General features: G+C 37.0%; 4 protein-coding genes across 8 annotated transcripts; 1 reads left to right on the top strand and 3 right to left on the bottom strand.

Moving 5' to 3' along the window:
- Positions 1 to 4,633: 4,633 nt before the first annotated feature.
- Positions 4,634 to 22,576, bottom strand: LOC126655336 (translation factor GUF1 homolog, chloroplastic). 3 transcript variants are annotated; one of them, XM_050349465.2, is made up of 22 exons: positions 22,275 to 22,573; positions 22,021 to 22,197; positions 21,519 to 21,605; positions 20,578 to 20,634; positions 20,293 to 20,358; positions 18,851 to 18,913; positions 18,463 to 18,507; positions 18,254 to 18,354; positions 17,746 to 17,842; positions 17,511 to 17,582; positions 16,209 to 16,363; positions 16,037 to 16,094; positions 14,712 to 14,792; positions 14,547 to 14,633; positions 13,116 to 13,187; positions 12,858 to 12,992; positions 12,667 to 12,740; positions 10,714 to 10,801; positions 7,376 to 7,453; positions 5,897 to 5,972; positions 5,687 to 5,727; positions 4,634 to 4,852 (listed from the first exon to the last, which is right to left on the bottom strand). In XM_050349465.2, exons 1-22 carry the CDS (start codon positions 22,494 to 22,496, stop codon positions 4,757 to 4,759), a joined length of 2,028 nt encoding a protein of 675 aa, XP_050205422.1. In that variant the 5' UTR covers positions 22,497 to 22,573; the 3' UTR covers positions 4,634 to 4,756. The 3 variants fall into 3 exon arrangements, 2 of the variants coding, with proteins under 2 accessions (XP_050205422.1, XP_050205423.1); XR_007633002.2 differs by lacking the exons at positions 4,634 to 4,852; positions 5,687 to 5,727; positions 5,897 to 5,972; positions 7,376 to 7,453 and adding exons at positions 8,632 to 9,109; positions 9,238 to 10,144 and having other exon boundaries at positions 22,275 to 22,576; XM_050349466.2 differs by lacking the exons at positions 4,634 to 4,852; positions 5,687 to 5,727; positions 5,897 to 5,972; positions 7,376 to 7,453 and adding an exon at positions 8,632 to 10,144 and having other exon boundaries at positions 22,275 to 22,576.
- A 16,553-nt stretch (positions 22,577 to 39,129) lies between these two features.
- Positions 39,130 to 39,795, bottom strand: LOC126656907 (uncharacterized). The gene has a single exon (XM_050351530.1). The coding sequence runs from the start codon at positions 39,793 to 39,795 to the stop codon at positions 39,130 to 39,132; it is 666 nt and encodes a 221-aa protein (XP_050207487.1).
- Positions 39,796 to 45,886: 6,091 nt separating this feature from the next.
- Positions 45,887 to 47,530, top strand: LOC126656906 (uncharacterized). Its single transcript, XM_050351529.1, has 2 exons — positions 45,887 to 46,538; positions 46,653 to 47,530. The coding sequence occupies exons 1-2, from the start codon at positions 45,887 to 45,889 to the stop codon at positions 47,528 to 47,530; spliced, it is 1,530 nt and encodes a 509-aa protein (XP_050207486.1).
- Positions 47,531 to 52,347: 4,817 nt separating this feature from the next.
- On the bottom strand, positions 52,348 to 56,304 carry LOC126656484 (protein kinase STUNTED-like). 3 transcript variants are annotated; one of them, XM_050351064.2, is made up of 10 exons: positions 55,937 to 56,290; positions 55,654 to 55,745; positions 55,324 to 55,570; positions 54,660 to 55,226; positions 54,309 to 54,557; positions 54,051 to 54,214; positions 53,873 to 53,952; positions 53,634 to 53,781; positions 53,053 to 53,202; positions 52,348 to 52,976 (listed from the first exon to the last, which is right to left on the bottom strand). In XM_050351064.2, the coding sequence occupies exons 1-10, from the start codon at positions 56,115 to 56,117 to the stop codon at positions 52,755 to 52,757; spliced, it is 2,100 nt and encodes a 699-aa protein (XP_050207021.1). In that variant the 5' UTR covers positions 56,118 to 56,290; the 3' UTR covers positions 52,348 to 52,754. The 3 variants fall into 3 exon arrangements, with proteins under 3 accessions (XP_050207021.1, XP_050207022.1, XP_050207023.1); XM_050351065.2 differs by having other exon boundaries at positions 55,943 to 56,290; XM_050351066.2 differs by lacking the exon at positions 52,348 to 52,976 and adding an exon at positions 53,296 to 53,372 and having other exon boundaries at positions 53,063 to 53,202; positions 55,937 to 56,304.
- Between the last annotated feature and the right edge of the window lie 15,785 nt (positions 56,305 to 72,089).

The following is a 72,089-nucleotide window of genomic DNA, read 5'->3' as shown; positions in this document are numbered from 1 at the left end:
ATACTCTCCAGTTGTCGTGCACTGTCCACCACTTGCACAAACTCTCTATGCGTCTCCGTCAACAATCCTACAAACTCAAGTCCTAAGCCTTTAACATAAAGTGTATTCACACGTAACTGATTAGCCAAAAGATTAGGATCAAATCTGATCAACCTCGCAAAGTCATAATATACTCTTGCGCTGAACGATCAACTCGAACCAGAGTCATCAATTGATCTCTATTATCCTCAATAACTGAAAACAGCAAAAAGAAATTCTTAAATCTCGTCATAAAAGTGACCCATGACAGTTGACCAATGTGAGGAGACATAACATGTCGGAAACAATCCTTAGTTGGTTCATTCATTTACATCTCAGTCAACAAAACAGTTTGCTTATCATGAGCTTGCAACCTCTGAGCATTATATTCAGCCTCCTCGAGAAAATCCAATGCATCTCCCGAACCATCAAACTCTATCGGCCTCAAACGCATATACGCCAGCACCAAATCATTATCTGTGTTACTACCAACTCGTTGTCGTTGTCGTTGTTGTTGTTGAACCAATTGTCCCATCATTGTATATAATCAGTTAACAATGGTCAGGTCAACTGAATAATGCGCTCTGATACCAACTTTGTTACGACCTGATTTCCTCGGCATCGAGACCGGTGCTAGGGAATGGGAGTGGTTGCTCCGGAACCCGTAGCAAGCCTCAAAAAAGATAAAACAAACATTCACAATGCTCGGCGGCAAGCGAGACTCCACTCTTAGATCTAGCATGGCAATTAACGATAAAATAAATATAAGAGGAAGATAAACATGTCAAGCTAATCATACAACAGCATTATAATAAAGCATGCCAACAGTAGAATAACATCGTATACAGTTATACAAACCGACCCTCTCGGACAACACCCGAGGAAAACACAACACAGACAACATAAACTAAATACTACTACTACTGCATTCTAGAGTTCAAAAATTTTACAATATCAAAGAAAAGTAATATGAAAACCCTTTTGATAACATTTAGTATCATTTTTACGAAATAGTATGAAATCCTAAACCTCGAATCCTGATATTAAAATCACAGTCATCGTTAAGCCCGAGAAATTAATCAACTGAGTACATCACCAATCAAACCACTAAACCAAATCCAATCCAATATCTAAGGAGTCATGATGCCCGAGAAATTAATTCGTCGAGTACATCACCGACTTCACATAATCCACAAGTTGTGAAGCCCGAGAAAATAAAATCAACCGAGTATATCACTTAGCGAAGCCTGAGAAAATTAATCAACCGAGTTCATCGCTAAACCAATTCCATTATATGCATATATAACTCAACCGAGTACATGGTTGTTTTCCTTTGCTATAACTCCCGGGATTATTCCTGTCATATTTACCTGCCTGGGTATTTCCTGAACTGGTGGGGAAAACTGAGCCACTAGAGATTGGTGCATCTATCGGGCCACTTGCATCTGAGTAGCCAGTAGATCTATGTATTCTTGTACTTGGACGACATCGGGATGAACCACCGTGGGCCCTAGGCTCCGATTCCTACCGTGGTGGTGGTCGCCTCTATAGTAAAATGGAGATTGGTCGGCACCAAGGGGATGTAAAGGAAACTCTAGGGAATCTGTGAGATGGGTATTTAAAATTGCACCGGAGGTGAATCTCTCGATGGGGATGGAGCCTCGGGGCGGACCCTTGGAAAACCATATCCTCCGTACTGAGGAACAAAAGGATTACTATCGGAAGCTACATTGCTTCCCACTTGAGTGTTCCCCAGCGGCGAAAAAACAAAACCAGGAGGTAGTTGCCCATTTCTCCTCTGCTCGTCTACACTGGTAAACCAGCGGCGAAGCTACAGTTTGTGTAAATGAACAACTAACAATTCATTAACGATATACTAAAAATTAATTTATTATAAGACAGTTTACTCACATTACTAACGGTATAATAAAAAAAATTATTATAAATGTTTAAAAATATAATTTGTTTAACCATCGGTAAACCATTGCTCAAATCTGATGGGATTTGTCTATTTTGGATCAAATGCTCAATAAACAATTGGTAAACCATTGGAAAACCATTAGTCTACACATAATCCATTTATAATCAAATAAAAAATAAAAAACAAAAGTGTACAACAAACAGATCATAAATTTTTTTTATTAAAGCCCGAGTATTGGATTCCACTTCAACTTCAGTATTTGAATCACAATTTTTTTAGAAACTATTGTTCTTTATACACAAAAAGAAAACCACATTTTGCGCAATTTTCTCAAACAATAGCAGAGAAATTACAACAATCAAGTCCCTTAATCTCACTCTAAAAAAACCATGTAGCTCAAAACCTAATTGAACTAGTGCATAGTGAATGTGAAAAGAAAGAATCAGGAAGCAGCAGCAAGTTTAAGAAAAAAAACAATGGCAAAAGACTTCCTTTTTAGTTTATCCTAAGATCATCTTCATCACAAAAATCTTTGGCTTTAAAAAAATATCTAAATCCCCAATTTTCTCATCCAATAGCGACAACACCTCGTCCATCTTGGATAGTGGCGATGGCGATGTTCACCACCAGCAGTGGTCTGTTCTTCTTGCCGACGCAGTGACGATCTCTTTGCAGAGTCAGCAGTATATTCTCTTAGTTCTCAACGTCAGCGGTGCTTCCAACAGCGGGATAGGTTCTGATGCTGGTCGTAGTACAGGTTCCTTAACCTAATTTCCCCGTTTCACTCCCATATCATTTCTCTCACTTCCCTGCTCCATTCGTCGCTCTCTCAAACCCTCCGTTGTGGTTCCGCCGGAGTCCACCCCAGTCCCGATTGAAGAAGCGAAAGGGACAAGAGTCTAATTATAGTGAGGAATTAGAAGGAAGCCGATTTTTATAAAACAAAGCATAAAATTGAACGTAGCGTATATTTCAAAAACCAAACATACCACCATATATATGAGATTAAAATTGGATTTTCCCATATTTTATGTAATTATTTTTTCTATATTATATTTGATTTAAATAAAATTTAGAATTAAATTAATCTAATATTCTAAAAAAATTATCATCTTTTAAATAAATTATTAAATTTATTAACTTTTTAATTAGATATACTTATTTTTAATAATATTCTAAAATAATAAGTATAATTGTTTTAGGGATTATTTTTCAAATACCTGTTTTTGGAAAAATATTTACAGCATTTTAGCCCATCTTTCCCGTATTTCTTACACTACCTATTTTTTTTACTTATTTACAAAAGTACCCAATATATATAAAAGATTTATCTCATTTTAGGTTAAACTTTTACTTATCCACTCTTTTTTCTCTCTTTTCTTTCTCAAAGTTCTCTCTTATTTTCTTCTTCTTTTTTTCTTCTTTTTCGTTTGATTTTCACTTTGTCTCCTCCGGTTACTTTTCCGTTCGTCTTTTCCGTTCGCGCTTCCGTCCGTCTACTTCCGATGGATTTCTCGTCGTTTCTGATCGTTTTTCCGTTCGTCTTTTCCGTTCGCGCTAGTCTGTTCGTCTCTTCTGTTCGCTATGGATTTCCCGACTCGTTTTTAGATTTGTGTAATTTTTTAGTTTTTTTGTAATGATTTGAATATTTTGTAAATAAATTATTGTAGATTTATAATTTTTTGTTTATAAAATTATTCTATTATTCATATAATTATTTATTTTGTTTTTCTCTTATTCATAAATTTGTTTATTACTACTAATTTTATAAAGAACAAATTGATTTATGGTGTATTTGTAGTAAATTTATAATATATATACGTTTTAGTGTATTTTGGGTATATTTATAGTGTATTTCTAGTGTTTTCGGGATATCTATATTTTTTGGTGCATTCCTGCTGTTTTTTAGTATATCTATGGTACATTTTCAGTGTTTATGGTGTATTTGCAGTGTTTATGGTATATTTGTAGTGTTTTCATGGTATACCAAAAATACACTATAAATACATTATATATCACTATATAACTAATCTTACACTATAAAAACACCATAAAAACACTATATATACACTATTGTTACACTATAAAAGAATAAAAGAAAATTCTAGGAAAACAAATCTATAAAAAAAATTATTAAAAACTAAAAAATAGGGTTGTGCAATCAGCCAGTTCGGTCGACCGAACCGAAAAAACCGAAAACCGATATTGAAAACCGAAAAAGGTATTTGTGAAATTAAAAAAAAAATCCGTAAATAAAAAAGTCAGAAAAGAAAAGTCAAAACTTGACAGGTAAAAGTGTAAATAAGTCACCGAAACATATATTTCAAAAAATTACCACAAATTTTTATCATGTATAATAATATTGTTATTTGTTTTATTTTTTATAAACCGTATACTTCGTACCATATAAAGTTAATAAAAATTAGAGATATTATGCTTATTATAATAAATTTTTTATTTATTTCAATTGTTGAAAAATTATTGTTATCATTATAATTTTTCTTAATTTTAGAATTTATATTAAAAATAAAACGAGGGAGGAAATTGTTTTTTTAAAAAAATTATTAAGTATGACATCATAATTTAACGGAGGACGGAAATAGTTAACTAACTTAAAGGTTGCGGAATATATATATATATATATATATATATATATATATTCAATTTGAATCTGAGCATAATTAACAATCAATATACAAGATCAATCAATATGATGTCAAATATTTTGGAATTGGCTGTTTAGTATCAAGAGATCCTGAATCCATATTACATAGATAGCAAACTGCATCACAGCTTGTTGAGCTACATTTACAGTTATCAGAGTACCTCCTTTTCAAGTTTCAAAACAGCCATGAAAGCTTCTTGTGGTACATCAACCTTACCTATCGACTTCATTCTTTTCTTCCCTTCAGCCTGGTAAGAACAACACATCTAGTTACCACTAAAACTAAACAAAACACTTAATGAACCAAACCAAGTTGAGCTCGTTTAGCAGCTAAACGAATAAACACGGCTTCAACCTACATAATTTTGATGAATCAAAAGAATATATAGTTTTGCTACGTAATTGTAATTATTTAAAAATTATATAATTATATCTAAAGAAATAATTATAAACATATTTATATATCTTTATCGAGCTCTTATAGGAGTTAGTTCACGAACTCTTAATCAAACTCATACGAGTCTGTTCACGAACAATTAAACGAGCTTATATATGTGTTAGTTCGTGAACGTAAACGAGCCGAACACCGGTACGTTTATGTTCAGCTCGTTTAAATAAATAAGCATAAAATCAAGCTCAGTTCGCCTAGGATAGGAATGGACATGAACCGAACACCAAACCACTCGTGAGTGGCTCGCTTAGCTACAATCTTAACCATTTTGATTGATATTGCTCTAGCCTTCAACTTAAGTCTAATTTAGTATATCACCTGAGGTTAGGTCAAATTTACTATTTTCTTTCTGCATTTTAAAAAATCATTCTTGTCTTATAATATTTAGATATGCGATAACTGAACTTAAAAAATTAACGGGAAAATTGTAAATTTTAAAATGAAAGAGGAAAACAATAAAAATTTAACCTAAACTTGGAAAAACAATAGTAATTATCGGTATGATTTACAACTTATTTATTTGTTTCTTTTCTTTCTTTTAAAAATTAGCCCAAAGATTTTGCACTCCCAAAAAAAAAGTAGCACAGAACGAGTGGATGATTTAATATTGATATCTAGAAACTAGCTTTACCTGTTTCTTGAGCAATTTCTTTTTCCTTGAAATGTCCCCACCTTAAAAAAAAATAAGAATAAAAAAGAATACATGTTATAAATTAATTATATACAAGGCATTACTTTTTTTTATTGCTTCATCTTAAGCCTTACGCAAGCATCTAACATAACTAATAATTTTCCCTTTTAAGAAAAATGCTCAACTTGCAGTATGGTTCCATAGTCTTACCATAGCATTTAGCCAAGACATCCTTCCTGATTGCTGATAAGCATTCACTTGCAATAATTTTGGAACCAATCGCTGCCTGTAATAAATTAGACACAACGTCAAGGACATATTTATGAAATGTAGAAGATTACCAATTACTGCATTATAAGATCATTATGTGAAATGCCATAAATGTTACAATAAACAAAAATGACGCATGACAACCATCTACTTTAAGATGTTAACAATATATATTTTATATATCAGAGACCAAAGCAACAGCAACAGTTTTATGGCCATGTTTGGTTCATGGAATAGAATAGTATGGGATAGAAAAGTTATTCCATAAGAAATGGAATAGCCATTCTTTAGTTTTTGAGAGGAGTGTTTATTCCACAAAATCATGGAATAGCAATTCTTTGGAATACCTATTCTATGAACCAAAGCAAAGAATTGTCATTCTATACGGAATAGCTATTCCATTCCGCACCTATTCCATGAACCAAACATGGCCTCTAAGTTATAACATCATAAACATTGGCAAGGAAAAATACGACTTAGAAGTTAGTTTACTTTCTTATCCATGACTTGCAAAAATGAAGCATGTTAAAATCTTGTAGAGACAGCCAAGTTGATCATCAAACAAAATTTCAATGCAAAATTCTTATTGATTAGGTGTAAAAATAATCTGTCAGTTTTTTCAAAATTGTCAAATAGAGCTGAACCAAATCGAATAAAGTCAGCTCAACATCTTTTCTTTATAGCATTTCTTGACATTTATATTGAAAAATAAGAAAATAACTAACAAATATCGGTAATTGGATTCCAGACCATACTCTTATGAGAGAACAAAATGTGGCTTGTCTTACCACTCAACTACTCAAGGGAATTGATATACGTATCATTTTTATAAAATTAAAAAAAATCCAGCTAAAACCAATTAAAATATTGTTTGGTTATTTGAGTTCGGTTAAAATAGTTGAGTTTGGTTAGTTATTTCAATTTTGACCAAATTTAATTACCGCTATTCTTGATCACAAGGTTACATCAAAATTTAGAGTCTCATGCAATTTAAAAGCAACCAAGTTAAGAAAGCAAGGCATACACCATTTTTTCCTTTTTTTATTTGTTTCTTAAACACTGCAAGGTCCAGTTGTCTTCTAGAATCTTGTTGGGCCTAAGATCGAAAACGTCCATCCCTATCAAGCAGTTCATTCGTGTTCCCATAAATCAAGCCGTTCGAAAGTGGGTTAAGAACTCGATCATTATGCCACTTTATATTATCTTTTCCCTTCTTAACATTTTCTAACATTTTTCAATGGAAATTTTATCAGGTACAGAGAGTATAAATGTTTGTTCCTTTAACATTGTTATCACATTCATTATTTTTCAGAGTAAAATGTAAAACAAAACTGAGTGCTATTGCACAAAAAGTTTTGGCAGACACCAGAAAACATTAACAAGGAGAAAAAACCTACTAAAAGAAACTAGGGAACTTACTTGGATAGGAACTTTAAACATTTGCCTTGGTATAAGCTCTTTCAACTTTTGAGTCAAAGCCCTCCCCACGGAATATGCCTGCAGAATTTGTTCATCATTAATTACTACAGTGCTACAATTGTTCTCCAATAATTTTCATCTTGTACCAAATTTATCCTTCATATGCTCAGGTGCAAGCAGTATAAGTGATAGCTAAAGAACTTGCTTGTTGCTTATCAAATTCTAAATAAAGGTTCTACAAAACAATTAAAAAAAAACAAAAAAAGATAAAAGAGATTTCCTGTCATGTCCACTTGAAAAACTTCTTCACATAATTATGGAGCTAATTTTCACTCATTGCACCTATTAAAACTGCAAAATAGTATAGACTTAATCATAGGAATTTATTGGAATTAACTATTCAACTTTCCTACTTTAATCACGCAACATTGTATATATATATATATATATATATATATATATGTATCCTGCCACCATTCACAAATACATAGATATATTGTTCTCCATCTTTATTCATATGGTATCAGAGCCATATTGCCTGTCTCGGTGTTTATTCTTCTCAGGTTGTCTTAGAAAGCAATCCATTTCTATAAAATCAAGTTCTACCCCACTGAGCAGAATTACGGTTCTTTTAGGTCACCTCACTAAAGTGACATTTGGTTCTCAATGCGGCATATGAGCAGCAGCATCTCAGGATCGGCCAATCCCCAAACTCCGTTAACAATGAGGCTTGCGTGTGAGCCTCACGTGACAATCATACCTTCTGTCAACTTCGCCACATGTCTGCAGGTGGAGAAGTGTGTGTCAGTGGTCTGGTCTGTGTTCTGACTTGTTTTTCCGGCGTCGCTCTAACCTGACTGGTCTTAGTGTGGCATTCATTTCTGGTGATAGAACTTAAAAGTTGGTCATCTTTCTAGGTCTGTTTCTGGAAATATTGGCGGTTTTATTTATACTAAGTCTATTTATGGATTTTCTATTACTTAACGGCGAGTGAGCGACACCGTCCATAAAATGGCTTCGGTAAATAAAAATTAAATAATACAAGGACCTATAGAGTAGCAAACTTTGAGGGGATCAGATATACAAAATTTTGAGAATACATGGCTTATTTTATGGGATAAGCCTAATCCCTATAATCAAGCTAACCAATCTTAGCTTATTTCCTAATAAACTGTTAACAGGTTTTGTTTTTGAATAAATTGTTTTTGTTATATTCTATTAATTGACAACCTAGTTTTATGTAGAGCCTTACGATCTTGCTAATAAGTCCTTAGGCTTTTTTTGAATAGGTCCCTAAACTAATATAAATGTCAACACTCCCTCTCAAGATGGGCGAAAGATATCCACTAAGCACATCTTGTTACATAGTTTAGATAGATCTAATGAACAGCCACTTGGCGAGACACTCGGCCACTTGGCCAGATAGTCAGCCACTTGCCTCCAGTTGCAATATGACTTAACTGCAATAGCTTCTCTTCAATGAAAAAACCTATCAATCTCAACATGTTTGATTATGTCGTGTTGTGTTGCACTGGTTGTTGGCAATGCTGATTGCCAACTTAATATCACACCACAGCTTCATTTGAGCCTCTTGATCCTTTTTTAGTTCTACCAATAGAGCTCTCAGCCACAAAATCTTGGCGACTCCTAAGGCCATGGCCTTGTACTGTGTCTCCATTGTTGACCTCGCTACTACCGACTGCTGCTTGCTCTTTCAAGATACCAAGTTGCCTCCTACAAACATGCAATATCCTGAGGTGAACCTTCTATCATCAGTGCAACTAGCCCAGTCAAAATCACAATAGTCTTAATGCTTAAATGACCATTTTTTCTGAAGATCAATCAGTGCACTTTTTAGGTACCTCAAAATTTGATACACTGTGTCCATATGGCCTTTTATAGGGACATGCATGTAGCAGCTCACCACGCTCACGGCAAATGAGATGTCGGGACAAGTATGAGTGATAGATCAGTCAGCCAACAATCTCTGGTACCTCTCACAATCAATTGGCTCTGCCGCCTCTGCACCCAATTTGAATTTCTGATTAGTTGGAGAAATTACAAGGTCGCATCCCAACATGCAGCAAATATGTCCACTGAGATAGAACAATCCCCTCTGCTCCACGAGCCACCTCAATCACAAGAATATTTAAGTTGTCCAAGGTCTTTCACCTCAAAGTCTTTACCCAATCTCACGACTAGCCGAGTAATCTCTCCTTCATCATCACCAGTGATAACAATATCATCAACATACACAGCAAGCATAGTAATATGATCCCCATCTTGTCAAAAGAACAGTGTGGTTGGCATTGATCTGTTGATAGCTCATGCCTACCTTAGCTCTCCTGAACCTATCAAACAAAGCTCGAGCCTGTTTCAATCCATACAAGAACTTACTCAGTCTGCATACCTTGCCAAGTGTCCGGTTTATGCCGAAATCTAGTGGTATCTCCATGTACACCTCTAGCAAATCAGCGTGAAGAAAAGCATCTTTCACGTTCAGTTGGTTTAGCTTCCATCCACCATTTACAGCTAGGAAAACAAGCGTCCTTATTATACTTATCTTAGCTACAATTGTAAAGATCCCATCATAGTCAATGCCATATGTCTGACTATACCCTTTCACCACCAACTATGCCTTGCAGCGCTGAATTCGCCCTTATGGGCTCTACTTCACAATAAAGACCCACTTGCATCCAACTGTCCTTTTCCCTGCTGGTAGAGACTCTATCTCCCATGTTCTATTCTATCGAGAGCCCCAAGTTCTTCCTGCATGGTTGCTTTTCATTTGGATTTTCCTTAACTACTTGCCAACACTTAGATATAGAGACAATGAATGCTCCATGTACAGGTAATTCCACTTAAAAATGCTTAAATACTAATATTATAAATGAGGGTAATATAGGAACAAAATGATAACAATTACAAATGAGACTATTATTTTGGAACAAACAAAATAGGCAAATGGGACTATTATTTTGAGACCGAGGAAGTTTAAATCAAATAGATAAGTAAAGAAAATAGGTGAGCTGTGACGTGGCAAAAAAAGGATGATGTGTGCCATAGATAAAACTAACAGATAAAAAATGTTAAAATATCAAATTGACAAAGATAAAATTTAGCAAAGTACAAATTTAATGACAGACTTTTTGTGTGATCCTAATAAAAATTTCAGAAGTTTTAAGTTTAATATTAAAATTTAAGGGCTATGGTGAGAAAAATTGAGGAACTGCCCATGAAAATTACCCTAATTATTAAGTTTCAAAGTAGCAGGCAGCCACATAGCTAAACTTTATACATCAATACTAGGGGACATAGGTACAAATGACCCACTTTACCTTATCCTTGTGCACAATAGTAGAAAGTGGTTCCACTGGTTCACCATTTATCTGAATGTCAAGCTTTATTAAATCACTTTCTTTGTATCTGTCCATCAAAATGAAAAAAAAAATATACAATTACTTCAAAACAATATGAGGAGACCATATTACAAAGCTTAAAAAGTCAAAGTCACGTAAGAAAAAAAAATGAATTACAATACTTTTGGCATAAGTTCTTTCACCTAATAATTAATAATGACACTAGCTATAATGATGCCATCGAAAAAAAATGGAAGCCCCACATGACCAAAGAGACGGGCATTCTTCGAGTTATACCTCATGAAGTACAGAAACATGCTTTAAATGATTTTCCAAGTTCTCGAAACCTTTCAGAAACTGAAACTCAAATTTCTAACACAAATTTCTAGTAAATGATTGAATATATACTTTTTTTATATTAAATTAAAATCTATATATACATCTTTAAATTTGTTAAACTTATAAAAATATCCCTACTTTTTATTATTTACACGTATTCCCACATTTCCGTTTTTATATTTTGGAGAAATATAATTTTTTTCCATGTCCATTTCTGTTTTCACAGATTACACGTAATCTACACATGTATATAAATTTATAACAAAAAGAAAACTCTTAATGAGTGGATGGTTTGGTGAAAGAAAAAGCTGCAAAAAGAACTAAAGAAGTTTAAAATGAAAGATATTAAAGTAAACATTTATAAACCCATTACTTTCAGCTCTCTCCGTTCTAAACAGCCAAAAGCTTTGCACCTCTTTTTCTTTCAGCTCCAAAAGATATCAAAAGAGCTTGTTTTCTTTTCACTCATTACAGAAATAATTACTACACAATCTCCACAGCATCTAATCATTGCAGTCTATACCCTCTTGTAAGATGATTAAGGATGCATAGGATACGTTCATAGTCATGTTTGATTCAGAATTATTCAGTTTATGATTTTTCAACTGTTGCACCGTTTTTTAGTTTCGACCAAAACTTTTATTTTTCAGTTTACAATTTCTCATGATTTGAGAAACTGATTAAAATATGAGCCCATGCAAAGTGAAAATAAATAACAAAAAAAAAGCATTTTCCTTGAAAAGTTTTTGAAAAAAAATAGCTTAGCTTTTATCTTTTTTCATGTATGATCGACTCCCTAAACATGCCCCCTAACCCCATTACACCCCTATTTTGTTTATTCTCTCTATTTCTCTTCTTTCTTTCACTTCTTTAATTTCCCTTTCCTTAGAATGAATGTGTCCATTAATGTCCCAAAGTCAAAACAATGAGAAGATTATGTGCAATAATAAATGAAAAGAAAAGGCTCTGAAAATATTATATATTTCCCAGTTGAGAATAGATGTTTTAGAAAGCAGACAAATACTGTAAATAATTCTCAAAAAATGAAAACTGTAAATATTTTCTTTTTTAAACAAAATGTAAAAAAAAAATTATAACTTTAAAAATTACAACTTTTACCAATTTGCTAAATTTGAACGAATTATTAAATCATATTAAAATTTTGCAAAAGTAACAAAGCTTTACCAAAAATGAAAAGTCATTTGAAATTCCTAATTTCCATACGATTGAGCCTCAAATAAACATTAATATTGTATTGAACAAATTAATAATTTCTAAAATTTATTTTTGACGACTTTCTCAATAAGATATTCTTCCAAAATGTCCCAGACATAACTCTAAATATCTACGGATGGATTAACTGCAAAACATGCTTTTAGAAAATTTTTGATGTAGGCTATGTTATTCTTTACTTGACTAAACTAGCTGCTAGTTTGGCTAGGGTCCTCAAGAAGCTGTAACACATGCTCCTATAAGTTTTATATGTTTTCAACTACTCATAACTACCTACTCATAAACTACAAAAACATACATCATACATGAAATTTTCTTGGCTCCCCTTATATTTCTTAGGGCCAGAATTGTGAAATTTACCCGATAAAATTGTACTCCATGCTGGCATATCCTTTACTTCTCGACTTTAGCTGATCAAAGAAATCACCTACCATCTGCATAGTAAAATGAAACTAAGCAAAGAAAAACTAAAATCTGTATGTATGCCAGAAGCTAATCCAGTGACTAGCAATTTGATACAAGTGGTCTACAACAAGAAGGCACAATGTTACCTCAGCTAGGGGCAAATTATAGGTAAGCGATGCTCTACTTTCAGTTATAAATTTCATTTCTTTAAACTCTCCTCTTCTTTCTTGAGCAAGCTCCATAAGTGAGCCAATATAGTCTTTCGGTGTAAGCAATTCAATCTTTTCAGACCAACCAAAATATACATGGAAAAAAAAAAAGAAAACGGAAATTATGCTGCAGTTCATTATGAAGGATTTATATCTCCATAAAATCTTAACAGATATTACAGCTGAAAGACCAACCTTAACAAGTGGCTCCTCAATTGATTTTCTTTTCCCTTGTTCAGGAAGTGCAGATGGATTTGAGCATTCAATCTTCAAGAAATCAAGTTGAAGATCAATATACAAAATGAGTTGGTGAACATGGGTTGCACAATAACTTGGAAAAAATGTAGCCACCAAGAATTGTAAGACAACAAATTACATAAAACGTAAACCAAAAAAAAAAAAAACTTTGGAAGTAAATTGAACTGCGACAGGAATATACAAATAAGTACAAGTTTATTATGTAGAAAATCTATATTGCATATAAAGATAATGATGCTATATTGAATGTTGTTTACAGCCACCTATAAACTGAGTTATTCTGTTAGATAAGTCGCATAATAATTACTAAATAATAATTTCTAGATACTTGCTCAATACTTGATCCAAGTTTTAAATAGCTCACTTTGAACTCGAACTTTGTTACATATCAGAAAATAAGCTTTTAATTAGCACCATTATAGAATTTGATTTGATTGTATTTTATTCCTAGAATAGATTTCTTTCATTTCTAGTAAAGACTCGGTCATGTATATAAAGAAGTGTATAATTCCTCAATGAAATATAGGAAGTATTCTCTTCCTTTCCTTTTTTACATAGTATCAAAGCCTAATCAGTTCAAATAAACCCCTTGCGAATTATTTCTAGTTCTTCTTTCTGTCAAATACAAGTTGCTATAGGGCGTCGAACTTTTATCACTTCTCTAGAGTGAGTATCGGTCATCACCATTTGTCCAAGAAGGAGAACCAGCCATCGATCAGCGTTTATGGAGAATTTGGTGACCAACAAGTCCGCGAGTGAGCCAAACACGCCGACACAAGTGAAAAGTAAATGAAAAAATTATAGAGATTAATTAGCAACTATAATATGAAATTAAAAAAATGGCTCAAACTGGAGGTTGGGGAAGTGAGTGATAAAATGAGACTTTTAAATCACGAGTTAGCTCTGTGTTTGTTTATTTATTTTATATGTAATGACTAGTACATGGTAAAATGATCTTAGCTCATTTACACCCCTAAGAACGAGTAAGAACGAAAGCATTTGACAAAATAAAAGGCAGAATTAATTCTAAATGCCATTTGCTAATCTCTTTTTTTTACTAATGATTATTATTGAGAACCATGGCTAGTAGTAATCAACATTTATGATCATGTACTAACAACTTTTAAAATATGATAAAACTATATAGTTTTTTTTTTGCCAGAGATAGATAAAACTATAGTTACAATTATGCTAATTTTATCCTGCTCGTCTTGCTGAATAATACAAGCAGAACTCATACTGTTATTTATATTGATGCTGCAAAGATGAGTTATAACTGAATGGAAGAGGTAGTGGTCAGCATATGTGCAAATACTCTCATTGCCACATTCAAGCAAGGTATAAAATCTAGGATAGGAAGAAACTTACAATATCACCATTTATGCAGTTCACTCTGTATACAACACTTGGAGCAGTAGTTATCAAGCTCAGATTATATTCCCTCTCAAGCCTTTCCTGTAAGAGCAAATAATTTCAGCTGCACTTTTGGTATCAAAACATTTACCAGAACTTCATAGCAGCAAAAAATCAAACCTGAACTATTTCCATGTGGAGAAGACCTAAGAACCCGCACCTAAAGCCAAAACCCATGGCACTTGATGTTTCAGGTTCAAACTGCAAATTTCACAGAAGCAATGACATATGTTTTTTTTACTAATTTAGCTATTAACAAAATGAACTACAACTCTTTTTAGGCCTAATGACCCAAAAATTTCCAAATTCTAACAAAAAAAATTAATTTGGTCAATTATACCCTGATTTAAAGAATTTTATTTCAATTGTAGCCATGTTTTCCAAATTGAAAAAAAACATGCTTTCTTACGAGGCGGTCATTAGATGATGGCAAGCCAAATTCACCAATTGAACCACAAAAGGAAATTATTTAATGACTACTACATGAGCAAAATCAAGCTAAATTGTTTCAATGAGCGAATTTAGCTATTATTGAGATTAAATTCTTCAAATCAAGCTATAATTAATAAAACTAAAAGGGTCAGTTAGAAATGATAAAAGCGGCAAATGTGCAATTTTTTGGATCACTGCAGCTTCTTTTAAGACAATGGTAAATTTTTTATAATGAAACTATCTTGATGGGTGAATCTAATGCATGGGACAAAACAAGCGAGTATAAGTGAAAGAAAGAAGAAAAACAACAAAGGAACAGTTGCAGGGAAAACAAGATCACAGACACTGTTTAACTTTTGTTTTCTCTTTTAGGAAATAATTACAAAGAAAGGAAGAATACGACCTGAAAGGCATCCCACAATTCAAAATACATCCTGACCATGTTCTAAATGCCCATAGGTTACTAAAGGAGTAATCATTGCATTGACCTTTAACTGAAGAAACAATCTAAGATTAAGGCACAAAATTAAGCCACAAGTTTCCATAGGCGTTTTGGAAGGTATTCAATCTTAGCAACGATTCCCACTGGAATCTCACAGGAGGAATACTAGATTAAAAGCCTGATCCTGAATTGTGAATCAACCAAGAGATGCAATCTCCCCATGATCTAACAATTCTAAATATTTGGCTTTTGACCAGAATCTTACCGAAGCAACAGCCACCTAAACTAAGTCACAAAATTAAGCCACAGGTTTCCATATGCATTATGAAAAGTATTCAATCTTAGCAACAACTCCCAGAGAAATCTCACATAAGGACAAATAAGAAATACAAGATTAAAATTCTGATCCTGAATTGTGCATCAACCATAAGACAATCTCTTCAAGCTGACAGTTCTAAGATTTTGGCTGTTGCCATAATTGACCAGAATTACTTTTCAAAAGGTTCCTCAATATATATGTTTTTATGGTCAATCTGTATTTGCATTGTATGCAACAGTAATATTAATATACCTTCAGTGCAGCATCATTGAGTTGTAGTTTTTCCAAAGCATCACGTAGCTCAGAAAACCTATCAATAGGATAAGATGAAATAATTTAATAAGCACTTTCAAGGACATCAATAAGCAAAAGAGTCCAGAATATAGTATGAAAGTACTGATCAGAACAAGAAAAGTCTCAATACTGGTCTGCATCAACAGGGAAAAGGCCGCAGAACACCATTGGAGTGGCTTCCTTATATCCAGATAGTGAGTTTTGTGCTCTCTTATTGTAGTGAGTAATAGTGTCTCCCACCCTGGCATCTGCTACTGATCTTATGGAAGCAGAGAGGTATCCTACCTGGACAGATACTAATAAAAGTTAAGGAGCGGAAAAGTGGGGGAAGGAAGTAAGATCAGAACGGCTATTATTGAATTGCAAGATCTTTCATAATAAAAAAAATGTAAGAAAAGAAAAACTACCCGAAGTTGAAACACAAATATGAAAGGGAAAAACTAACCACAGAAGAACTTGTCAAAGTAAGGCTACAATAAATACGAGAAATTTAAGCCAATGAGCTGTTTCTAGGTGATCCATCAAATAAAGAAAAGAATGGAAGATAATTTGGAAACTTGAGAAGAAAATAACTTTAAGTTCTTGAAGAAAATACTAAATAGTCTTGAACAAAAAAAAATTATGGCCAGTAGCTCTGGACTTGGACTTGGACTTGGACTTGCACGAGTAAAGAAATATATCCAACAAATCAATATCAAGAACTTAGATTTCCACTAGTCTCTAAGTTTATGAGCTTAACCCTGTCAGTGGTATCCTGGCTTATGCCTGATATATTTTTGTGTTATTAAAGTTGGAACACACAAAAAAAAATCACAGATCCTGAAAAAGTAAAACCCAGAGTTCAGAAGCCCTGTTACAAACAGTAGGAAGCGAATTTTGAAAATTGGAGAAAGGGCCAATTAATTATTCATAATCAAAGAACAAATGCAGCCCTGTTTCAATAAATTTAAAAATTTAATTAAGCATTTTTTTCAGGATATTCTTTGAACTGAAGGTAGATTTCTGTAAAAGATAAATTTTAATGATTATATTAATGCAGGAAGTCCTTCAGTTTGTGAAAGATCAAGTTTCCTGTCACTTAAGGAGAATGAAATTTGATTTCAGTACTCAGGTTACGTTGTTACTACATGGTTTCAGTAGGAATATGCGCACCTATGTGTGAATTTGTGATAAAAGGAAACTTAAGAGATCTCTCTCCCCAGACCTATCTTCAGTCTAATTGAACTTTCGATTGCTTTCAGAGAAAAAAAATTCAGTTCAAATAGTGGCAGTAGGTCTGCATACACCTGAAAATGCATATTTTTTAGAAAATTGAGATGTAGGTTCCTCTCCCCACCCAAAAAAAAAAAGATAAGAGGAGGAGAAAAAGAAAGAAAAGAAAAAGGAAGAGAACATGGTTCGACAGATAAATAGTTAGGATATACAGCCTTACCTCACCCGCATATAATTCTTCCACTTGCATCTGATTGGGAGATAAAACTCCTATTTCATCAGCAAAGTAGTCCTGTAAAATAAGAAACAAATCACTACTTTAAAAAGAATCATACACACCAATCATGAACGCATAGTAGATGTGTGTACTTTTAGTTGCATATACCTAAACAGTGGAAGAATAAACATTGTATATGGGTTAACAAACTGATTAGTAACTGAGAAGAGGACTTCACCTTCTTACTGGCCATAAAAAGAATTCTATCACCTTTCTTTATGCTCCCATCTATGACCCGGAAATACACAATAACACCACGATATGGATCATAATAGCTGCAAAGTATTTTTAAAGTTCAACAAAGACAAAAGGAGAAGTTCACATCTATAAAAATTACAGTGGCAAAAAGAAGAGAACATGGTTGATAGATAAATGTGAACTGGCCAAAGCAGAATGGCACTATGCAAATTGGCAAAAGAGAACTGGCCATAATCTCCCTGCTTAAAAATTTACTGATTTCCAAAAATGCACATGAAGTGACTTCTTAGAATATCCAGTTTTTTGGAGAATTCTTAATCAGACAAATAAGATAAGAATGTAGATTACCTAACCAAGAGGAAAATTGGATATAAAAAAGTTCATGAACATATAGCGCACAGCACAAAGACATATACGATTACTGTTGTCACCACAGATACACAGCCTTTATGTTGATTAGTCTATATAAAACCATGGCAGATACACACCTGTCAAAGATTAAAACCCTCAATGGCATGTCAGAAGTATCACGCGGTGGAGGAATCCGTTCTACAATTGCACTCAGAATGTCAAATATACCTATTCCTTCCTGCAGAAAGAGCAGCAATACCAGATAAAATCACATTTAAAGCAATAATTGCATTAGACGGAACCATGCAAGTAGAAAATAAATTGATAAAAGATGACAATCATGGACCTTTGCGGAGCACCGTATTGCATTGCTACAATCTAAACCAATAACCTAAACAAAAACACATGATCTTCAGTTAGTTCTTAAACAGCATCTAGCAACAAGAATCCATTTATTTGACATCAGAACTTTACAAGGAAATAATGAAATGGTGAATCAAATTATCTTGCGCCACTCTTTTATCAAGTAACATAAAACGCTGAATATCACTGCGTATTCAACTTTACGGTACATTTGGTGCTTTTCTTTAACTAACCTACAAGAATGTGTGTGCATGCCTTGTCAAACAGATTCAAAGAAGCCTAAATACTTAAAATAGCTTCCAAGCTACAGGGACAAATATTGATTACACACCCATTAAACAAATGGAGTTTCTTCCATTTTGTGCACCAACCTCTTCAATCTCCTGGATAACACGATCTGGCTCAGCGCCTGGAAGATCTATTTTGTTTAAAACCTGTCAAATAAGCATGTATAATTGTTATAAACTTGCATTCATATGTCTTATGGGTGCAACTAATTGCAAACATTGAGAACTAACTGCAATATGAGCATAATCTAGCAAGTATGCTCAATACTAGATAAAGCTCAAGTTTAACTGGACTCGAAAACTCAAGACTCTGACTACAAGCTTACTTTTATTTTAACATTCAATTAATATCGGATTAGAAATATTTGAGCTCAAACTAGACTCGACTTGAATATCATTGTAATACTGTTTAGGCTAAAAGACTAAAAAAGTACAAACATTTTCCCCATTACTAGCTTTAGCCAATTATAATATAACCAATTATTATCTCAGCCGACAAAAAAAAACAATCATTTACTTGAGCTGCTGATTATAGCCAGAACTAAAATATTATTCATTAATCAAAAAGATAGTATCCTCTTTCCTGCATTTTCTTATCAATTAGACACAAGAAACGATATAACCACCAACCAAAACAAATGTAAAGAAAGAAAATTGTGATTTTGTGTTGAAAATCTAGATTTACTTATTTTGTACAGCTAAATTTCCATGTAACTCTGTTTTAAGATAGAATAATCTGGTCCTAATTTGTGGGAGCATCTTCAAGCTAAGTATGCTGGGACTAGCCACGCCGATATGAAAGATTTGAATGGAAGTGAATATTCAGAGAGACAGGTATGCATCATATATTGGACAAAACCTGATGTTGGCTTACTCTGCTATTTGAAAACAGCCTTTTCCTCCTCTCCTTGTGCAAACAACACGTGGGTTTATTAAGGGTAGTTTAGGAAATATGTATGCATTAATGACATCCTTAATGTGAGTGCCTTACTCCAAAAGGCCATTTATTTAAGAATGGACGGAATATTAAATCTAGGCATACGATTACTTTAAATACACTTGATTCCTATTTTAATTTATAAACTTAATAATACTTCTAATATTTAATAATCTTGCAAATCATCAAGTATATTAATTATAAAATAATTGACTATATAAATAAAAAATATATACACACTTCCATTTGAACATGTAGGCCATCTCTAGAGTGTTCTCAAATAGGTGACGTTAGAACCACCCAATCTGCATACATCGTTATCGTGTATCTAGCACATGGATCATGTGCGCAGCATAACTAAAACATCTTATTATTCACTATTACTGCTATGTAGATTCCATTTTTCCAGGACTTAAGTAATTAAAACCAGAAGGCCATGTGAAAATGAACTAGAACAATACCAAAGCAGGTGATATCCATAAATAGTGTCAATGGACTCAGCTTTGAGGTTTTACCATCCCCCAAAAAAATTTATACACATGAAATCACACACAGACGTACAATAGGTGCAGAAATATAGCTAACTTACAGGGATAATTTCTAGGTTGTTTTCCAAGGCTAGATAAAGATTAGCCAGTGTTTGCGCTTCCACACCCTATTATAAAAATTAATTGTTTATAATGGCAAATTAATATATGAAGACATGAAAGCAATGTAAGAAATAGTGTTGCATTAAAGTTTGAATTTGCATATACATACTTTGAAATAAAATATACTCATAAATATGAAATGTTAAGCAAATTCACAAACTTTAAATTGCATTAAAAAATGAAAATAAAGCATGAAAGCATAGAACGTAAAGATTAGATTTCACCTGAGAAGCATCAACAACCAAGAGAGCACCCTCACAAGCAGCAAGAGAACGAGAAACCTGCATATAAATGGCAGACCAAGCCCATTAGCTAAGGTTAAGAAACAAAGCTCAAGCTCACTTTAGAGATAATTTAGTGGATGTAATTAAGCGCAGACTAGGAAAACGGTAAATCTTAAGCAGATCATTTGTTGAATAATGGGCTAAAGTACATGAATTTTAAAACTGATTTTGAATCCAGGATGTATAAATTGTTATGAGTAAGATGCACAAAAGTGCCTATATAAAGTAGTTATGCTAAAACGCAATAAGATTTTTATTACAACACATATAGAGAACTTTTTTAAAGTTCATTCACTGAAAAAGAAATTCATGTTGCTTGATTTGCACTTTTCTATGCCAATCAAACAAAAGAGGTGTATCTAGATAAAACTCAGCATCACTGTCTTCAATTAAAGCTGAACCTATCCTAGCTTAAATGAACAGCTCATTGTAGACAAACCGAGATTGAGCTTGCAAATGCTAAACTCAGCTTGGCCCTTATTTCGACCTTGATGATTGAGAATTCCTGGTAAGTCGTAACGATAAAAGATTTAATAATAAATTAATGTTTCCCCATAATCTCGCAAAAAGAAAAGGAAAAAAAAAGGTTTACTGCTGGATATCATGTAAGTTGTAAAATCACTACAAAAAATGATGTTTAGAACTGGAAACCCCTCTTCGTGGCTAGGAATCTAAGGTTTTTGAACCTAATCCTGAATCTGGCAATGAGTTGATCACTCATATAAATATAGCAGTACAATAGGGGAGTGTGGGGTGATTGTGGGGGAACAAGAGAATTGAGTGATATCCTAGTTCAGTGTATTAAGAAAAAATAAGAAACTAAAATCAGGAATAGAAATTATACTTGTGGAAAAGAATGACCACGTGCCATGTTCACGTACCTCATAGGAGAAGTCCACATGGCCAGGAGTATCAATCAAATTCAGACAATATGGTTCATTTTCATAAACATAACGCATCCTAGCTGCCTGGCACAATTTTCAAAACAAGACTTGTCACATTATCTTAGATGTATGTAGAAAATAATAGAACAATGATAACAAACATAATCAAGATTTGATATGAATCTATGATTATGTAGCACATAAATTCACATTTTCCAGATCATGCACAAAAATTACACACTTGTAGCATTGAGGACCAGGTGACACAGCAGTAGCTATTTATCAATTACTCTAACTCATTAAATCCCTTACTACTTGTGACCCAAAAGCTCAAGTTAATAAATGAGCCTGTCTAAAAAAACAAGCCAAACTTAAATTAGCTTAGCTTGAGTTTTCACTTGACCAGCCTGAACCAAACAAATCTACTCTGGTGAAACTTCCTAGCTAATTATAAAGAAACACCCCAGTTACAGAATGTATATTTATTTGAAGAGAAAACCTGTAATTTGATAGTGATGCCTCTCTCTCTTTCCAAGTCCATATTATCAAGAAACTGCTCCTTCATCTCTCGCTTATGGACAGTCCCAGTCATTTGGAGCAATTTGTCGGCCAAAGTTGATTTTCCATGATCAATATGCGCTATTATACAAAAATTCCTTAAATTCGATATCGGAACCTGCACTTGTTCATCCAACACCAACCATTCATGAACTTTCCAGGCGAAAATATATAAATATATCATTCGATTATTACCTTGGAAAGACGGTGCTGGCCAACTTCGGCTGCGAAATCCAAGTCAACTGTTGCTGACTGCCTTCCGGTGGTGGCACGGCGGAGCAGGCGGAGCTTAGAAGCGTCGCCGGTTTTATGGGAATGGGAGAAAGTGAGGTGAGGGCTGTTTTTTGGGGTTTGGTAAAATCGGTAATTGGATAAGAAGAGCAGCAGCGAAGGTGAGAGGTCTGCGGTTGTTGCCATTTCGAGAGACGGATGTCTTTAAAATTTTTTTAATTAAATTGTTTTGCCTCGCATTTAAATCTCTCCTTCTTTCTTCAATCCATTTTTTTTGCCACGCCAGTGTATCAAGTTTTAACGGTTACCAAAATTTTAATTTAAACTAATCATTTCTATTTGGCTTAATTATTTAAAAGACCCCCACCTTGTAAACATTTTTTAGTTTATACCCTCATTTAAGAAAAAGTTCATTTGTATTCTTTTTTTGATTTTTCGTTTTCATCTCTATCCTAAAATTTAAATTTTTGACAATTAAATTAATTAAAGGATGAAAACATTATAAATGATTAATAATATTAATGTTTAATTAGAATATAAGCTAAATATAAAGGATCATTTTGAATATTTTTCCAAATGAAAAGAGGTCAAATTAGCTCTTTAGGGTAGAGACGAAAATAAAAAAATTAAAAAAAGGGTACAAATGAACTTTTTCCTATATCAGGGTATAAACGAAAAAATGTTATAAAGTGGGGTTTTTTAAGTAATTAGGCCTTTCAATTCTTTTTAGACGCAATTTCTATTTTAATTCAAATATTAGTATGAAATCCTCGCTTCGCTTCGGAATTTACATATTTTAAAAAAAAATTAACATACTAAAATTTCAAAAAAGAATGAATAGATAATATATATAACTTCAATTAAGTATTGTATAATAGTAAAATAGATAAAAGTAAATATTAAATGTGATTAATTAGTTTTTTTCCTTTATAATTTATATATCTAGTTAAAAAAAAATCATCAATACAATTAATTATTCATTACGAACCCACATACAAATCATCATAGTATTAGTTTCAATGACACAAAAATATCATTTTTGTATATGAAACTAAAATTTCCAACTTAATCAGGAAATTGACAAAATTACAACAATAATAGTCAATAGCAACCAAATTTATTTTTAATTTCAAAAATTTATTTTTTCAATCAAAGTTCAAAAAATTCATATTTTTGTTCATAAGTTTATTTTATTGGTCCATTTTCATTAATTAAACTCATGTTATACCAAAAATTAAAGAGAAAAATATATAAAAAAGACAATAAAATCATAAATAAAAAAATTTAAAAAAATATGAAATTTAAATAAAATAATTACAAAATAAAACATATATAATGTCTGAAGTCTACCATTCAGTGCGAATGAACCAAAATTATGCTAATAAATATAGCAATAAAGGTTAAAAAATAAGGAAAATAAAATATTGACATGATGACTATAATTTGATTTTCTGAAGAAAAAAAACAATATGATAAAAAGCTTCATGGATCTTTTGATCCTAACAAAAATGGTCTGATTCAACTTAAACAAATAAAAAAATCGGAAAAAAAAGTAAATCATTAATAACCATATAAAAAAGGATATGAATATTAAAATAAAAGCTAACTTTTTAATTCATATTTTTGCACCTCAACGTTAAGTTTAGAACCTATTTCAAACATGCTTATATTTAATGGAGCACGTCGATGATTAATTCAATAATTTACTAACCAAAAATAGAAATAAAAATCAAACCATGAATTGATGTTGTCTTTAAGATTTTCATCATGATATAATTTGTTTAGTAGACATTAATTTTTTTATTATAATCAATAAAAAATAAAAGAAAGCACGAGGTGAAAAGTGTGGATGAAGACAAAAAAGTAAAATATACTGGATAGATATAAAAAGATAAAATATAAATTTTCTTTTAATATCACATTTTTTTTGTTATATAATAAAAAAATTGAATTTGGACATCAATTTTATGATTTTGTTAAATGATTATTTTAATTAAAAAATTAAATTTTATAATTCATAAATTGTGAAAAACTGATTTTAGTAAAAAAAAATTTAAATATATTAATTTATTAAAATTTTCTATGTAAATATATAAGAAAATGAGAATTTTGGATATATAAATAAAACTAAAAATGTTAACTTTTGTTTTTTGTAATTTAAAAAATAAATTTTTCTTTTAACATTAGAAGATATAGAAATTAATAACAGATATATAACATAAATAACTTCTTTTGAAATTATTGTGCTAAAAAGAAATAATATTAAAGATTTAGTATTGTGTAAATGAAAATTATAAGAATTCTTATAAAACAATGGGTTAATGTCATAAAAATTCACCAAGTTTATACGTTTTCTCAATTTAATCACGTTCTTTAAAACTTCTCATAAATATACACCAACTTTCATTTTTTTTCTCAAATTCATACATGGTGCTGACGTGTCACTCATTTATTGGTTAAAAATAACTTACACCTCAGCAAATTGCACTAATGAATGAGTGTCACGTCAGCACCGTGCATGAATTTGGAAAAAAATGAAAGTTGGTGTATGTTTATGAGAAGTTTTAAAGAACGTGATTAAATTGAGAAAACATGTAAAGTTCGTGAATTTTTATGACATTATCCCTTAAACAATACATAGAATTTCACTAAGATAGTCCCTATTATATTTATAGACGTTTTCAGCAATTAAAGAAAAACAGCAGTATTTATTGAATGTTACTTTTGTAATTAATCTTATAATTATGGTCCTTTCCTTTTAAGAGAAAGTCCATTTGCAATTGGTCTTATTGTAATTTAATAGAAAAATAGGGACATTTATATGAAATTATATCTGAATTTACATCACTGGATATATGAATGATTTTAACTATGCCAGCAATATTGAAATTATTGTTATATACTGAGAATTTTTTAGTAAAAAAACCCAAAACATTGTTCAATGTACAGTGTTTTGGATCTCTTTTATACTATAGTATATAGATTTGGATAAAACCTCAATTTGCTCAAGTCTCATTCCACAATCATATATCACTAGTGGAAAAAAAAAAATCGGTCAAACTGATTAATCAAATTAAAATTGGCAAATCAAACTAAAAAATATAGTTAATCGGTTTGAAAATTTAGATTCAAATTTTAATTTTAAACTTTTATGATTGACGTTTTAGGTTTAGGATTTGGAGCATTACAAACTGTGGTTAACCGATTAATCAATTTATAAATAATGTATAATTTTATAAATTACAATTCTATATATATTCTATAAATCCTTTATTACTTTTTAATGAATAAAAAAAATACATTTTCTATTTTACAGTTTTACACACATAAAACCTTGACTTATATATATATTATATAAGATATTGTATTTTAGGAATTCATGGAAACCTGATTCCACATGATAATATAGAAGGCCGAGTCTCATAAGATCTGCCCACTGAAGTGGACCTCTAGAAATCGCCAAACGTTAATAAGTCAAAGAAAAGGGATCCACTCACGAATGAACTCTCCAAAAGCTCGTAATAAAAGAACTAAGTTTCATAGAACTCGTTCATTTAGAACCGAGCCACTATGGGTTTGCCTAGCAAAGACGTCTGACTCCCACAAGACATGGTAAACAAAGATATTCCAAAATATTAGTACAAAGAACTAATTTCAAATGCAGATCTTATCAAAGATTTGGAATCTTAATATAACACCGACAATCTAGGAGGTTCTAGATTCATCTAGAAGACTTAAACCTTCTAGAGGATTAAGAAATATATTCATGTTCAAAATCATATTTCTATTTAGGAGAACATTCCTGTAGACACCCTTTTTCAGACAGGTAAAAGTAGTAAGGGACTGAAGCGTACAATGAATATTTCCAAAGAAACTCGTCTGGGTGACGAGTTAGCAATTCGCATGTCTGAATTCAAATAGACTAGATTAGTGCGTAATTGAGAACTTGAAGGATTGAAATGTAATTAGCCGCAAATAACCTATAAAAATCCAAAGAGATTATGGTCTAAGTAAAAAAAATGGACTAATTACAATATTTTTGAAGTTTATGAGCCAATTTGCAAGTTTGATGGGATAAAATGATCATACCCAAAACAGCCTTCTAACTCTTTTTTCTTTTTACATGTCATATACTGATAAATACAAATCAAATTAAATAATTATCTAAGATATACCTTTTAAACTTATCATTTTACGCACTTTCTCACTCCTAATTAAATCCTAACACTAGTTAACCCTAGGTCTAACTCTAAATCTATAAGTAGACACCTTAATTTACCTGGCTAGGGGTGGCACCAGTACGTATCAGAACACATAAACCCTAATATTTACATTGCCCTAGACGAACCACCATCATCATCACACATACAGTCGATTTTTCACCAGTCAAACAAGCTAATACGCCTCAATCAATCAAGCATGCACTGCTACACACCAATCCTAAGCTGGATTCTATATCCGAAACTGTCAAAAACGAGCCAAAGACTCAGAACAGTACTCTTGAGGACCCAATATCATCTCGTATCATCTTTTGTTGTATATTTATCATGTTTATTGAATTATATAAGATACGATGCATGTTTAGTTTGTTTTTCAATATTTTTATAATAAATGCTATGTTCTTGGTCTTTTACCATGATTGCCATGAAAATGACATAGAAACATGTTTATAAGATGCTTCCACCATTTTTAATTATTGTATGCCAAATATGTTCAAATCTGATGTTAAAACCGCATATATAGCCGTAAATTGCCATCTTTGCCATGTTCTTAGTTTTTTTTTATCATGATTGCCATGAAATCAACCTAGAAACATGTGTTTATGATGTTTAAATCAGTTTTAATCATTGTATATCGATCCTAGAATGTTCTAGTATGTTGTTTTCTATGTTTTGCTCGTTTTTGCGTTGTTTTTGCATGAAAACCGAACCATACGACGAACTCCCTCGAACCGGATTTTGGTGGCCTCGCCGCCACTTTAAGTGGCACAGCCACTATTATTGGAATTTGAGCCAATCCAGTCGGCGTCATCGTTCCTCAGCTCAAACTCTTCTTAAATCTTCTAGATTCGCTCCAGAACTTGTTTTCGTGTTTCTGGAATCGTTTTGAGCTCGGAATTGGGCCCCATTTGAACCCATAATTTTTGTAATTAGTGGTAGGAAATTATTTTATTTGTATTGGGCCACACCTAATGTATTTTGAGCTTAAAATCCATTTTTATGATCTGCCATGCCATACGGGCCCTGAAGCCCAAGCCCGTTAGAGATCAGAAATTTCCAAAAGCAATTCCGGGTTTTTTGAACTTAGAATCGAATCTTGTTTGTGTCATGACCCAATCTCATGGGCCGAGACCGGCGCTAGGGAATGGGACTGGTAGCCCTGAAACTCGTAGCAAGCCTAACGATCTATTGATAATTTCAAAAACGATTAAACGATATGCATGACAGATATACATATGTGTCATGACAACAACGATCAAACGATAATGCGCATATAAACATAACGATAAACGATCTATAAACATCAGAGTACGAAAGTTTTAAAACTATTTGATACAACATAAAGTACTAGAACTCCTATCTACTGCAGCTCTACGATCAAAATACTGTTTCTGTACATACTTCAAAATCATCAGACTTCTGAACAAGAATAGAAGTCCGACTCTTCAAAAATACTCCCTTCCTGAAATGTAAACATGTGAGGGTTCAGTATATGGGAATATACTGAGTCAGTTTGCATAGTTACTAATAAGCATTTAAAGAGAACATAAAATCGATAATGTAAACAATTCGATCAAATGCAGCCAAGTAACAGATCTGAATGAAACCCTATTCTCCAAATATTTATCCATATATGATCATAACGTACGCTTTCTATATTTATCGATCAAATCAATCCAAGTGGTAGGGTCCCGAGATAGTTCAACCGAGTTAAACCTCTACCATCGCTTAATCCTAAGTTGTGGGTCTCAAGATAATTCAACCGAGTTAAACCCACTGGATACAGGTTCCGAGATAGTTTAACCGAATTAAACCTCGTATCCAATTCGACACATATTCTAACTTTGATATTTGATATCATGGGCCCTTTTCATAATCATCTCGAATCAAAACTGGTGATCACGCAGTCCTATTACCGCCCAGTAGGAAGTCACGTTCCATCGGATCTATACTGGTTTCAAATCCAAATATGTATGCAATTTCATATAAACATTCATGATGTAAACATGTGCGATGTAAATAAATGATATAAAGCATTTGCAATATAAAAACGATATACTTTTAAAAACTTTAAAAGTAAATAAACAAACTCACAGATCTTGCTATTAACAGCAAAAGCAAAGCAAAGTCTTCGGATCTATAACGATAATAAACAAACAAACTCAAATCAGGAACCTATTCTAAAATTGACTCAAGACACGACAAGACATAAAGCATAAACCGTCGTGCTTCAAACGTAATCTTTTCCGATAAACGAATCATGCTTCTTGCGTTTCTTAATACCTCTCGATTCGATTCCCGATATAGTAATTAGGTTTTCATAAGAAAACCAATTGATATCCATATTAAATCTCAATTCAAACCACTAGTTATATTTTACTCGATTAACATCCGGATTTCGCATTTTCGGAGCCCGAAATTCGATATCGGGTCGGGGGATCATCAGATATGGCTTCAGAACGTCATTCCCTTCAAAAAAATGGGAGGTGCACGTCGTTCACCTCCTTGGCATGACGTGCCCCTCAGTTTTGGGAGGTGCACGTTATGCACCTCCTTTGGGCACGTCGTGCCCCCGCACGACGTGCTCTGATTTTGGGCACGTTGTGCCCCACCGTGGGCACGAACCCAGCCGCCCGAAACAGTCATTCTGACCTCAAAACTCAACGTTTAAACACCCCAAATCAATAGAGTCATCAAAACATCAATCAAGCTAGTCGGAAACATAAGAAAAACGCTCAAAACGAGTTTAAAACGATTAAACGATACGATACGGTTAAAACCTATTGTTTCAAACCGATATACCTCCGAATCAACAAACCAAATACCAAAACGATAAGCTTACCTTGATCGGAGCTGAGATACTAAGACATAGAAACAAAAACCGTCGAATTCAGATCAAAAACGGCGAATCGCGAAGAGAAACGGTGCGGAGCGATGATTTTGGAAGAAAGGAATTTATCTTCCTTTCTTAAGTCTCTGGAACTTTCAAAATGAAAGGAAATGAATCCTTAAGCGATAAGGATTGACTAATTGTCGTGGTCAATTTATACTTTGGCCCCTTAACTCTTTACAATTACGATTTTACCCAAAAACACGTCCGCGTCCGAATTTTAAACGCTCTTCGATTGAAACGAAACTTTTACCATAAATACTATAAATATTTCGCGGACCTTGGCGAAATAATTATCATCACAGAATTTATATTTTATTATATATTAATTTTCTTATTTTTCCCTTAATCCCGACAATTCTGCTCAATAAATAATATTCAAAATTTCCAATATAATTAAAGTAAATCCTCTTTGATTTAATTTATCGAAAATCATGACACGTGGCACGATATAATTTATTTTAAATATTCGGGATATTACATTCACCCCCCTTGAAATAAATTCGTCCTCGAATTTAAAACTTAAGCCACGTACCTTGAGCGAATATATATAGGTACTTCTACTTCATATCCTCTTTTGTTTCCCACGTGCATTCCTCCACGGAATGATTCCTCCAAAGAACTTTCACCATGGGAATCTGCTTTGTCCGCAGTTGTCATACTTGTGTATCAACGATATGCATTGGTTCCTCTTCATATGATAGCTTTTCGTTCACATCTACTGCTTGCGGCTGAATCACACGAGAAGGGTCGGATACATATTTCTGAAGCATGGAAATATGAAAAACAGGATGAACTTGCGACATGTCTAGTGGCAAGTCTAGCTTATAGGAAACTGAGCCTACGCGCTCCACGATCTAATAAGATCCGATATACCTCGGAGCTAATTATCCCTTCTTTCCGAAACGAACTACTCCTTTCATCGATGATACTTTGAGGAAAACATAATCTCCGATTTGAAACTCCACATCTTTCCTCTTAGGGTCTGTGTAGCTTGAGCGAATAGATATGGGTATAAAATTATGTATTATAATTGGTGAATAACGTATTTACTAATGATTCAAAGATTCGAATCATTAGTGATTCGAAACAACGAAAATAATAAATTGGTTAATTGCATGCGTAGATGATCAAAATCGAAGAATACACTGTTCATGCAATTGCATGCATAAATTTTCCAAAAAATACATAGTACACAATGAAATAAACTGCCACTGTTAGTGATAGCTCCCGTTCTGAGGTGAGTCGCCAATCTCCTACACAAAGAACAATGTGAGAAGGAACCAGGCAGGTTTTGCCTGGTAACCACTCCGATGATGAAGTTAGTATGATGTATATGGTAAGGATAAGTGTTTAAGGGTGTGCAACAGTGATTAACCTCTGCTTGGTGTCAATCTCCAGGTATTTATAGTCATATGAAGGGAAGTAACTATCGAACGTGTGAAGCCCACGTTCAGCGACAACTCTGGAGCAACCCACGATCCTACGGTTTGTGTGGTTCGATCGCCTCTGACGTAGTTAGCGACTCGCCCATTCTGCGGACGAGAGTAGGAATGAGCTCGCCATATCTATATTATGAGCTCGGTAGAAACTGGTCGGTAACTGATGTCCCCCCCGGCGGTCCGAGTTAAAGGCTCGGTTTTTGATTTTGAAATTCAAGTTTCGCGCTCTCCACGCGTCATGGTTTTATTGGATGCCGCTTCAGTTTTCCTTTGGCTTCCTGCATACGTTTCGTTCATCACGAGGATAATCTAACCGCTTGATCTTCCTCGACCCTTCGTTTTCCCTTTCTCTTATAAATATCCTCACTTTGTCATTTCAACATTTTTTCCTTTGCTTAACAAATGTTTGTATTTTGCTCCTACAGATTTCCTCGTTCATGCTACCTGCCTCTTCTGCTTCTTTTGTTTTCCATATTTACTTTGCCTAGTTAACTAGTAAGTTCTTGTTTCCTTCTTCTTTTCAATTTTCTCTATTATATTAGCCTTGTGTACATGGATGAAATGTCAGGTTCCTGGGAGTCGGACTCTTCTAATCTTAGTGGGGAGAGATACGAAAAGGTAGTAGCGTTGTCTAAGGATGAGGTAGATAGTGATAGGGGCGAGTCCAGTGTTGCCGTTTCCTATTCTTAGAATGACGATGAGATTCCTCCAGATTTGCCTCCGTTAGGTCATAGGTCATCCCTCCCTTCGTCTTCCATAGTTCCTCCTAAGCCAAAAAGGGTTAGGGCTAAAACCGTCCGGCCTATAAGTAAATCTAAGCCTGCTCCCAAGAAAACTCTTTATGATTTTCCATGTTTCTTAGGAGACAATCATGTCGAGAGTGCTCGAGCATTGTACGGGATTCCCGAGAAATTTGAAATAAGGTTTACGCCAGGCGTGAGTGCCTTAGACGTTAGCTGGCAAAGGATGAGGCGATTGTTTTTGTTGAGCAGCTAGATGTGGGCCTTAGGATTCTTCTCATAGACTCGGTTAAAGAGTGTCTAAATGACTTCCGTATTCCGGTTGGTCAACTCCACCCAATGCGTATCGCCATATTATGGGGATTATAATTCTGTGCGACCTGTATTCTCTGAAGTTCAGTTGTACCATTCTTAGGCGTCTGTACAATGTCCTTAAGAAGTCTGATGATGAGTTCATTAGTTTCCAGAGTCGTAAAAAGATTTTCCATGACTATCCCTCTTCTATAAAACATTAGAAAGATCGGTTTTTTACTGTCAAATATCCTACTGAAGGCGGGTGGGGAAAGGTCTCACAGGCATTCCAGGCGAGTATCCTAAAAGTCCCGGACTACGATCTTAGACCCGAGGAGTTTGTTGTTGCTGATCATCTCATTTCCCTTGTGCCTGTAGATGGCTTTGAGTTGCTTTTCCAGCATTTCTGGAAAATGCCCTACCATTATAAAAAAACGGGGCACAAAGAGTGTGGGTTCCGCCGTGGCTAAAAGATGTGGGTGTGGGCGAGTCAAATGGTATATTTTGCCATCGTTTTAAGTGACGAACTTTTTTGATTTTGTTTTTTTTTCTTTAATAGGCGACTTGTGTATGATGACTAAGTCTCTTCTGTCTTTATGCAGTGGCTAACTTGAAACCACCTGTTGCTGCTAAGCTTGCTTAAGGTGCATCGAAGGCTGTTGGGGCTAAATTCCCTCATGCAAAACTGCCTGAAACTGCTTCGGAGGGGAAGAAACCCGGAAAAAATGCGCGAGTGGCAACGGGCGACTCTTTGAACCAAAGGCGTCCTCCTAAGGCACCGGTTGCCCAGGATGCGAAACGCCCCACTAAGCTCTCTACAACAGTTACAAATGTACCGACTGGTACAAGTAAATCGCCCAAGGAGATCCCAAAGTCTCTCGGGAAGAGGCCCAGCGATCTGTCTGTGGGGAGGGCTGGTTCTCCTTCGTTGCCGAAAAAGCCTCGAATGGCTAGTCCGGAGGTGGGTGCTGTTATGGAACCGATCTCCATGGTTCCTGCTATCCTGGTGAGATATGGGCCTGAGGCTTCTGTTTCAGATCCCCGAGTGTCTCGTGAGATCGACCTTGGTTCTTCACTTCCGGCTGACCAAGAAATGTTTGATGAGATGACCGCCCGGGGTGTAGACGATTACTTATTATGTAATGTGTCCCTGGTATGTACATGCTCTATCTGTATCTTGTACTTGTGTATGATTTGTTAATTGATTGATAATTTGTTTTTAGATGCGCGAGGGGATACTCACCTATCGACAAGAGCGGGACTTGTTTAAGCAGGCGTATTAACAGAAGCTGGATGGCATTAATTCGGAGTTGGAGAAATTCAAGTTGGCGAATGGCTCGTTGTTGGAGGAGGACCGGAAGAGTAAGCTGAGCCAAAAAAACTATCAACCGAGACTGAGAAATTGAAGAGTCAATTGGCCGAGCATTCGTTGGAGGTGACTCGTCTTAAAGCTGACCTAACAGAGGCCCAGTCTGAAGTACTCACCTAGAAGACCTAACAGTCACAGGCAAAGACTGCCTCCTTAGAACTGTCTTCTACCAACGCAGAACTCATCCGAGCCAAAGCGGATGTTGTGTCTCTTCAGACTAAGCTCGCCGAGTCTTTAGAACGGGTTGCTTTGGAGTAGGAGAAATTCCAGCAAGCGGAGGAGAAAATGGCGAATCAGGTCATTCAGTACATGGGTCAGGTGAAAGCGCGAGTAGCTGAGTTATATCCTGGGGCGACTTTGATTTTTTTTTAATGAGTTTCCTGATGATGATGCACTCGTTTCTAATCAGGAGCCCGTGATCCTTGACGAGTTGGCTGTTGGAGGTCAAAGTGAAGTTCCTGATTCCCAGGCTCTTCACTTCGATTTTGAGCGATGGGGCGATCTAGATCTGGTAACTGATACAGTCACTGATGGGGCCAACCGTCCGGCTCTTCGGTCTACTGTTGTAGTGCCTTCGCCTCTTGCTGCTGGCGGCTCTAATCATGGCGCGCCTCCCTCCACAATCGGCGTGGATGACTATGCTACCAATCTGCTAGTTGACTTGGATGGAATCCCGATGAGTAGTCTCAGCCGAAGGATGTGGGGGAGGGGTCAAAAGAGCAGAAAGAAGAGGAGAAAGTTCCCGAGACCTCACTAGCTGTTTAAAATATTTTATTCTCTCCATCTTCCCCTTGTACCCCTTGTAATTTTGCTGATTTCTTTATCCTTTTTGAACAAGATTTGCTGGGTACGGCCCTGGCTTTATATACAATGTCCATTATATATATATATATATATCTATATATATATATATTGTTGTGTTCTGTTTCTCCTTTGTGTTGTTGCTTTTTACATTCTCTAAGCTTTCTAAAGGCTCCTGATTTAGGACTCGCCCGTTTTGTAGATGTATGTTTTATTTTGTTGTGTACTGATCGAGTTACTTATATATATATATATATATATATATATGCTTTGTTAAGCTTTATATGCTAACCGAGCTCTTTTTGGGTCATGCTTTTTTGCTTATCTTGAAGCTTAAATTTGACTGAGTTCATTTACTCTTTTAGTCGTGTGAGTTTAGCCGAGTTCTTTTGACTCGTCTTTTTTACGTGCTTTGTTAAGCTTTTTGTACCGATTTAGCTCTATATGATGCCTACTGATCAATGACTGAGCTTGTAAAGGCGAATTATAATTGTAGAGAAACGAAATTATCATTAATTGAAAGTGACATCAGGAGATTCGAATACATTGCAAAAGGTAAATGATCACTGATTGTGGGCGAGATGGCCATTAACTAGTGCTATACTATGAAAAATAAATGCTACCACCAGGCGTAGGCGAGATGGCCATTAACCTGTGGCGCTCTTTAGGGAATTCAAATACTATGCTATGAAAGATAAACGCTACCATCGGGCATAGGCGAGATGGCCATTAACCTATGGTGATCTTTAGGGAATTCAAATACTATGCTATGAAGGTAGATGACCACTGGCCGTGGGCGAGATGGCCATTAACCAGTGGTGGTTGGCGATTATCAAAACTTCTTAAGGTTGTTGGCGTTCCAAGTGTGTGGTACACGCCTGTCGTCTGCGTCTGTCAGTTGATATACGCATGGTTTAATAATACGGGAGATGATGTAGGGGCCCTCCCAATTTGACTGTAGTTTTCTGATTCCTGCGTTGCCTTTGATTACTTCGGTTTTCCTCAAGACCCAGTCACCTAGTTCAAAAGTTCTTGGCTTGACTCGGTTGTTGAAGTGACGGGCCATCTTCTGTCTGTATCTTGCATCCTGATGTCTGCATTGTCTCTTTTCTCTATCAATAAATCCAAATTGTTGCGTAGTCTGCTATCGTTTTCTTCCTGATTTAATGTTTCCGGTGCTGTTCTTGCCGTTGGTGCTCCGATTTCCACTGGGATAACCGCCTCGGTTCCATAGACGAGCGAAAAGGGTGTCTCACCTATTGGTTCATGAGGTGTTGTCCGGTAATTTCAGAGGACGTTGTTGAGTTCTTCTGGCCATTTTCCCTTGTGCTCATCCAGTCTTTGTTTGAGTCCTACTAGTAGGATGCGGTTGGCCACTTCTGCTTGCCCGTTCGTCTGTGGGTGGCATACTGAACTAAAGCGCAGATCGATGTGGTAATCTACGCATGAGTCCCTGAACTTTGCTGAGTCAAACTGCTTTCCATTATCGGTGATGAGGATCTTCGGCACTCCAAACCTGTATAAAACATGTTTAAAAAAGAAATCTGTGATTTTCTGTTGGGAAATTCTGGTGAGTGGTTCGGCTTCGATCCATTTGGTGAAATGGTCAATGGCGACTACCAAGTACTTCCTTTGTCCAGTGGCTTTGAGGAAGGGGCCCAGAATGTCCATTCCCCATTGGGCAAACGGCCACGAACTTCATATGGGCGTCAGTTCTGTGGCGGGTTGTCTGGGCACGTTGGCGTGTACTTGGCATGCTTCGCATTTTCTGCTCAGCTCCTTGGAATCGTTTTTGATGGTAGACCAGAAATACCCTTGCAGTAGTACCTTTCTAACCAGTGTTGTTGCTCCATCGTGCACGCCACATACGCCTTCGTGAAGTTCCTATATAATGAATTCGCCTTCGTGCTCTGAGACGCACTTTAGCCAAGGGAGTGTGAAAGATCTTTTGTACAAGAACTCGCCGTAGATAGCAAACTTCGATGCTTTGTTTACCATCTTTCTGGCTTCCATTTTTATTTCTAGGGGGGTTCGTTCTACGAGATATGCTTTGATCGGGTTCATCCATGTAGGTGAATCCCCGATGTTAAAGACTTCGAATTCCTCGATGGAGGCGCTTTTCTTTAATCCGAAGGGTATGTTGACGAGTTTCTCTTCGTTTCATGTTGCCGCCCATTTAGCGATTTCATCAACTCGCCTATTCTCCTCTCTCGGGATTTGCTGTAAATTCTAATTCTGACTTTGACTGCTCTTGAAGATAGTGTGAACTTTGGCCAGGTATCTTTTGATTATGGGTTCCTTGGCCACGAAAGTTCCAGTCGTCTGGTTCACCACTAGCTGTGAATCGCTGTAACAGTTGGCGTTCTCCACTCCCAATTCCTTCAGCAAACATAACCCGGCTATCAGCTTCATATTTGGTTGCGTTGTTTGACACCGGGTAATCTAATTTGGCTAAGAATTCCAATCTGGCCTATCCCGGTCCTCTTATGGTTACTCCTATACCGGCTCCTTCCGAACATACGGCTCCGTCTACATGCATTTCCCATATTTTGGCTTTTTCAACTGTATCCTCTGGGTTGTTGGTTAATTCGGCGATGAAGTCAGCCAACGCCTGTGCTTTCATTGCTTTCCTAGGCTTATAAATGACACACAGGCTTCCTATCTTGACTGCCCACTCGGCTATCCTTCCGCTTACTTCTGCTTTTTGGAGAATCTTACGCAGGGGTTGATCTGTTCTGACTATCACTTGGTGGGACTCGAAATAGTGACAGAGCTTTTGTATAGATGAGTATAGCGCCAATGTCAGCTTTTCTAATTTGGGATATCGCAGTTCAGCATCATGTAGGACCCTACTGATGTAGTATATTGGGAACTGTTCGCCTTCTCTTTCTGTGATTAGTACTGTGGCTACCGTTTCTTCGGTGCAGGCGATATATAAATATAAGACCTCTCCTGATTCGGGTCTGCTCAGTAGAGGGGGAGTGGTTAAGAATGCTTTTAGATTGTCAAACGCACCCTTGACACTCGTCCGTCCACTGAAAGTTGTTCGTCTTTTTCAGCAGTATGAAGAATGGAAGACATCTTTTCGCGGAGCATGAGACAAAACGTCCTAGTGATGTGATTCGCCCGTTGAGTTTCTGGACATCATGTATGGTTTTAGGCGAGCTCATTTGTAAGACCGCCTCAATCTTGTCTGGGTTAGCTTCAATTCCTCTTTAGGAGACGAGATATCCTAAGAATTTTCCGACTGGGACTCCAAACACACACTTTTTCGGGTTAAGTTTTAAGTTGAACTCTTGCAGTGTTCTCATTACTCGCCTTATATCTTCCGAATGTTCCTTCGCCTTTCTGCTTTTTATAATCATGTCGTCTACATGCACTTCTACATTTTTTCCAATCTGATCCTTGAACATATGATTAACGAGGCGTTGGTAAGTGGCACCTGCGTTCTTCAGGCCAAAAGGCATTCGAACATAACAAAACAATCCCTGGTCTGTTATAAAAGAAGTCTTCTCCTGGTCACCGGCGTTCATGTAGATCTGATGATAACCCGCCTTTGCATCCAGGAAAGAATAGAGCTCATGCCCCGCGGTGGAATCTACGAGCTTATCTATGCTCGGGAGTGGGTAGGCGTCTTCGGGGCACGCTTTGTTGAGAACTGTGAAGTCTACACACATTAGGAAAGTTACGTTAGATTTCTTCACCATCACTACATTGGCGAGCCATTCTGGGTAGTGTACATCCCTTATGACTCCCGCTGCCTTCAACTTCTAGATTTCCTCGGATATGGCGAGTTGTTTCTCTGGCGAGTGCTTTCTTTTCCTTTGTGATACCAGCTTTGTTTCTGGATTGATTTGCAACTTATGGCAAATGATGTCAGGATCTACTCCTGTCCGTTCTTCTGTGCTCTAGGCGAACGTGTGTTTTTCCTCTGCGAGGATGTGTTCCAACTCCTTCTGGACTAGTGAGGGTAGAGATCTTCTCAATTTTACCAGTCGATTTAGATCAATTGCAAAGTTAGTTGTTCCTCCGAATGGCTCGACCTTTTCTTTAGTGGGTAGCTCCCCCGATATGACTGGCAGGGTGTGGTAGATATCCTTCAAGGCGTTGTAATAAGATTCCCTAGCCGTTTTCTGGCATCCACGGACTACTATCTCCCCATCTTCTCCGGGAATTTTCATCGTTAGGTATCGCATACAAACTGAAGCGCAGGTATCGTGCAAGATGGGTCGCCCTAAAATTACATTGTAGGAGAAATCCATGTCTACCACCATGAATTCTGCAATTATGGTTTTCACATGGACGGCGTCACCCAATTGAACTTCTATGTCAAACTGGCCTACTACAGGCACGGCCTTTCCGCCCAAACCCACTAACGGGGTGGAGACACGGACTAGCTTCTTTTCTTCTAACTTCAGCTGTCTGAACACCTGCAAAGTGATCATGTTTATCGAGCTCTCAGTATCTACTAGCATCCGTTTCACCACGAAATTGTTTAATCGCCCCTCTATAACCATAGCGTCCTCATGAGGGAGGCTGAGGCCTTGCCCGTCATCCGCAGAAAAAACTATCCCTCCAAATTTCTTAACAACGGGGTTTCCAAGATTGACCGAGTATACCGTTCTAGCTGCCCTTCTTCTTGTAGTATTGTTGTCGCCTCCTCCTGAGCCCCCTACAATCACATTGATTATGTCGGTGGGCTCCCGTCTGTTTTTGACATCATCTTCCCGCCCCTCTCGGGATTCGCGACTATCTCGTCTTTTGTTTGCTTCTATATTGTCCTTCTCTCATTTGACAAATTGGCTTAATGCCCCCTTGGTAATCAGGTGTTCGATCTCTTCTTTCAGATGCCAGCAATCCTCCGTGTCGTGGCCATTGTGCCGATGAAACTCGCAGTATTTGTTTGTATCCCGGGTCCTTGCTGATCTATCGCTCATTTTTGTCGGCCAGCGAACATGCTCCCTGACATCCTTCACCTATAACAACACGTTTATTATGCTCGTGTTCGGTGGGGTGTAGTCCCGGCTTTCATCCTCTCTCTTTCTCTTATCCCCTTTGTCTGTTCTTTACTCTTTCCGATCTCTGGAGGCCTCCTCTCTGAGAGATTTGTCTTGGCTGCTTAAGGATTGTTGCTTTCGCATGGCGATTTCTCTTTGGCCATTATCGACTTGGATTTGAGTATGGGCAATAGTCATTATTGCAGTGAAGGATCTAGGCGCTTTAGACAACAACTCCTTCCTTAGGTCCGGATTCACGGTCCCATTCAGCATTGCCGTGTAGGCGATCTCATGGCTAAGATCCTCGATTTGCATTGCCTCTTTGTTGAATCTTTCCACGTACTTCCTTAGCGTCTCCCCCTCTCTATGCATGGTCGCCAATAAATCTGTCAAATATTTTTTCTGTGGGATGCAAGCCACGAACCTTGCCTGAAACAAAGCTGAGAACTGTTTGAAAGTAATAATGGAGTTAGGTTTGAGGCCTTGATACCATTCCTGAGTCATCCCCTTCAACGTCGTGGGGAAGAGTTTGCACAGGACATGATCCAAGTTGGTCCGAACGTTGATAATGGCTTGGAATTTGTGGATGTGGCTCTTCGGGCATCCGGTGCCATCATAAGATTCCAAGTTGGAGGGGTATTTGAACCGAGTTGCGAAATCTGTTGCAATGATATGGTCTCCTAGTGGCGTGTCACTCCTCAAAGTGAGGTCGACATCATCGCACCGCACTCCCATTCTACTCAATGCGTCTCGGACTTTCCTCTCCAGGTCATCCGGGCTCTCCCTGGATTCTAGTTCGATTACCGACCGGGGTTCGTCTTCATCTACCGCAGGTGGATGCGCTTTTTAACTCCTGTGGGCTCTGAGGATAAAGGAGAGGCGGGCTGTTTGCCTTTTCCCTTCGTGTTGTCACTTGTTCCAGGCGGGGGTGGTGTTTGGTTTTGAGAATGGGATGATGTGTTTTTCTGTATGTCTTTTAGTATGCTGGTGAAATCTGAGAACACTTTATAGAGATCCCGGGTGGAAATGGTGTCCTCTTCCTTGCGAGGGTCGTCGGTGACATCCTCCGGTGGGGGGGGGTTTCCCTCCGGGTTACTAGTTTCTCCTTCTTCACCAGTACGTTCCATATCTTCCTCCATGTGCTGCTCCTCCATACTGAATCAAACTAGCTTCTAAAAGGTGTTCCACGCTCACCGCACCAAATGATAGCTCCCGTTCTGAAGTGATTCGCCAATCTCCTGCACAAAGATCAATGTGAGAAGGAACTAGGCAGGTTTTGCCTGGTAACCACTCCGATGATGAAGTCAGTATGATGTATATGGTAAGGGTGAGTGTTTAAGGGTGTGAATGGTGATTAACCTCTGCTAGGTGTCCATCTCCAGGTATTTATAGTCATATGAAGGGAAGTAACTACTAAACGTGTGAAGCCCACGTTCAGCGACAAATCCGAAGCAAACCACGATCCTGTGGTTCGTGTGGTTCGATCGCCTCTGACATAGTTAGCGACTCGCCCATTCAGCAGATGAGAGGAGGAATGAGCTCGCCATATCTATATTATGAGCTCGGTAGAAACTAGTCGGTAACAGTTAGTATTTAAATTGTTTACAAAATTGCAAACTTTGTTGTTAGTCAACTATTAGTGTACTAATAGCGAACTAAATGTTAACTAAAATGAAGATTAACATGATTTATTTTTCAACAATGCAGGTGTGACAACATTGAAGGGTTCTTGTTTACTATGACGGATTATGGGATGAAGATTTAAACTACTCAAATTATAACATCAAAGCCATTTTAGTTAAAGACGATGCAGAATTTGAACATATTGAAGTTCGTCCCCCAATAGGAAAGATTCCAGCAGGAAGACCTAAGAAACAAAGATTGAAGGCATCATATGAGGGAAAGGAAAAAAACAAATGTAGCAGATGTGGATAACGGGGACATAACAAAAAGACATGTCGTAATCTTCCAAAATGAAGTTAATTTTATCATCTTACCAATTTATGAACAATAATTTTTTTTAATGGTCTTAAGTGATTATGTACTCTTAAAATATTGATATTATTTTTTATAAAAATAATTAATTCCTTAACCCTTTATCTATAAATTTACTTATTAAATTGTGAAATAATAGTGTGTAGTTAATTATTAGTTAATTAGTATGGTGTTAACAGTTAACTAATAGTTTTTATATAATATTTGTTATAAATGAAATTGTTAGTTAACCAATAGTTACATATCAGTAAACTTATATTAAATATCAATTTACAAACTTTAACATTTATTTTAAATAAAAAGGAAAAAAAACATTAAAAACTTTACTAACTGGTAATCAAAATATACTATATGTTTAAATGACAAATGTTTGCATAACAAGAGAAAAGCAAAAAAAAGGTAGCCTGGAAACAGTTAAACACCTACAATTGTTTTAAACCTAACAATAAAAACTAAAATTAAAATATTGCAATATGTAAAAAACAATTAATTTCTGCGAATCCCCTTCAACTTCGTCTTGGGTTCCACCTCCTCATCGCTGCCAATGTTGTTAGCATGCTTCATGCTTACATATTGAAAAAACAGATACGCAATGTTCAACAAGTTTGATGAAGTACTCCCCATCCTACATATTAAACAATTAACAAAACATAAATACACATACAAAATTCATTTTTTTAATAAAAAAAAGATTAGTTAACTGTCATTTAACCATTAGTTACTTGATAGTTAACTTCGACTAATATAAAAAAAAAGGTAATCAAAAATATTTATTCATGTTTCAAATAAACTTTCCACCAAAATAGTTAACTAGTTAACCATCAGGAAACATATAGTTACCCTAATGTTTTCCAGGATTATTCAAATATAGTAAAAAAAACAACTGAACAGCAAACTCCAATTATTTAAAGAACAATCATACGTATAAAAACAACTAAATAAACCTAATTTATACACAATTAATTCAAAACAAAAAAATCTAAATAACTATCAATCAGTCATTAGTTCTCATATAGTTATATAACTTACTTCATGTTTAAGTTTCTTCTAAAAAGTAGGCCATGCGAAACATATAAATTCATAATTTCACAAATATATACCACAAACACATAAACACCAACACATTAAACAACAACAAATAAACTAATTGATACAAAAATTAATAAAGAAAATCAATTAAAGAAAAAAAACGTTAATTGGTAAGAACACTTACCCTATCATCAAGAGGAGGAGGAGCAATTTTTTTGTTCTTTTTATTAGCAGTGACAGTGAATGCCTCAAATTCACTGTCACTCTCCTCTTCATCATGCTGAATCTTACGGTGCTTACTCGGAGAAGGAACATCAATGAAATCAACCTTTCTTTTCGTGGCAACAGTCTTCAAATTTTTAGGTGGATTTGTCTTTATTAAGGATTTTTCCATAGGAGATTGATTGGTGACAGCCCTATTTTTCGCCATTTAAAAACTAATTCAACCTAAATTCAAACACAAAAGGAAAATATTTGGTTAATGAGAGGATATTGAACGCCGGCGAGAATCTTGGAGAAATCTCAAAGAAGTAGGAAAACTTTTGAAGATCTTGGGTGTTACCAAATTAACATTTTTGTACACTACTAGAAAACAGTCATTTAGCGACGGATTTTTCCGTCGCTAAATGACCGAAATCCGTCGCTAAACACGTTTAACGACGGATTTGCGACGGAAACAGTCCGTCGCTACATTTTTGGTCGCAACGTTTGACAACGACGGAAAAAAAATTTAGCGACGGATTTTGGTCTCGGTTTTAGCGACGGAATTTTAAATCCGTCGCTAATTAGCGACGGATTTAGCGACGGATTTTCATCCGTCACTAATTTTAAAAAATTTAAAAAAATTTAAAATTACATCGTAAAATAAATTTTAATTAATTAATCACTCATCCGCGCCCTCCGTCACTCACCCGCCCGAGTTAAATCACTTACCCGTATCCACCTGTCAATTTTCGCTAACTTCCCAGTAGGTCACCCATCCTTCCATTGCTCCCACTCAAGACTCTTTAACCTTGTAGTTCTCCCGCGCATAACTCCACCTTAACCAGCTCATATTCATGTTATATATTTATGTATATTATACTTAAATGTAACAAAAAAACCACAAATATTTGTTTTCATAATTTAATCCCGCATTCTAAGATAATTTTTTAAAATATTTATATACTTTAAATAAATAAATAATTTGTAATTATTATTTTATAAATAAGGTTTAATTATTAATTTATAAATAAAAACGTTATAAATTTAATTAAAAATTAGTTTTTATTAAAAAATTTAAAAATTACTTTTTATTAAATACTATCTTAAATAATATTTTTAATACCTTTTAATTTTTTTTTTGACAATGCAAATTAACGACGGATTTGAAATCCGTCACTAAATTCCGTCGTAAAAGGCGTAATTTAGCGACGGATTTTAAAATCCGTCGCTAATTGTGGAAAACAAAAAGGCGGGAGTACTCCCGCCAATAATTAGCGACGGATTTTAAAATCCGTCGCTAAATTTTACCAAAACAATTGGCGGGACTACTCCCGCCAACTTTAGCGACGGAAATCCGTCGCTAATGTTGGCGGGATCAATCCCGCCAATTTAATTGGGCGTTTAGCGACAGATTTTAGATCCGTCGCAAAACCCGTCGCTAATAAAAAAAATAGCGACGGATTTTAGATCCGTCACTAAAATCCGTCGCTAAAACGCTGCTTTCTAGTAGTGGTATTTTGTCAAATTTAAAAGCTTACTTGTGCAAAACATAAATTTATAATTCAAAATTAAAAGTTACCAACTGTAAATTATCAATTAAATTTTAGTCACTGTAAAAATCTAAATATTTTAGTCTAAAACAGCACCGGAGCAAATTTTCTAATTTACCAAAAGGTAAAATTGTCAAACGTTTGGACCTTAGACTGATCCCCAACTAAAAGCATGAACATCAAACCAGACTTTTCATTTAGAGAAAACTATATAAATATGCTAAAAACGGGAAATCTTTTCAACAATGCTAAGTTTTTAAAATATTTTTAGTGTATACCTTTTTTATATTACAAAATTTACCTTTCCAATAAAACAACGCCACATGTTCAATCATAGTTAGTAGCTCTAACGCGTCAGACGCGTCACGCGTCAGTCAACCTAATATAGTAAAGGACACGACTTTGTTTTATTCTAGGCAATTTAGGCGGGAAAATCAAGTCCAATTCTGATGTGCCTTCAAATATGAAGATTTTACCTGCTTTTGTTTTATTATCATACTTATAATATAATTGATGGATATCGAATCCTACAATAGTTACAATGGAGCCGAGTCACAGGAGATCCACTCTCAGGTGATACCAGACTCCCTATGGAAGACCTGAACGTATAAGGAAGGCGGCCGAATCCCTTGAGATTCGCTGATATACTGATGAAGACCGAATCCCTTAGGATTCGCCCAAAGCGCGTTAATCCAGGATTCAGATAAATCGCCATGATTTACTATAATATCTCGAAGTATCTTCCCATTTGGACATAATCTCCAACATGGAAAGATAAGCTCTATCTTAGGAAGACGAGACTATTTAGGAAGACGTTCCTAAATAGGACTCATGTCTGAATAAGGTAGATCACGCTAAATCAGGGTGAATCCCTACAAAGTAGCTCGATTTGTAGGATTCACTTACCTACTATGACTCTACAAGGTATGCATTCATCTACTATAAAAGGAGCATGAGGTATGCCTAGAATCATAATTACATTCATATACTCAAAACGCTGCTCAAAGCTCTAAACTGACTTTAGCATCGGAGAGTTAATCGGACAACCACCGTCTGGTTAGCTTCTACCCTGTTTTGCAGGTCTCATTCACCGGTTCAGAAGGCAGACTCCATCAATTGGCGCCGTCTGTGGGAAAAGCTTAACTCAACTTCAATTCGAATGAGCTTTTCTGAACTCAAAACAAATTTCATTGAAGAAGATGACTTCTGAAGGAATGAACTTGAAAGACAAACAACCAATGGATCCAAAAAGCACGCCGGAAGTAATCAACGTCACTTAGGATGGGCTCCACAGCTCCGGGGGAAGAAGTGATATCGGAGGACCCTCTTTTTTAACACCCCAATACCAAACTAATCCGATGAGAGGAAACAACCCAATTGCTTTCAACCTGAGCACTGATGAACAACCAACGCCAGGCATGGAAGCGCAAGATCTATACAGCGAGATGCTGAAAAAAGTACTAGAATCCGTCCAGGCAAACCTGGATAAATTGGCTAGTGAGGCAAAAAGAACGAATGACAGGCACGAAGAAACTATGAAAATCCTAAGGGATAATTTCAGCGCAACGGCAACAAGAAGAAGAGAAAGAACAGAGCACATAAATCCAGACCGTCAGGAGCCAACAAGGGGAGAAAACAATAGAAGGAGGGAACCTTGAAATTGGAGGAAACGAAGAAAGAGACGAGGAAAGAAACGATAAAAACCGACGAGAAAATGAAAAACAGAGTGACGAAGAATGCCCAGGAAATCAAGAAAATGGAAAAGAAAAATCCGACGAGCAAACCCCTGAAACATCCAAAAATGAGCAAAAATCAAGACGATGCCCGAAGCGGTTTAAACTCCAAAAAGAGAAGAACGAAGGGGGAGAGAGAAAGAAGATGCCCCACCTAAAAGCAAGCGACAAGACAAAGACGCAGGGAAAGAGAAACCTAAGAAAAAACACCAAGAAGGGGAGGGCGAGTCCGTAGAATCGCTCCAAAAGAGCAAAGCCACATATGTAGTCCAAGAAGATCTGGAAGAAAAGATTTCCAAGGCACTCAAGAAATTGATGTCAGAAGAGCTGGATATAGACGATCTCAGGCTGAAGGGATCGCCCCCTTCGCTCGAGATCATGAAGTTGCTAGTCTTGCCGACGTTCAACGGAGAAGGGGATCCCCGAGATCATACTTCCATATTCACAGCCACCATGGGGCTACTCAGCATATCAGACGCTATTCTATGCAGGGTATTCCCAACCACACTCACTGGTACCGCCCAAAGGTGGTACAAAAAATTGAAACCAGGATCCATCAAAAGCTTCGCATCGCTATCGACAGAATTCCTCAAAAGATATCTCACAAACATACTAGCAAAAACAACCACAAGCATCCTAAGATCATGCATTCAAGAAGAAGGAGAAACCTTAAGAAGCTATTTCGAACGATTCAATAAGCAAGATATGAAGATCGATAACCTGAACGTTGACATGGCAACCGAATCATTGCGAGAAGGAACACGATTCGGAAAACTAGTAGACAAGCTGCTGGTCAATAAACCCACGACTTTCTCGAATCTGATCGGCATAGCCCAAAAATACTTTAAGCTAGACGAGGGCCGAAAGGCGATTCGTAGGAAAGAAGCAAAGGGAAAAGAGTCGAAAGAGAAATCCAAAGAGAAGCCGAAGTCAAAATCCGAAGATAGAAGAGGAAGGCCAGAAGAAAGTAGGCGATTCAACCCCCAAACAAGATACGAACCGAGGTATGACCCCAGAGACGATGAAACCAACTTCACACCATTGAACACCAGCCGAACTAACGTCCTCATGTGGATCAAAGAAAACGTCAAAATTGTAGTATGGCCACCGAAGATGAAAGCCGAAATAAGGGACACGAGAAAGTACTACAAATTCCACGAAGACTTCAGACATGAAACAGACAGCTGCATAGATTTGAAAGTCGAAATTGAAAGAATGATCGACACAGGAGAACTAAGGAAATTTGTGGCCCACAAAGCAAAAAACAATGACAAGGGAGAAAAGAGAAGCAGAGATGACAAAGCCAAAGAAAAAGAAGACGAACGCCCATCCAAAATATTGGGAACCATACGCATGATCAATGGAGGTGGACACATCAGCTCAACAATTAGAAGAAAGCAAAGGAGAGAGGTGATGAACATCAGAGAAACCCACATGCCACCTGTAATCTTCGATGTTGAAGATTATGAACACGTGAAAGCACCCCATAATGATGCCTTGGTAGTAACTACTATCATTGAGAATTGGAACATGGAGCGAATCCTAATCGATGAAGGAACCGCAGTGAATCTCATGACAAACGCAGCATACAAAATGCTCGGAGGAACCGCGTCAAGGCTGCGCCGAGTCCCGATCCCACTATCAGGACTCGGTGGCCCCTACATCAATCCGTTAGGAGCAGTCACCTTGGAAGTAATAATCGGTCCGGAGAGAGGAATCAACAAAAAGGTTATGTCACTGTTTAACATAGTTGACATGGAGCTAACATACAACGCTATCCTCGGAAGACCTTTCCTTCATGACTCAGCTGGAGTAACTAGCATAAGAGCATTGGCGATGAAAATACCAACCGAGAAAGGAGTAGTGACGCTGAGAGGAGATCAGAATATAGCTAAGAAATGCTACGACGAGTCCGTGGTGGACCTCCAAGAAAACAAGACCGAGAAGAAGGAAAAATAGGAAAGAAAAACGACCCATCGCTAGTAAAGATTTTACATCTTACCCGATGGCGTCACAACTATCTTTAATGTTTTGTATGCAATCTTTTTATCAATAGAAGTTCAATTTTCCTACTATATGATGGCCAGACGAATCACTAAAGAAGCAAAAATCAAGATCCTTCATGAATGATCAAATCAAAGATGAACAATAACAAAATTATGAGTTTAGACTAACTCAAAAAAGGCAAACCGCCGCGAAAGAGTTTAGACAAACTCAAGCAAAACGAAATTATGAGTTTAGATTAACTCAGGAAAAGGCAAACCGCCAAAAAAGTGTTTAGATTAACTCAAACAAAACAAAATTACGAGTTTTGATTAACTCAAATGAAAGAGTTTAGATTAACTCGGCCAAAATAAAAATCGCTAAAGCAGAGTTTAGATTAACTCCCGAGGCGAAAAGACAAACTAAATCAAGCATCGACTCGGAAAACATTAAATAAATCGAGCAAACATTTAATCCGATATTGAAGCAAAAGGAGATATATTCATAAATCAGAATTACAAATATAAAACAAGATAGAAAAAGAAAAAGAAAAAATCTATATCCTTCGACATTTTCTCAAGAAGATCATGAGCAATGATTTGAGGATCCAACCCGTTGACTCCAGACAGATCAATGTTTGGATTCTGCTCCAAAAGCTTCCTTCCAATAGCGAGGCGATACTCGCTGATCAAAGCAGAATAAAAAGCCTTCGCATCAAGAAGACGAATGTGAAGCACCTCTACCTCAGATCTCAGCTTATCTCTCTCTTCGCCAATAAGGGTATTGATTCGGATAAGCTCTTCCATCTCCCGAGTCAGGTCAATGGTTTTCTTCTCAATCACCTTGACCTGGCGATCATTAATTGCATCCTGCGCCTTGAGCTGTGATAAGAGCGAATCGTGCTCTTCTAAAGAAGCTTTCAACTTCACCCTCTCGGACTCAGACATCGCCAGGAGAGAAGAAAGACGACCGACCTCCTCCTCAGCACATTGGCGGCGATCATTCAACACCAAAACGGACTGGAGAGCCTGCCATACAACACAGAAAAACAAATCATAAAAATATATAAGGGAATAGCGAATCTAAAAAACAGTCTACTTAAATAATAATCAACTTACAGAAAATCCGTGAAAACAAGCAATATCAGAAAGCTCCTGCCCAGGCTTGGAGGCGAACCAAGTAATGTCATTAGGAATCGTCAAAGTCTTGATATATTCTGCCAGTACTCGAGGATTCAGCAAACTTGCTGGATCATGACCTTCAACCCACTGCACCAAACTGGGAGCAGAAGAAGAACCTCTAGGAAGACTCTCCCTCGAAGGAGAGTCATCACTAACTCGACGCCTCTTCCTAGACGGAGAATCCACAACGTCTCGACTCGGTGAAACCTCTTCCGAATCAATAACAATCAACTCGCCCGAATTTGCTTCCCCAGTTTCTTCCGGAATATTCACTGGAGCTGGAGGGGGAAGCGGAGCTATAACAGGCTCATCACCTATCGGTTCTTCAACCACATCGCCATCAGCTATGACGATTACTCCGTCACCAGCAAGCAACACTGCCCCGACAGAAACTATAGCAACTTCAGCATCATCTCCCGGAATAGGCTCGGCGATGTGGGCTTCGGGACCGCCCATCGGAATATCCAAATCTACTTTAAATCCGGAAAGGAAATCGTAAGAAGAAGAAGACATCCTACAAAAGGAAAAGAAACACCAAATAAACATAAAATAATAAATATACCTTGAAGAAAGGAATAATAAAGATCCGCCAGGCCTCGAGAAGGATCCTCCAAAGGAAACCATCGATGCCGAAGATGACTACTAACCAAAACGTATAAAATAGGACGTTGAAAGACACTATGGAATGATAAGTCAAAAGCAAGGATGGACTCGGGTAAACTTAAAGGAGACGGACAACTTTGGACTTGATGAGTAGAAAAACCATCCGAAAAATGAAGGAAAGCAAAATTATGATAGACTATAAAGAAACGCCTTCGCCAGCGATTATTCAAACAAGGAAGATAAATATGGGATTGACCTCTCCTACCAAGTGCAAACACAAAACAACCGTCGCATTTCCTAAAATCTACGAAGTAATAAAGAACATTAAGAGAATAGGCATGACCCCGAAGCCTACACGCTTCCACAAAGGCGAGCACCACCTTAATCGTACCAGGATAGATCTGCCCTAAGACAACTCCTAAATCCCTACATACTTCTACTAAAAAAGGATCTAAAGGAAACCTAAGACCAGCAACGAACTGCTCTTCAAAGACAATCGCCCTGGAAGATGAATCAGGGGAATCAGAAGCGGCCATATCGGCACTGGGTAATACTACTCTATAGTCAAAAGGAAAACTATACTTAAAATAAATATCTAAGGCTTCGCTCCTACGAAGTCCAGATCTGGTGATGGCCATGGCGGTGTATGCATTTTCCGCTCAACTAAGAGGCATCTTAGAACAGGAAATCACAAACACAAATAAAACTTAAAGATCAAACAAAGAAAATATTGAAGAACACCAAGAACAACAAAACATTTCCCAGAATGACATTTGCAGAAATCGAAGAAAAACAGAAAAATATCTTCAAAATCTTCAAAAGAACAAAACAAACAAAAGAAGAAGCATACCTGAAAATCTGGAAAAGCAAATGATGGAGAGTAGAATAAGCAAATGAAGAACAGAATAATCTTAAAAAACCAGGAGAAGATAATCGAAGAATGAGAACAATTTCAAAGTAGAAGTGAAAAGAGAAAATAGAAATATGAAGAGTTTAAATACGACGAACATTTATCCAATCATTAAATAGTGACACGTGGCAAGAAAGAGAATCTTACTAGAGAAGAAAAGCGACTCGCCAATATATGAAACGACTCGCCCAGAATACAAAAAGACTCAACTCCAAAAGAACAAAAATCTACTAAGGCATGAATACCAATCACTTCAGCTCACTTGCGGGAGGGCTAATGATGGATACCGAATCCTACAATAGTTAAAATGGAGCCGAGTCACAGGAGATCCACTCTCAGGTGATACCGGACTCCCTATGGAAGACCTGAACGTATAAGGAAGGCGGCCGAATCCCTTAGGATCCACCGATATACTGACAAAGACCGAAACCCTTAGGATCCCCCCAAAGCGTGTTAATCACGGTTTCGGATAGATCGCCATGATCTGCTATAATATCTCAAAGTATCTTCCCATTTGGACGTAATCCCCAACATGGAAAGATAAGTTCTATCTTAGGAAGACGAGACTATTTAGGAAGACGTTCCTAAATAGGACTCATGTCTGAATAAGGTAGATCACGCTAAATCAGGGTGAATCCCTACAAAGTAGCTTGATCCCTACAAAATAGGATTCACTTACCTACTATGACTCTACAAGGTATGCATTCATCTACTATAAAAGGAGCATGAGGTATACCTAGAATCACAATTACATTCATATACTCAAAACGCTGCTCAAAGCTCTAAACTGACTTTAGCATCGGAGAGTTAATCGGACAACCACTGTCCGGTTAGCTTCTACCCTATTTTGCAGGTCTCATTCACCGGTTCAGAAGGCAGACTCCATCAATAATTAAGATTAATGATTATAGAATAATATTAAATTTTATTTCAATGTTATTTTTTCTTCTTTTTTGTGGATTCCAATATTTTATATGTTTTTATATTCTTTTAAAAATAATAATTGATGATATATTATTTATATACTTGATGGAATCTGCCTTCTGAGCAGGTGAATGAGACTTGCAAAACAGGGTAGAAGCTAACCGGACGGTGGTTGTCCGATTAACTCTCCGATGCTAAAGTCAGTTTAGAGTTTTGAGCAGCGTTTTGAGTATATGAATGTAATTGTGATTCTAGGTATATCTCATGCTCCTTTTATAGTAGATGAATGCATACCTTGTAGAGTCATAGTAGGTAAGTGAATCCTATTTTGTAGGGATCAAGCTACTTTGTAGGGATTCACCCTGATTTAGCGTGATCTACCTTATTCAGACATGAGTCCTATTTAGGAACGTCTTCCTAAATAGTCTCGTCTTCCTAAGATAGAACTTATCTTTCCATGTTGGGGATTACGTCCAAATGAGAAGATACTTTGAGATATTATAGCAGATCATGGCGATCTATCTGAAACCGTGATTAACACGCTTTGGGGGGATCCTAAGGGTTTCGGTCTTTGTCAGTATATCGGTGGATCCTAAGGTATTAAATGTAAACTTTTACCTTTTTTAGGTGGTCATGTGATTTTTCAGCAAACTTAGCATTTTTGTTATTTTTCCTCTTTTTAAATATTTTTGTTATTTTCTCTTTTAACTAAAGTTGTGATGATAATGAAAAAATAAAACAAAAAAAGTAAATTAAATAAGCAAACAAAAATAATCTGTGTGGAATGGAGGCTGACACGCGCGTGTCAGCAAATTGATATATGCTGATGCGCGTCAGCATGTGTCTATGTTTTTTCTCTTCTTTTTCATAGAATGAGCTGTCAATATTTGATTGGTTAGGTACAAATGTAAACATTTTTTATTTTTAAGTACACGCGTAATAAATAGAATTAGTTAGCACTTTTGTAAAGTGGGCATCATTATTGGATACTTTTGTAGATTTCTCTTTCATTTATTGGGGATAATATGGCTAAACGACATTTGGAAAGGAATTTCGGTTGTTCGTGTCTAATTATCTAGCTTCCGTGAGGACAATTTTTCTAAGGGAAATATAATGTCATGCCTTCTAAAGAACAGTGAGGCAATAGTAAACTGCTGGGTTTATAAAACTACTGATAAGCTCGTCAAATGATGTTAGATTACCACTGATTGTACATAACATCACTAGACATCATAATAAACAACAAATTTCTTAATCAAAATTTAGTTTGCTTTGCAACTAATTCTTCCAACTTTTCTCTAAAATCTCTATCATTTTCAAATTCTCTTAAGAATCTCCGTATCTCTCTCGTTGAACTACTTTTTACTTTTCGGACAACCGCCGCAAGTTGATCTATGACATTGAGTATCTGGTTGTGGTTTATAACAGGAACCCTTACGTATACTCAGAATACAAAGATTTAAAAGTCTCGGAGGGGGCAAGCCACCTCTCTTCCAAGACCAAACCAACCAAGAATAGGGATTTACAGAAAATACAAACTATAAACAGAAACATCTTCACACTAAATTCCTGCAAAATATTGTTAGTCAAAGCTTGATGTGCGGCTCCATCTCCCTTGTAAGTAATCCTCTAATGAAATGCTCCTTCCAGACGCAGAATCATCATCCTCCACATCTAGCAATGCAAGATTAAGATGGGATTCGATACTTGTAGGAGATTCTTCCTCGTCCGATTCTTCTGATGTCCTAACATCTTCTCTCGCCCAATTTATGACTTCACTGTCACCTTGCAGGAGCTTCAAAACCTGTACAGTTGAAAAGATAAGTACAATCAAGACAAAAAGAAGAAACTGTGATGAGAAATTTTCAGTAAATACATACAAGGCTAATTTGAGGCCGAAATCTTGGAGACTGTCTGATACATAATCTTGCAGCCAAAACCATTCTCTCAATCTCATCATCATCATACCCGTTTCCTACACTTGGATCAAGCAGTTCGGAAACTTTACCACCCTCTAGAATTGGTTTTGCCTGAATGCAAGAGTAGATCCAGCCAATATTAATAAATGTTTCAAGAGGTCAAATATTTAACAACAAAAGCAACAATGCTCATAGAATTTTAACGGAAGATGAACAAGAAACTTGGAAGCACGGAGCTGATGCATGATAGTATCATATCCAATCCAAAACCCTCGAGTAACCTGAAGGAATTATAAAATCCCAATTATCCCGAAATGCATGATATGTCAAAAATATTAAAATCTTAATTACATTTTGTTATTTCTTTTACACTTGGCTTGAATTTTCTTGATGCATCTCGTATTCGTTAGAGTTCTCTAACCATGGTAAGAAAAACACACCAAAAATCTTTGAAACTTGAAAGAAAAGCACAACCTTCTTGTGGCTGCTCGTCAGGCTACAGTTCGACAAGCACAATTAAGACAGAAATAAAGAAAACTTACCCACATAATAAGACTCTCTTGGCCCTTTGGACTTTTTTCACTTATTGGCGTTCTACCAGAAAGAAGCTCCAGAAGCACCACACCAAATGCGAAGACGTCTACTTTTTCACTAACTTTGCCATGCATGAAATACTCTGGAGCCAAGTAACTGCATAGAGGAGAAAACTATGAAGGTATTAACTCTAAAATGAAGAGGAAAAAAACTGTAAACAACTATCAAAAAGCAGCAAACTCCTCACCCAAACGTTCCAGCAACATCAGTGCAAGCTATATGGGATGAAGATGCTGTAATCCAACCGGCAAGTCCAAAATCTGACAGCTGAAGAAACAAAACAGAGTACTATGAGCTTTACAAGCAATCAAAAGCTAAAGATAACAGCAGATTTATTCCCATAAGCATTTAAAATAAAATTGCACCTGTGGCTCAAACTCATCTGATAAAAGTATGTTTGAAGATTTCACATCCCTATGGATTACATGCTGATCACATATATTGTGTAGATAGTTAAGGGCCTCGGCCACACCCGATGCCACCTTATATCTCTCTCCCCAACCAAATGAATCGTTGTCCTTCTTATTGCCTTAGTCATAAAGGTAAGAACTTAAAAATTCAGAACCATTAAATGGTGAAAATAAACATATTTCATCAGATTCAAGGTAGAGAAAATCATATACCATGAAGGTTATCTTCTAGGCTTCCTCTTGATAAGAAATCGTAAACCAAGAGTAAATTGTTATGATCAAAACAGAACCCGAATAAGGAGATTATGTTACTATGATGCAGAGTCATAATGATCTCAATTTCAGCAACAAACTCGTTTAGAGAATCTTCAGAAGGCTTTAAGATTTTTACTGCCAATTCCTTTCCATCAGGTAGATAGCCTTTATAAACATGACTACTGCCACCCTTGCCTACCATATTTTCTGAAAATTGTCAATGCACCATTGCATTAGGTAAAAAGGACAAAAAAACGACCCTGCTGATGTCAATAATAGTATTACAAGATTTGGATGAAGAAAACAAACCAGGCATGAAATTAGAAGTCGCCAAACAAAGTTCATCATAACTGAACAATCTACATGATGATGAATATTTCTCATGCAGACCTTTCAATTCTTCAGGAAGGCCATCTGAACCATGAGATGGTGAGATAGCACACCATGAAATGTTAGGTTCGACCACAGGCACAATAGCACCATTCTCTCCATCCAAAATGGACCATTGATCTTCTTTCATGTTTGAATTGTTCTGTTTTTGATCAGGATACACTACCGAAGAAGAATTCGAGCTTGGCAGCTTCTGTACGCATTTGGTCACAGAAGTCTTTTTCCCACGAGATTTCTCTGTAATCCAGCGCTTGGGTAAAAAGATCCGGCGAAGAATTGACCAACCAAGTTTACCCTCTGGTAATCTTACAACCGCAGAGGAATCAGAATTTGGCACAGCTTCAGTTGTTGGAACTAGTACTAAAGCTAATGAATTATCACCGCCATTAAGTGACTCATGATGTGAACTAGTTCCAGAATTATCAACCTCATTATCTATAGAGTTGTCAATATGTAAAGATACATGAGTTTGTTGGTTCAATTTATCTGTCACAAACAAATCCATTGCATTAGTTAATACCTTAAAATGAATGCTCAATGACCCCGTAAACTAAATTTCAATGAAGCACAAACCAAATTTAACCTCGTAAATGATCGACAGGCAGAGGGGTGGCTTCTCTTTGGAACATGATTTTGCCATTACTAACAGCAAGCACAGAAGAATTGTTGGACAAATTTCTAGCACAGTACTTTGCTAGTGAAGTCGATGAGCGGATTTTATGAGTCTTAGAAGTACCCACAATTAGCATTGCTGCACCACTTGATTTTGCCTCTCTTACCAGTATTTTTCTGGCGGATGTCCCTCTACACACTTTTAACTTCAAATCAACCTGTCGCGCAATTCACCCATTCCAATCAAAACACAAAAAAGAAGAGAACAAACTTGTGGGTGGAATCATAGTAAAGGAAAAACCTGTTTCAAGTTGCAGAAACCTTCATAAACAGCCAAGAGAGAATCAAATGTGTTGAGCAGAGATAAAAGAGAGGCTGTAGCACCCACAAATTCTACACCCAAAAGGAAACACTTATTAGTGGATCGGTATCGCTAAAGCAAGGTCTCGATTCGAGACTTGTCAATGCAGAAAATTCCCGCTGACAGACTCACCCACCATACCACGATGTGGGTCAAAGTCCTGGAAACCGGATGGGCAACGAAAAAAATAGAAATGTGGATTAGAGAATGTAAAGTTAGTTACCAGTACCGGTGATGACATGAAGAGCAATGAGACGGTCGCCTGGCTTCGACACTTTCATTAGAGCCCATGTCAACAATTCTCGACTCTCTCCATCAAACTTCACCCCGACAACCACCACTTCTCCTCCGCCTCCCGCCACCGCCGCCGCACCACCCACTGTGCGTTCCTTGATGAGCTTCATAACTGTCTAGAAAGAAAGAGTGAGAGAGATGGGTTGGTTCATTGGTTGGGTATCTCTGTCTCGTCAGGCTTTTTCATTGTTATTATGGGGAAACGGGAAATGGAATCATTTGAACTGTTTCTTTCAATCTTAGATGGCGTTCCAACCGTTGGATCTCTTTTAATGTTATTCTGCTTTTTGGAGTGAACGTGAATTGTTGGGTGGAGATGCTAAACGACAATTCAACTATGCCAACATTACGAATATTTATTAGTCAACAAAAAATATTAAGTAACATGCCACCACAATATTCTTGTTTGTACCGGATCTGAGCGATTTAATTTTATAAAATCTCAAATTTTAAAGCAAATTGTACCTCTTTTTTTTTTTTTTTAAAGAAACAAATTGTACCTTTTATAAAGAGAAAATTAGAGAAATATTTAAATAAGAAAAAAATTAGCAATTACCTACCATAATATTTGGACTTGATTTACCTACGTACCCGTATCAGCTAATTAGTTTTATACCCTATTCTATTTATTTTTATATCTGAAAATTACTATACTTATTTACAGTGTCTTTTTTTTCTTCTTCTTCTTTTTATTTTTCTTCTTCTTCTTTTCTTCATATTTTTCAGTTTATTTTAAAAAAATAACAAATTAACAAATTAAGTCTAATTTTCAGCTCATAACATTTTAGAAAATTAATTTATGTGATTTTATTACTATTTGTTAAATTTTTATTGCTAGTTACAAATCCGATCCGCTCGAATTTTTAATTCATAATCAAATCGCTTCAAATTTCACTTGAAATTCAAATCCAACGATCATAACTTTCTCCAAAAATAAAAAAAAAACTGATAATTTTTTATTTATTTGTTCTATTAAAAACAGTTTCTAACTGTTTCAAACACAGTTTCAAATGCAGTTTCAAATGTAGTTTCAAACAGTTTCATGCAATTTTTAAAAGACATATTTATTATCATTTAAAAAAATTATGCAATGGTTTCAAACAGTTTACAAGCGTATCAAACAGTTTCCAAAAAATAGCTTCAAACAGTTTACAATGGTTTCAAACAGTTTATAAAGATTTCAAACAGTTTCATAAAACACAATTTGCAACCTTTATCTAAAAACAGTTTCAAACAATTTACAAATATTTCAAACAGTTTATAAAAGTTTCAAACAGCTTAGAACGGTTTCTAAAAACACTTTAAAACAGTCTAAAAAATAACAGTTTCAAACCGTTTACAAAGATTTCAAACAGTCTAAAACAGTTTTAAAAAAAACACTTTCAAACAGTCTAAAAATAACAGTTTCAACAAAACAGTTTCAAACCGTTTACAAAGGTTTCAAACAGTATAAAACAGTTTCGAAAATACAGTTTCCAACAATTTCTAAAATTAATTTTAAAACGTTTGAAAACTATGTCAAAACATCATTAATGAAGAAAAAACAATTTTTTTAAAAATAAAATTGAAAAATATACCAAAAAATGATACTACAATGAAAACAACATAGAAAGAAGAAGAAGAAGAAGATTCTGAAAAAAAAAAGATCAATGATGGTGATGGCGGCGACGGAAAATTTCGTTATTTCTTGAGACGAATTAGGTCGAATTTTTCATAATAAATTCTTCATCTTGAATTTTTGGATAGAATTTATTAAAAAAATTTATTAAAATAAAGAAAAACGTAAAAAAAAAGTTGCAGAGAAAGGAAAGAAGAAGAAGAAGAAGAAGAAAGAGAAAAGAAGAGAGAGAAAAGGAAGAAAGAGAAAAAGATAAAAAAATAAGAGTGCACATGTGTCTTACATGAGTGGAATAAAAAATGCTAATAAGTTAAAATTCTAATTGAGGTAGAGATAGAAACATTACAAAAAAAGAGTAAAAATATAAATTTTCAAAATTGAGGTATTTAAAACAAATAAATCTAAAAATAGAGTATTTTGTACAAATTTCTCTTATATAAAATTAAATACAATTTAAATATTTACATTAAATTTGATTTACTAATTAATTTATTGTCAATTTCGGTTGGAATTAATTGATATAAACTTAAATAAAAATTATACTACTAAAAAAAGATAAAGTACAAAAATGACGATGACGTGCTTAAAAATTATGGGGGTTTGAGTTTTGGGAAGATTTGCAATTTCAACATCACTATGTTAACTCGCCAATTGGAGATTAACTAAGGCTGATGGTCCGAAAAAAAATCTTCACTTTTGATCTCTTTTTCATTTTCATCCTGACGTTGTTAAATCGTCGATTATACCTAAATCACACCTTTCATTTTCAATTCCATCTTAACTAAAAAAAACAATTGACACTGTGGCTGCCATGTCAGCCAATTTTGCTTACTCACCCACTCACGTGTTATTTAAAAAATTAGAAATAAAAATAAAACACACCCTAAAAATGTAAGAACTATTTTTGCATTTTTTGTATTCATCTTTTAACAATAATTGTAAACTTAATTAATACTAATTAACCTAAACTTAATTATAAAAAAAACCCTAAGCTAAATTAAACCTAAACTTATCTGAACCTAAAACTAACCGTTGAAGCTCAAACTTAAATGCCATCTACTTCGATTTTCATTTCAAATTCAAGCTTATATAACATTTTACACATCTCTTTTTCGGACAGATAAAAAATAATAAGGGACTGAAGCGTTCAATGATGATTTTCAGAGAAATCTGGCCGGGTGACGAGCTTTTGATTTGTTTGCTGAACTCCAAGCAAACGTAATCTATGCACAGCTGCAAAATTTGGAGGATTAAAACGCAATTAGGCGTAAATAGCCCATAAAAATCCAAAAATATTGTAGTCTAAGTCCAGAAATTGGACTAATTGCAATGTCTTAGAAGTTTATGGGCCAATTTATAAATTTTACGGGTTAGAATTGACCATACTCAAACCCTTAGGGCCTTAGGAGCACTTTTTAACACTTTCGGACACCAAAACTAACTTTTAGCACCTTTTTACTTAGTCATCAAGTTTTAGTACGGATTTAATTAATAAAATAGTGTTTTTAGCTAATCCTAATTCCTTAAAACCTATCACTTCACACACTTTAAACCCTAGAGGATTCTAGAATATTCTAGGGAACCCATTCCCCTATAAATACTACTGTTAGTCAGCTGAGTCAGGGTCGGACCAGAACCACATAAACTCTAGATAGCAAAATTCGACCCCTTCCCTAAAAGCCATAGCCGAATTCACACACACACCACACACACAAATCGCACTTCAATCAAGTCCTAAAATAACCTAATACGTGTTAATTCTCCAAGAACGCAGCACTCGCATCCAATTTGAAGCTGGATTCCGCATCCACTTCGCCACCAAACGAGTCAAGGACTCAGACCAGTAATTCTGAGGACCCATTAATTAGTCTCTCTGATTTGCCATTAATTTTCCATGATTGTTTAATTTGATATAATTGCATGATTTAGGATGTATGTTAGTTTATTTGTCAATTTTAGCCATAGAATTTTCATATTAAACTTAATTATTTAATTGTCAAATTGTCATGAAATTGATGAATAAGCATGTTAATGACTGATTTAATGTGTTTAATACGCTCAAATCTAGAAACCCAGTTAATTATAGCTCTTAGGATGCATCTTAGATATGATTTTGAGCTTGTTTTCCATGAAAAACCTATTTTCGAAGTAGTTGTCCAGAAAATATTTTTTGTTAAAATGAGCTTAAAACACTCTATATATTCTATTTTTGGATTCCTTGTTCGATTTTATGCATTTTTGACTACTTTAGCATGAAAAACGGAGTTGAAACGAGTGAGAACAAAGCGAAACAAAACGAGCTCTGAACCCACCGACGAACCGGCGCCGCCGCCACTGAAACTGGCGCCGTGTTCTTGAGGAATCATGTTTCCAGATTGACTCCCAGATCTTCCAGATGACTCCCAAATCTTTAATTTAGGTTTATGTTTAGATCCAAATTTACTGTTTTTCATGTACTTTATGTTTCTACTTTATAACGGGCCAAGCCCGATATAAAACGGACTCGAAAGTCCCAGAATGTAACATAGTGTACATACCGGGCCCATGAGCCCATGAGCCCAAGGTCCAGCAAACTAGCAACTTCCAGAGCCGATTCCGGGTTAACCCGAACTCGGAATTGATTCCAGATTAAACTAGTAGAACCGGATCGACGAGACACACAACTCTCGTGATCTGACCGAGAACCTGTTCCGACCATACCAATAGTCAAAACCCACGCGAGTGCCAGACACTCAAAGTTAACGATGTTAAAAAGTATCTCTAACCTTGTATGTATACCAAATTGCCCCTGAGCAGCCTGCAATGTTTATTGCTTTCCAAAATTCCATCAAATTAACTAGTTAAAGGACTAATCACATAAATTAGCCAAATTATGCAATTCCTGCTCATCACTTAGACATCTTAGGACTAATACAAAAACGTAGTAACGGTTCTATAGGTTTTTCAAGATCACCCTAATAAAATTAATCATTCAAACGTTTACATCCCGGTTTAGACTTTGTGCATGTAAACAATCCAGACCAGCTAAACTTATGACTGTTTGCTAGAAACCTATAAGGTTAGATGTATGTTTAGGAGTACCTGCAACTTACCTCAAATGCAAGTCTAGATCGAGTCATATTGCGTCAAGCGTGTTTACTGCTTTCATACATGTTAATTCACAGCTCTCATATCCCATGAATTGCATATACTGTTGAGATGAGAATAAAAACAAATATCTCTAGTAAATAAAGCCGGTAATAGATAAGCCAAGCACAAGAGTCTCGGGGAGGTTCACAAACCCTAGTCTTTGGTCAGATGCACGATAATCTTACCGGAGGCGAGTAAGGTTATCTAGTTAGTTAAAAAGCATTTCCTAGTTGAACTAGGTGGCGACTCCATTTTTCAAATCATATTTAGATCGAGAAGTCAGCCATAAGTCTTGGGCGAGCGGCCCCCGAACCCCGCTCCTCTCACAGTGGCGACTCCACTGGGAATTAAAATCAACTGTTTTAAAACTTGAACATAAAAATGTTTTCAGTATTGTTTTTAAAAATGGTTTCCATGGACCTAAACCGCACGGCTTGCGCCTTATCAATCACCGTCTTTATTTTCCAGACATATTCGCACCTGCTGCATTGCATTAGAAATTTTTCTTCTCACCTACTCTCTAGGAGTCCCTATCCAGCCCCGATACTCATAGCTGATCTCACGCTCTGGAATTGCACTCCAATGACCAGAACATCTTATGCGGAACAGTATCACTCAGACCTCATTACCTCAGTCGTTTGTACTCGTGATTGAGGAGACCTATCAAAGGTATATCTGTCTGTGGGAGCCTTAAATCGGTTACTACCTAAACCAAATGACTTAGTCCACATGCATTCAGCTTAGACACTACCCTCTAGGAAAATACCCAACATAATGTTTATATTTGAGGCATGCTGTGAATGTAATGATTCCAAATCCAAGTTTTCAAAACCTGCAATTTCAATCTTAGCCTTAGGTTTGGCCAAATAATTTTTCCAGTTTCAAAACCAGATTTTCAAAACATCCTGTTAGGCGAGGCCTAAAAGAAACGAATATGATCAAGTAAAACTCATTTGCTTGATCAAACCTCCAATAACCAGTCTAGTGAGAACTCCTGTCACTAGATACAGCCGCACGACTAAATCAAATTCCAAATTTCAAAACGGACTTTCTCGACCACCCTACATGTTTCAACTCCTTCCAGAAAGGGATAAAAGAATCACTACATTGACAAATGTCGTCTATCTGCTTTAGAACTGCTAGAAGAGAGCTTTACAGGAACGCCGACTCTTGCCCGGATTACGTGTGTGGGAGAAATAAGATAGGAAGGAACAACGTGTCTATGTGATATCAAACTGTTCTACGTGCTAACCTGCTATGTGCTACATGTTAAAAACTAACCCCTGCATAGCATCTGCATATCATGCATCATAAATGCAAAATATCACACTAACCCCTTGTGGATGCAGCGACATGCATCATGCACTAACCCCTTGTTTTGCAGCCATATTACTGACTGCTCTAACCAATGCCCATCCAACATCTAGAACGCCGACTCAAATAGCCGACAGACCATAAAAACGGGTCATATGACTCCAAAATCAACAACCAGGACAACCGACATATCAGAAGGAGGTTTCCACCATGCCTTCTACGACTCCAGAATACAGTTATAAAGACGTATTCTATATAGTCAGAATGCACTTCCGGCCTCCTATAGAGTCAGAATGCGCTTCCGGGCTCGTATAGAGTCAGAATGCTCTTCCGGCCTCCTATAGAGTCAGAATGCGCTTCCGGGCTTCTAAAGAATCATAGCGGCCCTTCAGCTTCCTAAAGAATCAGAACGGGCTTCCGACCTCCTGAAGAATCAGAACGGGCTTCCGACCTCCTACAGAGTCAGAACAATGGAGGTCTCAACTTTCTAATGCAATCGAACAGGATGGGAGAAATCTCAGTAAATCCAGACAGAGTAATAGAAGGCTCCACCATCCAAGGCACGCCCCATCGACAACCTGCTAATATCCCAGGAAAGCATCCCCGGAAAATTGGCCCCATATTTTCCTGTTATAGACTCAGTGTCCAACAACGGCGGTAAAAGCAAGAAGAATTGACGCCCAGCATCGAACACGACCTCCGTGATGTCCCCAGCAAGACGAGTGTAGAAATCCATCCCAAATCTCAAGCTCTAGGGATATCTGTTCTCCTAAACTAAATTTGTTATATTTTCCAGTTTCATTCATTTTCCGCATTTGAATATTTTTGAACGATTTTATCTATCTAATGCATTCGGATTCCAGAGTCAATGATGAAATCTATTTTGTTCATTTATGCGATGTCTGGTCTAATGGACATGTAATTTTCAATCATGACACGTGCATGAGTGATAAAATCGTGCTATACAGAAACCAGCATATTCAATGTCCGGTATATGGAAACGATAAAATCAAAGTCCAGAGACAATTTTGTTTCAATAGGTTCTACCTCTGACAAGTAAGGGGGCGAGATTACAAAGTCTAGAAGGGGAAAGGGCGGCGAGAGAATCGAAAGAACCTTTATGCTGAAAAAAAAAGAGAGGGGATAAAATATTCCGAAAAAAAGGTGAGGGGCGGCGAGAGAACCGAAAGAACCTCTCTGCTGAAAAGAAAAAAAAAGAGGAAAAATAGTCAATCATTGACGACAGGGGTATGATCACTTGAATTAGAAAACATCTCAAGTAATATACCGGATATTGAATGAGCAGTAATATGGATCTTCTACCACTGATCAGCACATGTACCTAGAAAGAAAGGACAAATGACCATAAATTCTAAAAGCACAATGTTTGAGACAATGGAACAAAATCTCATTTTAAAACCTGAAATTCAAAATGTGCATACATCCTTCTCCATATAGAACTGTGAATACATACAAATTGTCATAGGAACTATAGATCGGCCCACCCCAAGACCAGACTACAAAGTCCAGAAGGAGCAAGACTGGAGCAAGACTCTTCAACGAACAATCCAGTTCCCCACTAGAAAAACTGAATGCTTCAATGAGGGGATAATACCGAGTCTACAATAGACAAACTCAGGAAAATGAAAAATGGGGCCAATTTTTGCAGATTTGGACGTCCCGAGCAGGCCTAGTAATCTCCATAATTAGAATATAGCAAAAACTCGATGGGCAACAAGCCTTCACTTCAAAAGGACCTAGATATTAGGGGCATCAAACTCCTTCATTAACAGACATCAGGGGGCAGAAGACTTCCTCAGCTAGACAATCAGGGGGCAGAAAACTTCCTCAGCTAGACAGCTGGGGGCAGAAGACTTCCTCATCCAGACAACAAGGGCGTATAAGACTTCCTCATCCAGACAATCAGAGGGCAACATACTTCCTCAACCAGACAGCAGGGGGCAGAAGACTTCCTCAGCCAGACAGCAAGGGGCAACAGACTTCCTTAACCAGATAATAGGGGGCAGAAGACTTCCTCAGCCAGACAGTAGGGGGCAGAAGACTTCCTCAGCTTGACAATCAGGGGGCAAAAGACTTCCTCAACCAAACAGCAGGGGGTATAAGACTTCCTTAAACAGACAGCAGGGTGCAAAAGACGTCCTCAGCCAGACAGCAAGGGGGCATAAGAATTCCTTACCCAGATAGTAGGAGGCAGAAGTACTCGCCATCCAGATTTGGAGACTTAAGTTCCCCAATAGTCTAGAAGTACATCAGAACAGGTACCATGCCGCCTCCATCTAGAAACAGAAATCTGGATAGCAAAAGGAGCATCAAATTCCCCACAACAAGCTTCCGGCCTCTTACAGAATCAAGAACAACCCTCCGACCTCCAACAGAATCAGCACAGGCCCAGAAACCTCCACAAGCAAGATACACCTCGAAAACCACATGCTGCAAGCCTATATAACCCAGAACATGCACTTTGCCACTAGTATCATGTAATAAAAATCTGGATGGTAGGGGGCATCGAAACTCTTGTCACATGTTTCAGGCCTTCGACCCAATTTAATACGATGCCTGTAGCGTCCTACGACAAATATTCAGTTAGCAGAAGGCATCAAAATCCTCAAAGTAGACTATAAAGTATCTGTATTACCAGAAAGGCCCAGGCATGCAACATGCCTCTACTACCCAGAAAAGGAAATCCGAATGACAGCGAACATCAGAGTCCTCTCAATAGGCCTTCTGCAAAGTCGGAATAAAAATGGCATTGCTACCCCGAGACGAAATCTCAGATGACAGGGGGCATCAAAGCCCTCATCCCTGATGGTAGAGGGATTAACCCCATTACTCCAAGAAGATCCTCAAGAACCACGGGTTACAAGAATTTATGACTCAAAATAGGCGTCATGCAGCTACTATCCTGAGGTAGAAATCCGGATAGCTAGGGGCATCGAAACCCTCATCACAGGTTTCAAGCCTTCTACCCAGCTAAAGGCACCATGCCTCTACCATCATACGAAGAATATCCAGATAGCACGGGGCGTCAAAGATCTCAGGACAGGCGTCGAGCCTCTTTCCCTAGAATTAAGACGATATTATCTAAACATAGGCACAATACCTCTATTATCCTGAGACGGAAATCCGGATAGCAGGGGGCATAAGACCCCTCCCTATAAAAGTCAAAAAACCTCTGCTACTAGACAGCAGGGGGTATCATTCATAGGACTAAGGCCTCCCACGACTCAAATACTTACGGGATTATGGGCTGCTAATTATGGCAATATCTCGGGACCAGGGCTTCCTAAAATTCAATCGTCACGGGACTACGGGTTCCAAATCATGGCAACATCTCGGGACCGAGGCTTCCCATAATTTGATCGTCACGGGACAACAGGCTCCTAAACACAACAATAAAGGTCGGCTCGATTTTAGAAGAAGACAAAAATTTAGATCACTTTTTGGAAACCAGAAACTTAAACAAGACGCCCAGAACGCGAAGCGATGATGAGGTTTGGCAAGTAAAGTATCCACGCGTAGGAAACAATGTACTGGCATATAAGAAGGAAGTACAAAGGACAAAATTATACTTGTCATAATCAGAGTCCTTCACCAGGGGGGCCTCAAAATCTCCATCATTTCCACTAGAGAACTCATCATCAGCGTCCTCGTCGCACCCAACCTGCACATTGTTAGAAGAAGAAGCAGGGTCTCTACGACCACCACGGGCTTCGAGTCCATGACCGTCGACACAAAAGTCACATCAACTATTGACAGGAAATCTAAGAGGAATATCAGCTCCACTATTAACAGGAGCCAGCTCCGCCCGCTACAACATACATTCCAGATTGTCCATGCAGTACTACGAGAAACTAGAGAGCAGTCAAAGAAAAACATTGTATACATATAGAATATATCATATAGCATTCTGCCATTTTCACCCTCATCTGTGCAGATACGGTACATATCCGATCTCTCCAGGAACAACGGGTCACAGCCTCCACCTCATTCCAGAATCAACAGGCGCCAGCCCTCTATCTTCAAAAGCCACCACTAGAATCAGCAGGCGCCAAGACTACAACACACAGAAATGCCTAGAGCAGACAACCTACATGCTAGAATGCGGGACACTATGCAAGGAATTACTCTCCAGAGACACCAAGCTCTGAACCTCCATCTCACCCTAGAATGAGGACAAGGTGCCAACCCTAATCCGACACCAGAACAAGCATCAATTATCAGCTTTAAAAGCAGAAGATAAAGGGCATTAGGTCTCCACCAACCAGAAGACAGGGGGCATCGGGTCTCCACTAGCAAAATGTTAAGGGCATCAGGTCTCCATCAACCAGAAGTCAAGAAACAGAGGTTTCCCATAAGACAGAAACACAAACAAAAGAGCACTATCAAGGAAGTACCACATCTAGAATGTTAAACTAGTAAAAGAAGGTGCAATCTACTCGTCATAGTCCCACCCTTGTGACAACGATTCAGGGTCACCATGCCAGCTCCCAGGGAGCGTATTAGCATCATCCCGAACCTGAAGCCTTGTCACGCCAACCGGAGGCAACATACATAGAAGACATGGTAACACCATATCGTTCGAGTAGCTTCATCGGGGAGAAGATACAAACTCAGCCACCGGGTAACCTTTGTGGTCTGAACGGAGGGCAAACGTCACGACATCTCTACCATGCAGCATTGACGGGGGTGGTTCACTGGGAACCACACGAACAATTGGTTCAATCCATCAATGGAGCATAAGCACACTTAAGAAACGAGACCAGTACTTTCGACTATTTGCAACCAGCGAGGCCAAGTCTCCCCCGGAAGGATGTTCCGCGACGAAGGGATCCGTAAATACTCTAAGTAAGTATACAAGTCAAATACAGCTTAAACACTAACCAGTTTGTTGTATGTTGTGTACACCAATCCAGGCCAGCTCATTCAGCTACTCTTTACAAGCAAATCTCACACTTCGATTCAGAATACAAAACATATCCTAGAATCTAGCAACGAAAAACTTATCTCTAGTAAAAGGCTGAAATCCTAAAAGAGTGCCAGACCGAATGACCCTAATTTGAGAAAATATGGATAAAAGTGAATAAGGATGTATCCACTTTCCCTCGAGGCATTTATAAGCGCAAGCCTCCCATGGATAGGCTACTTAGAGCCATTTTTCTTCCGATAAACCCACGACCAAAAGACAAATTCAGAATAAGAAAACTCCCTGCTGGATCCGGCCAGACAAAGTACAAATCCCTTAAGGACCTTTCCCAACGACAGGCGAGAGCCATAATCCTTAGAATAAACACCCAAGAGGATAGACAACCGGAATTACAAACGCCCTGAAAGATAAAACAAAGAAATACAGACAACCCAGAGGATCAGATCAAGCCCCAGAGCTTTCAAGACAAGCCTCGGAGGATCAGAGCAAGCCCCAGAGTCTTCAAGACAAGCCCTAGAGGATCAAAACAAGCCCTAGAGCCTTTAAGACAAGCCCTAATGGATCAAAACAAGCCCCATAGCCTTCATAGAAGCCCCAGAGGATCAGATCAAGCCCCAGAGCCTTCAAGACAAGCCCCAGAGCCTTTAGACAAGTCCCATAGCCTTTAAGACAAGCCCTAGAGCTTTAAAACAATCCCCATAGTCATCAAGACAAACCCTAGTGGAACAAAAAGTTGCCCGTAAGACGGGAGTCAAACAACCAATAGAGCCTAAGCTCCATATATGGCATAAAGAAGCCGAAATATGGTAGAAAGACACCGAAGTGTGGTATAAAAACACCATGGACGGTAGAAAAACACCAAAAATCGGTAGAGAGACACCGAAGATGGCAGAAAGATGCCAAAGCTTGGTAGAAAACATCAAAAATGGAAGAATGACGCCGAAGGTCGGTAGAAAGACAACAAAAATGGAAGAATGACGTCAAAGCCTGGTAGAAAGACACCAGCATCTATTAATTGTGAAATAATTAACGGAATCCAGGCACATATTCAATAGGGTAGCCCTTGGGATAGCTAAGGGGGTGTGTCCCATCTACAAAGCTAATAAGTTCTGGACAAGATAATTACTGGGGTTCAAGCCATCAGATCACTCTCAGGACGGCTAATAGTTTATTGCTCCATTCCACGGGGCACATACTCAGGCAGCCCAAGCTCAATGGCAGTTGAGAAGACTACTCCCGGCCAGATGTGGAGTAGACCAGAACTAGGGGGCATGAAGTCAGAGTCATACACCACGATGGGCAATGCTCAGGCTAGGGCATTAACATACCACCGGGCGGGCGAGCGCCTCCCATGGTGGGCCGTATCCTTATCACTTGTTTAACAGCAAGTTTCTTCTTTAACAAGAATTGACGTACAAATTTGGTTATCTAGGGTTTAGGTGTTTCTGGTCCGACCCCTGACTCAGCTGATAAATACTAGTATTTATAGGGGAATGGGTGACCTATGGTTCCCTAGAATCTTCTAGAATATTCTAGAATCTTCTAGAATATTCTAAAATCTTCTAGGGTCGAAAGTATGTGAAGTGATAGGTCTTAAGAAATTAGGATTAGCTAAAAACACTTTATTAATTAAATTCGTACTAAAACTTGATGGATAAGTAAAAAGGTGCTAAAAGTTAGTTTTGGTGCCCGAAAGTGTTAAAACATGCTCCTAGAGCCCCAAGGGTTTGTGTGTGTGGTGTGTGTGTGAATTCGGCTATGGCTTTTAGGGAAGGGGTCGAATTTTGCTATCTAGAGGTTATGTGGTTCTGGTCCGACCCTGACTCAGCTGACTAACAGTAGTATTTATAGGGGAATGGGTTCCCTAGGGTTCCCTAGAATATTCTAGAATCCTCTAGGGTTTAAAGTGTGTGAAGTGATAGGTTTTAAGGAATTAGGATTAGCTAAGAACACTATTTTATTAATTAAATCCGTACTAAAACTTGATGACTAAGTAAAAAGGTGCTAAAAGTTAGTTTTGTGTCCGAAAGTGTTAAAAAAATGCTCCTAAGGCCCTAAGGGTTTGAGTATGGTCAATTCTAGCCCGTAAAACTTATAAATTTGCCCATAAACTTCTAAGACATTACAATGAGTCCAATTTCTGGACTTAGACTACAATCTCTTTGGATTTTTATGGGCTATTTACGCCTAATTGTATTTTAATCCTCCAAGTTTACAACTGTGCACAGATTACGCCTGCTTGGATTCCAGCAAACAAATTAAAAGGTCGTCACCTGGACAGATTTCTCTGGAAATCATCATTGGACGCTTCAGTCCTTATCACTTTTTTCCTGTCCGAAAAATAGGTGTCCACAATTTGCCCCCTCTTTTACGAGAATTGACGAAGTAGGTCAATTCTTGTTAAAGAAGAAACTTGCTGTTAGACAAGCGACAAGGATACTTCCACTATCAGAGGTGCTCGCTCGCCCGGTGGTATGGTAACGCCCTAGTCTGAGCATTACCCATCGTGGCGCATGACTCTGACTTAATGCCCCCTGGTTCTGGTCTACTCCACATCTGGCCGGGAGTAGTCTTCTTAGCTGCCATTGAGCTTGGGCTACCTGAGCATGTGCCCCGTGGAATGGAGCTATAAAATCTTAATCGTCCTAATAGTGATCTGATGGCTTAGACCCCAGTAATTATCCTGTCCGGACCTTCTTAGGTTTGTATAAGGGACAACATCCCCTTGGCCATCCCAAGGGTCACCCTATTGAAATGGTGCCTAGATTACGTTAATTATTCCACAATTAACGGATGTTGGTGTCTTTCTACCAGGCTTTGGCGTCTTTCTACCATTTTTGGTGTCTTACTACCGACCTTCGGTGTCTTTCTACCGTATGTTGATGTTTTTTACTAGGCTTTGGCATCTTTCTACCATGTTCGATGTCTCTCTACCGATTTTTGGTGTTTTTCTACCATCCATGGTGTTTTTATACAACACTTCGGTGTCTTTCTACCGTATTTCGGCGTCTTTTATGCATAAATGGGGCTAAGGCTATGTTGGTTGTTTGAATCCCGTCTTATGGGCAATTTTCAGATCCTCTAAGGTCTGTCTCGAAGGCCTTGGGGCTTGTTTTGATCCTCTGGGCTTGTCTTGAAGGCTCTAGGGCTTGTCTGGAGGTCGAATTCTATGCCTTGGGTTTTTGTGTTTCTGGTCCAACCTCTGACTCAATGAGTTAGCAGTGGTATTTATAGGGGGATGAGTGACCTAGGGTTAGCTTAGAGTCTTCTAGGGTTCAAATTTCTAAAAGATAAGTCATTAGGTATTAGGATTAGCTTTAAACTCCTAATAATCTATCATTTAACGCTTCTTCAACCTTAAATCAAACTCTATCTAGGTAAATAGTAATTAAAACTAATTTAACCTATAAAATATCCCAAGTCATCCTTCCCCTCTATAAATACCCCTGTTAGACAACTTACCAAGCACCGATAACCCTAGAAAAACACCTACTACGGCCGAATACCCATACACACACAAATTCACTTCAATTCTAGCCAAAAAAAAACCAAAACGCTTTAATCTATCAAAAACACAGACTGCACAGTATTCGAAGCTGGATTCCGCATCCACTTTGCCATTAAACTAGCCAAGGATTCTGAACGAAAATTGTGAAGACCCTCTATATTCTCATATCACTTTTATGCCATTCTGATCATATTTGTTGAGTATTTGTGAACTAGGATGCATGATTAGATTACTTTGTTGATTTTTCCATAAAATTGCCATTATAATTGGATTTAATATTTTTACTACAATAGCCATAAAATTGATAGGAAGCATGTCAATAGTCAAATTAATATGTTTTATATGCTATAATCTAGGGTTCAATTGGCTAAAACGCTTAGAAAGCATGCCAGGGTATTTTCCAAGCTTGATTAAAACGCATCCTCCATTAAATTGTTGTAAATTGATGTTCTAGACGTTTAATTCACTTTTGAATATTCCCATGATATTCTATATGTATTACTTGTTTTGTTTTATGCGTTTTTGCCTGTCCTTGCTCAAAAACCGGAGCTGAAACGATGAAAAAAAGATGAAACGATGAAAAATAAAGCTGAAAACGACGAAAAGGAGTTATTGTCCGCTCCACAAACCAGTGTCGCCGCCACTGCAACCGGCGCCACCGCCGAAATGAACTGGCGCCGCCGCCAGTTTAGATTGCCGGTGCCGGCACCATAACTGGCGCCGTGTTCATCACTTCCGTGCTTCCCAAAATTACATTCCAGATCCTCCAGACTTTGATCCAAACTTGCTTTTAGATTTGAACTCGGAATTCGGCCCCGTTTAAGCCCAAATTTAGGCATCTTGATGTACTTTAATTTGCAGCACTGTAATGGGCCAGACTCAATATAATTCGGACCCTAAAGTCCAAACATATAACACAAAGTATAAACCAGGCCCATGAGCCCACAACCGGCGTACCCAGCCTCTTCTAGACAGAGTTCCGGGTCCATCCAAACTCGGAAACGACCTCGGTTAAAACTAATAGATACGTATCAACGAAACAGACAGCTTTTTTATTCTGCCCGAGAACAAATTATGACAACACCGACGGTCAAATACGCGCAAGTGCAGGCACTTAAAAGTCAACGAGGTTTAAAAGTATTCCTCACCTTTTATGCATATCAACTGCCTGCAGGCACGTTTGTAATGTTTACAGCTTTCCAAAACATATGCCAATCTAGTATTGACAGGCTATAGGACTAACCACGTTAATTAGCAAGCATATCAACTCCAGCCAATAACTTAGACATCTTAGGGTTGCATGTAAAATGTAATTAGAGGTTGTATAGAATTTCAAGAATCACCTAATAAATCAATCAATCTTAGACTTCCGGTTTAGGTTTTGTGCATGTAATATATCCAGACCAGCCGATACTTGTTACTTGTTAGAAATTGCTAGGTTTAGATGTATGCTAGGAGTAATTGCTACTTGCTAGTCCAGATCGAGTCATATGCGTATCAAACGCGTTTACCGCTTTCATAAGTGTTTACATTTCCAGCAATATATCCTGTGAATTGCAATATATGTC

Source organism: Mercurialis annua, linkage group LG7, assembly GCF_937616625.2.
Source record: "Mercurialis annua linkage group LG7, ddMerAnnu1.2, whole genome shotgun sequence".
In the NCBI taxonomy this organism is placed as follows: domain Eukaryota; kingdom Viridiplantae; phylum Streptophyta; class Magnoliopsida; order Malpighiales; family Euphorbiaceae; genus Mercurialis; species Mercurialis annua.
Note: the sequence above shows the minus strand (reverse complement) of the source record. Positions and strands in the feature narration are given on the sequence as shown.

Bases quoted from the DNA above. Each gene is read 5' to 3' on its own strand.
- LOC126655336 (XM_050349465.2), bottom strand. From the start codon at position 22,496: ATGGCAACAACCGCAGACCTCTCACCTTCGCTGCTGCTCTTCTTATCC. The intron at 18,508-18,850 runs GTTGGTGCACAA...GTTTTTGTTTAG, and splicing joins TTATCCAGGAGATTGAAGAG to GTTATTGGTTTAGATTGTAG. The intron at 17,843-18,253 runs GTGTGTATCTGC...AATACTTTGCAG, and splicing joins AGGGTTTTAATCTTTGACAG to CTATTATGATCCATATCGTG.
- LOC126656907 (XM_050351530.1), bottom strand. From the start codon at position 39,795: ATGGGAGTGCGGTGCGATGATGTCGACCTCACTTTGAGGAGTGACACG.
- LOC126656906 (XM_050351529.1), top strand. From the start codon at position 45,887: ATGTCAGAAGAGCTGGATATAGACGATCTCAGGCTGAAGGGATCGCCC. The intron at 46,539-46,652 runs GTAGGCGATTCA...TGTGGATCAAAG, and splicing joins AAGAGGAAGGCCAGAAGAAA to AAAACGTCAAAATTGTAGTA.
- LOC126656484 (XM_050351064.2), bottom strand. From the start codon at position 56,117: ATGAAGCTCATCAAGGAACGCACAGTGGGTGGTGCGGCGGCGGTGGCG. The intron at 55,571-55,653 runs GTTTTTCCTTTA...ATTGCGCGACAG, and splicing joins GTTTCTGCAACTTGAAACAG to GTTGATTTGAAGTTAAAAGT. The intron at 52,977-53,052 runs GTATGTATTTAC...TCAACTGTACAG, and splicing joins TTCGGCCTCAAATTAGCCTT to GTTTTGAAGCTCCTGCAAGG.